Below are 72,089 nucleotides of genomic sequence, written 5' to 3'. Positions count from 1 at the left end.
AGTTACGGCTCGAAGACTGGTCCGGCTTACGTTGTACCTGCAGAAACAACAAAGACTCCTTGTGGTTGGAGCTTTGCTTCTTAAAATCAAGTTAGAAATTGAATAAGAGAAAAAGGTGCAAAAATTTAGGTGGGATCTTCTCGCATTCCAAGATCAGGTGTTCTCTTATGAGAGAGAAAGTGGGTGTAGTTAATGATTCAGTGTGTCCCTAAAATGGGGAAATGTCTCCCTATTTAAAGGGCCATTTTGGAAAAGTGCCCCTCCCTAGGTTACTCTGACCTAGGTTTGGTGGGCTACGCCGCAATTGCGGCTTTCTCGGGAATTGGGCCTTGAAGGCCGCAATTATGCTGATTTATCTGAGGCTGCCACGTGTTAGCTGGCGAGTGGTCTATGATGACCTGTCTAAACGTGACATGTGGACCTCTTTGATTGGTCCACATGCCTAGGGTATTTTTACCTTAAACAATTGCCCCTCACAAGGGTGATATGGCGGGCCACGTGGCGCTTGTGACACGAGTTCCCCTGTGAGTGGTGAACAGTAACAACGGTTATTCACCTGAGGTGTGACGAGGATGCCCCCGTTTTACCCCTCTATAAATAGGGTTTTACCCCCCCTTCTCTCCTCTCATTTACACATCTTTGAAAAGTTTTTTAGAGAGAAAAAGAGAGATTCTAGTGAAAGATACTCTGATCCCGCCTGCATTAGATTTTCAATATTTCCATGAGCGTTCTTGACAACACCCGGTCATCGTTTGTTGCAGTTTTCAGATTGTTTAGAGCTAAAGTAAGGTAACCGTTTGTACCCTCTTTCAGCTTTTATCTTTTTTTCCGTCTGTATACATTCTTGTTCCGTTTGTATACATAGTCTATAAGAATAAAAATGGATTCTTCATCCATTCACACGAAACTTCCTAAGACATTCAACCGATCTCCTAGTACGGCTGAATCTAGAACAGGGGGTGCCTTTTCTGGACTGTCGGAACTGCTTTGCTCATCTCCGAATTCCTCCTTCTTTATGTCTATGCAGGACCCAATTGCAAGAGTTAAACAAATAGTTACTAAGCCGAGAAGTCGGCGCACTAGGGTAGTGCCCGCAAATGAAATTGTTCCGGATGGGGAACACGAGGAATCGGAGGAGAAAAGTGGTTCCCAAGATGGGGCTCCCTTTCCCGAAGTAACTCGAGTGTAAGGGAGGCAGGCGGCGAAGAGTCACCTCCTCTCATGGGTCGAGAGATTAATAAGGCGGTGAGGAGGCCGCCGAAAGATAAAGAGTAGAGGCATCTGGCTCCGATCAAGACAATTTTGTGGCTGATTACCAGTAGCCGGCTGAGGCATCCACTTTCCCAAACCCCAAAAAGATAAGGATGCTGCCAGGTGACATAGCTTTATTGAGGAGCGGCTTTGAAGCCCTAAAAGAGAGGCACCCTTTTGGGAAGGGGTTGATAATAGAAGTCTCGCCTAAAGATGCGGTGATGGGTTAGGACGATGATATAGGGAATGCTGACAATTACTTCGTCTGCTACAAGGCGATAGTTGCAGCCGGCCTCCGCTTCCCTCTTCATATGGGAATTAGAAACATTCTTAAGGGGTATGACGTAGGCGTCTAGCAGCTTACCCCAAACTCATGGGTCAATATTCTTAGCTATATCGTCGGCTGCAAGTTTCATAATTTGGAGCCCATCTTTGCCGCCTTTGCTCACATGCATTACATGAGCAAGGCACCAGGCAGCTGATAACTTTGGACAAAGTGTCCAAATGGAAATTTTATCAGATCTCCGCTCCAAGGCTGAGTCACAACCGGACCCTATGCCGGTTCAATAAATAACCAGCTCTTTTATGCAGGAAGTGTGCTCTCCCTCGTATCTCTTCTAAAGCTTACGAGTAAATAATAGAGCTGAGATTCTTCGAGACCACAACTGAGCCCTTGGGGGAAGAGACTCAGATAACTGTGCCAAAAAACTAGATCCACTATCCGGATTTTTTCAAGGATGAAAGATTCATGTCCGCTTGCGAGCTTAGCATGATGTTCCCCAAGGGTAGACCCACTATACATCCGGCAAATTTTCCGTCTCTGCTTATACACTTCAATTCTTTTGACTAATTTTTTTGTTTGCTTCTTGTAGACAAAGCGCTAAATATGGTGGACCCAAAGAAGTCACCGGCTAAGTCTGTCGCGCAACTGCGCAAGGAGAAGCTGCAAACCAAAAAGGCAGCTGTCAAGGTTAAGGAAGCAAAGAGGGCGGGGAAAGACTACCTGACCTGTTGTTTTAATTTTTGATTTTCTTAAATGTTTTGCCGGTTGTAACCTTTTTGCTTTTTCCTTTGCAGGATGTTCGCAAAACCATTCCCCGTTCCATCTCAAAGTTAACCAATAGGTCGGGTGAGGAGTTGAACAAAACTCCTACTGCTAAGTCCGTAAAGAAGAACCATTCACATACAACCTCCTTTGCCAACCTGGATCGTCCTACAAACAGGGGAAATTCCCTTTCTGTTTTGTAGGCTCTGAGTGAAAGCTCAGAGCGTTCTACTAAAAATGCGCTGGATGCCTCTATGGCATCGAAGGGTGGCCTGCAACCCAATTTTACAACCGGTGCGGTAACGACTCGGGAGGGCGAAATCTGCAATCCAGAATCAACCTCAGACCTAAGGTAAGGATCAAATTGAACTTCCTTGGCCGTTTGACTTTATGCGAGTCAAGACTAAGGTCGACCCCTCTGGAGGTTTAGTTAGCAGCCGGAAACGAATGAATGCCAACTATGCTGCAACCCTCTCACCGAGTACTTCTATTTGTGTAGATGTTACCTCCGATGTGCCTGATATGGAAGGGTTTGCCAAACAGATGGTGAGGACCCTCATGTAGTTAGAGAAGAACTTCGTGCCTGATTTGCAAGTGGTGGACTTTGATCGGATCATGGGCCAACTAGTGTAGGTAAGTTGATCTCAACTTAACACTATTTTTCCTTCTTTCATTTTGTGAACTACAAGACTTTTCGGCTGACCCCCCTTTTAGGTAATCAGAGAGTGGACGAGTTGCGGGGTCCTTTTAGGAGGAAGCAAGAAGAGGTAAATGATGCCAAAAATAGGGCCACTCAAAATCTTAACTCTGCTAAATATGCAAATTATATGTTTGATATAAAGATTAAAGTAGTAAAGTTGAAACAAGAGGAGCTGATCCGGAACCTAACGGCTGCTAATAACGCCGCCAACAACCGGGCCAATGACCTTGAGCAGCAACTGAAAAATGCTCAATCTGATCTTAAGGCATTGGAGGGAGCTGATCAAGAGAACACAAAGTTCCGGGCGGACGTTGCCCGATTGGGGGTGGAGCTGGTCAATCTTAGGAAACAGTATCGGGAATAGATCTCCAAGGAGTAGAGCCGGCTGGTCGAGGAAAATTAGCGAGATACTGAGGCCCGCCTTAAGATCGCCTGGGGTCTCCTCTACCCAAACGTAGACTTTGAAGTCTACAATCTTAAGTATGACTACACCACTGTGGTGTACGATGCCCTAGTGTTGGGAGAGGCAACTCCGCCTCAATTCAAGGCTAGGCAGCTGTGCTGGGATATGAGGTCTCAGATGATGAGGAGGAGCAGGCTGAAGGCCAAGGTAATCAAGCCATCTTGCCTAGCCGACTAATGCAAATGAAGGAGCCCAAGCCATCCCACCCTAGATGGCTGATGCAACTGAAAGAGCGCTCCCCGCCGGTCAGGACCAGCTAGAGCAACAGCCTCAGAAGCTTTGAGCCAGCCACCTATTTTTGTGTGGTAATATGCCATTTATCTTTTCTTTCGGCCTGCGTGCCGTGTAAGCTTGTAGTTTTACCGACTATGGTGTCGGGTTAACAATTTTTCTATTATCTTTTCACCGGATGTGTATTTAGTTAACAATATTATTCGGACTTTGTGCCGATTTCTATTTATGAAGTATTTCGACTTAGTCGGTTTTGCACATATTGCATTTGACTTTGAATTTTGAACTTTGAATTTTGCATATATACACTTGGTATTTTCCATAACTTATGAAAAGCATGCGATAGATAGTAATCCGGTTGTTCTTGCCCCTGGGAGGCTGTGTGGTTGGTTTTGCCTTTAATTGATTGATTGGCTTGGAAACATTTGATACTTTGATGAGTATCAGATGTTTGTAAGGTAATCAATCACAATGGTGATTGCCACAATCCAAGTGCACATTCGGCCATTGAAACAGGCATTTCCAGCCTCTAATCTAGGCGGTAGATAATTGTTTGGGGTGGTTGCATAACCATTACACAAAGCTCATTTTCCCCATTAGGGAAACCCCAATTTTAAAATAAATTAATCTAAGCAGGAACTTTTGTCGATAGCCGGTTGATGTGCTTGGACATCCGGTTTCTCGCATACTTGGTCGTTCCTTTTGATTAATCTGGTCAAACGGCTATGAGTTGTCCTATTAGGTCTTTTAGTCTTTGTTTTCTGCATGTGTACGTAGAAAAAAAAATGGAGTGCTCTCTGCGGCGATTGCACCCAGAGGGGTGTCGCCGGACGCCAAGTTTCATATTGGAACAGGCGATTTTATAAAATAAGCAACCATCCGACCATAGTCAAGACCGGTTATGTAGCCACTAAGCCTTTTTGTGCTTAGTTTATTTGCTGCTAAGTTTCAAACTTAGTTTTTTTAAGTAAATCTGAATGGTCTGTCTGTGTATTGCCCAGATGGCATAAAAACAAACAACAAAAACAGTTATGTAATTGTAAACAAAAAACAACTTTTCATTGATAGACTTCTTGTTTACAAAAAATTTATAACTCTCAAAAGTAGTACATATTTAAGTTATCTACATTTCAAGTTCTAGGCAGGCGTCTGCCGTCTGGAATTTCCAGGCGGTGGGTGTCATCCCTTACTTCATCATAGATCCAGTAGGGGCCTTCCCAATTAGGAGTTAGCTTTCCAAGCACATTGGCCCTATCGGTTGTGCACTTTCTTATTGTAGGCTCTTGTCATTCTCAAATGGTTATCTCATGACGCAAGGAAGCATTGCCCCTACGTTCCAAGAGTGAGTCCAATGCTAACGACATGGCCTCCTAGTTAGCCTCTTCATCGTAAAGCATGACTCGAAGAGTCGGCTCAGAATGTTCGATGGGGAAGACGACTTCAGCACCATATACCATGAGAAATGGGATTTCACCGGTTTCTCCTTTTGCAGTTGTCTGGAAGGTCCATAGGACATAAATTAATTATTCTGCCGATAAACCCCAAGCTCTTTCAATTTTCTTCTTGATGCCGTCTGAGATAAGTTTGTTGAAGGCTTCAACTTGGCTGTTTGATTGGGGTCGGCCGACTGATGCAAAATAATTTGAGATCCCTTGATCTCCCAACCATGTTTCGAGCTTAGGCTTTTCAAACTGAGGGCCATTATCAAACACCATAGACATAGGTACCTCAAACCGGGTGATGACGTTCTTCTATATGAAAGAGATACATTCTTTGGCTTGATGTTCTTGACCGCCTTTTCCTCCACCAACTTGGTGATGTAATCCACAGCTACAAGAATATAGTGTTTTCCGCCTAGTGCAGGCGTGTAAGGACCGAAAATGTCCATGCCCTATTTAGCAAACGGGATTGCGCTGTGGATTCCCGTCAGGTCAATAGCCGGAAGATGAATGTGCTAGCCAAATATATGGCACTTCCCGCATTTTTACCACCTCTTTAGCGTCTGGCTCAAGAGTGGGCCAATAGTAAGCCTACCGCATAGTTCTAACGGCTAAGGATTTGCCGCCTATATGAGAGGCTCAATATCCCGCATGCAATTCTTCGAGAACTTCCTTCCCTTTTTTAGGGTAACACACTTCAGGAAATGTTTAAAAAAAAAACCCGAATTGAAGAGCTCTTTGTTTCTCATCTCAAAGTCTGTAGCTCGTTTCTTCATGACGGCTGCCTCCTGTGGTGAATCAAGAAGCGTGCAGCCTATCATGAAAGCCCGGATGCCATCCATCCAGGTAGAGCTTCAGTCCAGGATTCCAATGGGCTCTTCATATATGTTTCGTTTTTCAAGAACATCCCAAAAGACTTAGAGATGCGTATCATAGACAAGGCATCCCCCTGGTTGTTGTCAGACCTAGGAATTTGACTCAAACGAAATTCTTTTAGTGTCCCAGCTTCTTCTTTGACTGCCTGAATATATGTGATCATCGCCGGATATGTAGCTTCATACTAACCTTGATACCGGCTTACGACCAACTGTGAATAAGAGAAGGCGTCAATCTTTGTTGCCCCTGCTGCCTTACACATGCGGATTTTGGCTAGCAGGTGTAGGTGTTGTTTGAAGTGCGCCTACGTTAAGCATGTGTGAATATGCTTGGCACTTTTAGGAAGTGGGAATTGACATATGCGATTAGGGACAAGGAAAGTAGGGAGCCGCCAACAAGTTTTTAAGGAAATTGTAAACCGTTCACGGATCATAAAAGGCAACCACGAATAAAGGGACAACGAAGGCAACAACGATTGACTCGTGAAGGTTACACCCCATTCATAATCCATGAGATTACTAACACCATATGGTTCAAAACCACTAAAGGAGGATCAAAGATGATGGACGAAGTGAGTTATGCAGTCACATTCGCCCGTATTGGCCTCTACTCGATTCTTATAGTGAAAAATGATTCCTGCGATCTCAAAGGCATATAAACAAAATATTAAGTTCGCTCCCAACTATAATTATGCTAATTTGGTTTAATATTAATGCAACACATTATTCTGAAATATCATGATCACTTGATTAAACAACAAGATTACAAGGAACTTAAACCGGTTGTCCAAATTATCTTATTAGGCGTGATTTTCAATTACATATTCCCTTTAAATATGCAATATGGTGATCATAAAAATAATAGAATAAAAATTAATATTGGAAGCAATTTAATAATAATAGCGTTAGTCAAATCAAATATAAATAAACCTAACTAGCAATTTTAGAATAAAATAAGAGTAATTAAATTAATTAATTACTCACATTCTGCGCGTTCCTTTAAATAGCTACATCATGAATAAACTGTTAGTAACTTCAATAAAAAATATAAATCAAATGAAAATTAAATTAAATTTAATAAAACGTAGAGTTGATTTGGTCCAAACCCTTAATTATTTGTACCTTTCATGCCTTGGTTTAAGGACGGAACCTCGGGTTAAGTATGGACTCCTTGGAGCGCTTAGGGGAATTATTATGGAAGAATAAGGAGGCTAGAAATTAGGTTGAGGAGGGAGAACATAATGATTTTGGATGTAAGGTGAGAGAGAATGATTTGATGGCCCGAACTGCAGAAAGGGGGGTCCTATTTATAGGAAAATGAGCAGAGGGAACACACGAAACCCTAAAAAGATAAAAACCGTAAATTATAACACCGCGACACGGCAGAGAACACCGTGACACGGTGCCAGGTACCATCAAACGGGGGATAGAACCATTAGAAGGGGGATAGAACCGTTAGACGGGGGAAAATCCCGTGACACGGTGGACAACTGGAGTGACGCAGGAAATATTTGACCTACGGGAAATGAAAACGGGTGAAGGGTTTACGCGGAAAAGACATGAGAAAATTCCGTGACATGGCACACGTACCGTGACACGAAAGTGTCCACCGTGGCACGGTACAGTACACCGTGTCTGGGTATAGGAAAACGCGAAAATTACACGAAAAAAGCACCGTGACACAGTGGGAAATACCGTGTCACGGCGGAAGATACCGTGTCACGGCAATGGGTACCGTGCCACGGAACCAGGCACCGTCAGACGGGACACACTCCCGTGACACGGTGCTTTTGCACTGTGCGCGGTGATTCTAGTTTTTTACCCGTTTTTAAAATCATCATAACTTTTTATTCGTAAATTGAAAAAAGGCATATAATATATCATTGGAAATCTTATTAAATCTAATTTCCAACTCAATTAGAATCAGGTACAAATAATTTGTAGATTTGAAGATATGGCCGTTTTAGTGGAAGGGTGTCGGTTTTGGGCCGAGTTTAGTATTTTGCTCATAGGTTTTTTTTTATACCTCAGAATTGGGCTTACGATATATGGTTGAAAAGCTTATTTCAAGTCCTATTCAACCAAATAATAATTGGATCAAAATTATAATACAAAAAAATCAGTTTCTCTCGGTTTCGCGATGCGGACACGAAAAGTGGATACTAAGCTATGGTTTAGGGAAATGAGCTAGGAAATTGATTGGTTTATGAAATATATTGGATAGAACATGGATTGAAGCACTCCAAAGATTAAATACTCAACCCGACCAATAATGGCGATGAAAGTTTTTCATCATCGGGTTTGGTTTTGGGGAGACATTTTTAGGTGTCTACAGTAGGGCTTCATATTCCTCCTCATTATTTGAGGCTTGGAACTTGAACCGTAGTGCATATTCAAATTCTTCCCCATAAGGAGAATCATAGAAAATTTCTGCACCACAGCCGTTCTTTGTTGAGCTCCCGTCTACATATACTTCCCAAACCTGATCAAGATTATCCGGTGGAATCGGCCGTGCCATTTCAACAATGAAATCGGCAAACGCCTAACCTTTCACTGCCTTTCTTGTTTTATAAGTGATCTCAAGACTTTGCATTTCAATAGCCCATTTCAGCATTCTGCCGGATGACTCCAAGGTAGACATTGGCCGCTTGAGGGGTTTATCGGTGTAGATCACCATCAGATATTTCAAGAAGTATGGTTCCAGCTTCTTGAATGCCATATATAGAGAAAGGCCAAAATTTTCAACCATGGGGTACCGGACTTCAGCATTTCTGAGTACATGGCTAATGAAATACACCAAGAGCTGGATGCTGTCTCTCTTAGCAAGGAGAAAAGCACTGAGAGCATGGTCTGAGACGGCTAGGTACATGTACAACGTCTCTTTGGGAAAAGGGTTAACAAGCCTTGGCAAAGAGAGCAAGTTTACTTTCAATTTTTGAAAGGCCGCCTCAGCATCATCCCCCCATTCAAATCTAGTCTTCTTCCTTATTGCTTGAAAGAAGTAAAGGCATTTGTCACCTGACCGACTTAGGAACCTTCCCAATGCCACCAGGTAACCGGTAAGTCTCTATACTTCTTTGACAGTGCGGGGTGACTTCATGTCAATCACCGCCAGTATCATCTCAGGGTTAGCCTCTATCCCCCTTTGATCAATCAGGAATCCGAGAAACTTCCCAGACTCAACACCAAAGACGAATTTCTTAAGTTTTAACATGACCTTTTGTCGCCTGAGTGTGGTGAAAGTTTCACGGAGATCAGCAAGGTGATCCATCTGCTGCTTGGATTTGCCTATCATGTCATCAATGTACGCTTTTACATTCCTCCCAATTTGATAAATGAAGACTGTATTAATCATTTGTAGGAAAGTAGCAGGCGCATTCTTCATGTAAAACGGCATAACAGTAAAGCAAAATAACCCCTTATCCGTGACGAAGGCCGTCTTTCTTGATCTTTTTTTCAAAGGGGTATCTGATGGAAGCCGGAATAGGCATCCATAAAGCTCATCAAGGCATAACCGGCTGTAGAATCGACCAGACTGTCAATCATTAGGAGCGGATGACAAGGGAATAAACGCGTCGTCAATTGTCTATCCCTAGATCAAATACAATTTATACGACCTAAACAAACCTAATACGAGTATAAGGCAAGCATAGGGGTCGAACCACAGAGAACGAATAAACACCACTAAATGTTATCGACATTTAAGCTAGTCTGGAATAAGAGATAAATAAACTAAAGTCTAAAGATGCTAAAACAAGAAATAAAACATTAAGGGAAATGGTTTAGGTATAGCATTCACTTGAACATAAACAAAGGCATAGAAATTGAATTAATTATGACCTAAACATGCTCGAATATCGAAATAAAGGATCCAATATAGCCGCCTTCGGGGTCAATTGGCTTCTCCTAACATAGCCTCTATGTTTCCACATTAGAACCATATACTAGGAGGTACTATTAAATAACAATAGATAATAACGAACCCTAGCTAAGTCAATTTCCGTTCCTTGGTATCAAAGATTCACCTTTAATCAACCAACAATGTGCACTTGCCAGAAGATTAAAGAATATCAAGCATATAAAGACACTAATCACAAATAAATCAATTCTAAACCCTATAACATGATCAAGGTCCAACTACACCACAACCATCCCCTTAATGGTGGAATTACTCACTAATCATGCTAATAACAAGATTAATTAACAAATAATCAAGAATAAACATGATTAACAAGAAATACCAACAACTAAAATAATAATCAAAAGAAAGCAATAAAAATAGAGGAGAGAGAGTTAGAGATTCTCATTTATTGAATGTGAAAATCTACAACCAAGATGATCAATCTTCCTCTTCAATATCCAAGCTCAACAATGGTGAAACCCTTACTTTCTCTCTCTAAACTACACTAATCCTAACCTAAACCTAGAGAGAGAAGCTCTCGTAAAACTAATTAGAGAATAGAATAATTGGTTATTGTTTCTTTCTTATTACCCAAAAAAATGGGTATATATACCAAGCTAACAAAATACTAAGTAAATAAAAGAAAAGAAAAGAAAGTAAAAAGGAAAAATAAAATAAGAAACTAATTATAAAAATGAAAGAAAAAAATAAGAAAAGGGAAAAGAAAAGAAAGAAATATAAATAAAAGAAAAAGAAAAATAAAACCCTAAATTCCCCAAAACATATCAGACCCCTTTTTCCCCTCTTCTTCGAAATTTGGATGCTTTGATTTCCTTCATCAACATCTTCAATGGCTATCATGGAGCATCATCTTCGATCTTCAATCTCAGCCGTTTGATCTTATTAAACATCATGTGCATAGGTCGTGAAAAGGTTCAATCAAACCATGGGTTAGTGTGGCCGAACTACGGGGTTAGTTCGATCAAACCATGGGTGTGTTCGACCACACCTATTCAATTTACAGAACTTCAAAAGTTTCTGACTGTTTTAACACTTCTTGGCGTTTCGATCGAACTCCTATGCGGTTTGCCCGAACTTGATTAATTTGCCATTTTCTCTGATTTTTAGGTGAAAATAGCGGGATCGGGTGAGTAATTGCAGTGGACTGGTGGTAGCGGGGGGTTCTGGTTGTTGGGTGCGCGAATTGGTAGTTGATAGTGGTTGTTGTTGCTGGCGACTGGAAGTGAGGGGTTATTGGTGGCGATTGGAGGCAGCAGCGGTGGCTAGAGAACTGGAGAGGCGGGGTGCTCTAGTTTTGTTGCAGGTGTTGCTGTGTGCGAAGGGTGGACGGAGGAGGTTAATTGGTGTGAGTTTTTTATGGTTTATGAATTGGTTGCAGATGGCGTTGTTGCTGCTTTGTGGCTGGTGTGAGGTACGGGTTGATTGGGTTGTGGTGGCAGCAGGGGAGTTGGTTGTAGGTAAAGGAGGCAACTATGGTTGTTTTTGTTGTTGTTACGGTGGTGGAATTGAGAGAGCAGGGGAAAGGTTGGGGATTGGCGAAGAGTAAGCAGCAGGTGGCTGATCAGTGTGGGCTGGTGGTTGCGCGAAGATGCGGGTGGTGAGCTGGTGGTCAGGTGCGTAGTTGATTGTGGTGGAGACGGGGCAGGGGAATTGGTTGCGGCGGCCTGGGTTGCAATATGCGTGGAGCAGGGGAGGTGTTGATTGGTTTTGCTAGTGTGGTGGAGGATAGGAGACGGTGGGGTGAAGGTTAAAGTGGGCAACAGTCAGCAGCTTAGCAATGAATTGCACACACTTTTACTCGTCCCCGAACTCCAAACTCACTTGACATGAAACCCGTGACCCTAAACAAAAAACCAAGGAGAAATCAAGACAAATAGAAATGAAATAAATAAATTAGGTATAAATAAAGTAAAATAGAAAAAGAGAAATAACATTAAACTAATAAAAATATAAAACTATACAAGTAAATAAAATAAAATAAACTTAAAACTAATAAAAACTATGAAAGTAACAAAGAAAAGGAACGAAATAAAATAAATCGAAAGCAAATAAAATATGAAAATAAACTAGAAAATAATTAAATAAAGAAATTAAATTAAAATATACTAAAACTAAGAAATAAACTAGAAACTTTATTAAAAAGAAAATAAGAGAATAAATGGGAAAATAAGGTAAAATAAACACGAAAATGACTCTAAAAACTACTCTCTAAGAGTGACATAAATGTCACTCATTAGCGGATAACTGACCTTTGGACCAGCCTTGTTGAGGTTTGTGTAATTAACAAACATACGCCAGGTACCATTCAGCTTCTTTACGAGCACAACATTCTTAACCCAGTTAGGGGAAGTTACATGGCCGAATGAATCTAGCGTCCAGCTGCCAGCCTTTTTACTTTGGCAGCTGCCGCCTGACTTCTATACTTGCCATGATTTCTTTTCTTTTGCTGGATAGGCTTCTTCTTTTGATCCACGGCGAGTTTGTGGACAGTGAGATCCGGGATGAAACCTGGCATCTCTTCAACTTTAATGACAAAAATGTCTTTGAATTCTTTTAGCAGGAGGTGCAAGTCTGCACCCAACTTAGCATAAGCAGCCGTCCCCACCTTAACAGTACCTTTGGACGGCTATTATCCAGAGGTATATAAATATGCTCATTAGCCCGCTGGGGATGGATCTCATCTAACCATTCACTTATCAGTGATTGCTATTTTTTCTCATTCTTCACCTCTAACAGCTTATTAGATTTTATTTTCTTTCTGGCTTCTAGTGGGGCCGGGTTGACGTCCTTGACATTGTCAAGGTCTATTGGCTCCTGTCCTTCACCGTCTGAGGCCACAGTGGACTTGACGACTAAGAGATAACACTCCTGGGCCGTCTTTTGATCCCCATTCAGGGAGCTAATAGAATCGCCATCCTTCTCATACTTGATCAGCATGAAGGAAGGAACGATTACCACCTCAGCCTCATTGAGAGTTGGTCGGCCTAAAATGATGTTATAGCAAGTCAACTCCTCAACTACCAAGAATTTAAAGACCAGGTGTCGTCCTTCACCTTTTTCTCTCAGCCGGATGGGTAGATCAATCCAACAAACTGGGTACACCATCCCCCTTCAAAGCCAACCAGGGGGTGGGTTACCAGGTGCATGTTGCTGGGCTTGTACTTCAGCTTCTGCAAGAACTTGAGGCTGATGATGTCCGACGAGCTGCCGGTTTCAATAAGGATCCGTCCAACCAGCTGATTGGCGACCTTACATTCAACGACGAATGGGTCGTCATGCGGGCGGCGGAAGCTGGCCCTGTCCTTCTCAGTGATTAAAACGTCTAGGAAGGTAGAGCTACCTGACGCCTGCTCATCATAAGTTTTGTCCATCTTTTGAAGATCGCTCTTGGTGCCCGGGATGGTAGGGCCACCCCATGAGAACTCGCCCGCTATGGTGTAGATCGGCTCCTTGTCAGTGTCCAAGCTACTAGTAGGTTGTGGAGTCTTAGACGATTGCCCCGGGTTCTTATTATTAGTCCCTTTGGACTTGTAAATGTAGGACTTTAGCATCCCTTTGTCAGCTAGACGGTCCAACGCCCGTTGAACACTGAAGCAGTCATTAGTGTCATGGCCAATTTCCTCATTGTATTGACAGAATTTATTTTTGTTCCTTGATTGAATGGAACTCTTCATAGGATTCGGCTTCTCAAGGGACGGCCGGTCCTTGATCTCCATGAGTATAGAGTTGCATTCCTTGTTAAACTCATACTTGAGGACGTATGGTTTAAACTCTTTCATTTTCTTCTAGGACGGCTCGTCAGAATCGCTAACCGCCCAGACTTCTTCATGCTTTCTTCTTTCTTCTTTGCCAGCTAAGTAGATCGGTTGTCTTTCTGTTTGTCAGACTTCTTGGAGTTTCTTGGATGTATACTTCCGCCTCCTCACGGCCGCCTGCACGGTGAATGCCCCTTTTCTGACAAGGTCGAACTTAAAGGTCGACCCGTCTCTTAGATCCTTAAAGAAGTCTGTGAAAGCTACCTCGTCAGACAGTCCTTGAATATAAATTCTTGTCAGATTGAACCTCCTGACGTAGGAGCGTAACCCTCCTCTCGGTCCTTGCTTAATGGTGCTCAAGTAAAGACTTTTTTTCTTGGCAGGGATGTTCATTGAGAAGTTGGAAGAAAAATAAGAAGGAAAGCTTCTTGAAGCTATCAACATAACCGGCTGGCAAGTTGCCAAACCATTGTTCGGCGATGCCCTTTAATGTAGCAAGGAAACATTGACACCATGTGGCATTATGCAACCTCTGTAGGTACATAAGGTTGGTGTATGCGATGAGGTGGTCTTTCGGGTTGGAGGTACCATCATAAGTACCTACCAACACGTTTATAACCTTGGCCGGCTGTGCTGCCTCGGTTATTTCCCTGGTGAACGCAGAAGGTTTTTCACCAAGTCGGAGCAGACAGAGTTGCCAGTCTAGTGGCTTGACATTGTTGTATGCCGCCTGACCTCCATAGAGGGCCGACTACATGAAGTGAGAAGAATACGGGCCGTAGACCATAGGCGGTATGTACGGTGCATTCCCAATCATCTAAGGGCCAGAGTGGACGGTATTACCGCCTTCATGGCTCTCATGCAAGGATTAAACGTTCCCTGTTGATTTATTCTCGAAGCTGTCTAGAAAGCTCGAGGTAGAGGCTAACTCAGACAGCTGGTAACTTCTCCAGCGGGGGATGTGTTGGGGTTTGGTGAGTCCGACTCACCGCGGAAACAACCCCGACCCAAAGAACCACTCGCAATTAATAAAACAATAAAGTATAACAAATAAACATAAAAGGATAAAATTGGAATTTACCTTTGAAGCGTGCTTCGCCCTCAAAGTCGGGCTCTTACTTGAAATATTAAGCTCCGAAAATACGCGAGCCTCCTACGGAAATCCACCCTCAAAAACTACTAGTGACTTTTAGGTCCGCTACCTCGAGGTTAGCGAGGTCCGACCAAAACCCCAGTATTATATTAGTTTAAGAGTTTTTGCTAATGCAATGCTCTATTGAACTCCTACTCAAGCACTCATCCCAAAAACCCAAGATGGGTATTTATAGGCAAGAGGGAGAAATCAATGTGGGAGTCCTAAAATTCCACTATTTATTTTAAAGATAAATTAAAATATATAAGAAAACTAATAATAAATCTACAAGTGTCACTATTATATGTAAAGGGAAGTGAGGACCACTTGGAGAGTAGAGGACCATACTTGCTCCCCACTCCATACTCTCCTTGAGAGACATGTCCATCACCTTTAAACCCTCCCTCTATTTGCTTCCCTTTTTTCTCACGGCCCATCCGCACCTTAGGTGATGCGAGCTGCTGCTGCTCGTAGCTAGCAAGCCATGCACGCTTGTGCGGGCTGCAGCTGCTTGTGGCCATCAAGCCACGCACACCTTGTGCGGGCTGTTTTAGTTGCTTGCGGCCGTGGCTGCCTTTTGCTGCTAGCATTGGTGCGCAGGCATGCCCTACCTAGCCTAGGCTCGGCTTGGTGCGCATGCTAGCCACATATGCTTAGCACATTATACCCCTAGCACTCGGATGCTCAGGGCATTCCGATGCTAGGGGTATTTTGGGAAATATTGTCGATTTATTATTCTTTGCGCGTCTTGTGCATTTACTATTTATGACTCGACTTTCGACGCCCTAAGCTCGAATTTCCGACGTCTAAATATTTAATACTCGGGCAACGAATTAATTCGGAAGAAATTAATTCGGAAGAAATTAATTCGTCGAGTCGGTTTGTTTGTTGCTAAGGTTGTGACCCGAAGGGTTCAGTCAAGATTAGGCTGTAATATTAATTATGCATTAATATTAATGATCGGAAACGGCCTCCACCTAGGCATTACGATCACTTGACCTTACTGAATATATTATCTTTCTAATAATTTTGAACCCACTAACGGAATAGTACACTTGTTCGAAGGACACCATTCCTTTTAATCTCCCACATGTCCTTCCGGACAAGTTCTCATTTAGTGTACACCCTTTTTCCTATGTCGCTTAACGTTTCTTCATGAACTAAAAGGTAAGAATATTTTGTCATCCTTATTACATCCAGAAGTGTTTCTCGATTCCGATTCCAACTGTCAATAAACAAATGATTTCTAAAATTCATCCGAGCATGGTCATGCATTTTCACAGTCTTGCTCTACGAGAGGCCTTGTATACAACAAAGACATCTTCCCTATTTTAGTAGGGGGGACATTCCCAGTCTTGTAATGTAGCTCCTCTTACTAAGAGGACCTAGCCCGCCCGAATGTTGCCATTATAATCTCCTATTATGGCAGACGTTTTACAACATCAAAGCGGACTAGAACTCAAACAAGAGAACTCATAATACTCATGGTCGAGGAAATAGGTTCCGATAGCCATAATGAGAAGTATACTTATGACGTTTTTAATCTCTTAAAGTATTCTCATAGGTCGATCCAGTATGGTTCTAAACCAATACCTGTGCAAATGATTTATGACAGTCATGTCCTCGTAACACAAGAAACGGTGTTGTAAATCAAACTACACACTAATCTCAATTGGTCATTAATCGTCCATCGTTTAAATGACCTCGATTAGGGATAATTTTCGATTATAATATTCAACGTTCACTTAATAGGTGTCTTCTTACCAAGACTGGTCTTAATACCCTATTTTGAATATTCCAAGAATCAAATGGACTCATTATTTAATCCTAAACCACAATTAAATAGCAAACAGAGTGATAAAATGTTGCATGAAATTTATATTACTCTAAAACTTGAATGGTTCATCTTATGATAAATGGTTTTTCCGAATATTTTAAGAGTATCACTCTTTATAAAACATTATAGAAATCACACCCATATCTAATATGTTTGATTTCTTTCATGCAATTGTGAATGTTGTCGTTCACTCATTGCATAGGTTTAGTTATAATTACTTTGCTAATCTTAGCATCTTAGTTACTGATCACTTTCATAATAAGATGATAAAATTTGAGAGTTTCATGGATTATATGTGATTTAGGATTTATTGACCAAGGTATGGCTCCCACTCATTTTTATGATTGAGACCTTCAACTTGACGACCTACAATCATTAACGTTCAGCAATGAACTTTCCATAGAACATCTTCTTTATTATCGCCGTTAAGGAAACAATATTCTTAACATATATCTTAGAAGACTTCCTGATGATCCTTTGCTTGGGTTTCATTCCAAACGACTCACAATGATTTGGGATACCCTAATCACTTGTGATCATTGAAATTTTCCTTAAATTCTTGCACATTACACATGGATCCACGTCCATGTTACCATTCTCAAGCCACGACTTATTATTAGCTAGTTCTTATAAACGGCTTCCTTGATAAGAATCTAATCCTTGTTAAGGTTTGTGCTTGCAACATCAATTCTTAAATCGTATTTGGTTCCACAAGTCAAGAACTCATCCTGTTACTTATCCAAGTAATTTGGATGTTCTTGGCCATCTAACGATCTATTACATAGATTCAGGTTGATTTGTACTACATACATACTTCACATGCCCTAAGCAAGTAAGTCCTGCGACGATTTCATATCACAGCGTACATGATGGATTAAATTGCAGAGTAATTCTCAATCTTATTCCATCAATTTGTCATTTTAGCTGATTCAGTTTCACTGAGTCTTTGCTAAACAGTTTGATGTGTGATATGGTTAAAAGTCTCTATTAGACTCTTTCATGTTTGACTTTGTATTTAGCTAGCTTATACCTAGTTCAAACATTTACTTAGTTTTATACATACGGGTCGAAAGTCTTTCAAAGTCCTTCAATTCATGTTTAACACGGTAAAATCCTTTACACGTTCAAACATTTTTTTAAGTCTATACAATAGATCTTAATACCATTATGTACTAAGTATCGTCTTTTGCTTGGTCCATTGTCGAAAATACTTTCAAATCTAAGAATTTAGCATTTGATAGTTATTTAACAATAGAGTTCATAAACTTTTCGTTGGACCTTTATATAATTTACTTTTGCTCCCACTAAACTTCTAATTCATAAGAATTTTTATGTTTATCCATAAGTCAATCCTCTTATTAACTTCATGAGAAAACATTGTTCCAATTCCTATATGCAATGCTTCCATTAATCTCATGACAGATTCCTTGAGCTTGCTTTTAAATCTAGCATTTATTTAGATTTTCAAAACCCTTAGACTGTTTTCATAGTCACTTCCGAAAATCCTATTTTAGGAAGGCGGTTTTGGTATCTATTTTGCCATATTTCATATGAGCACTTTTGCTAAAACAATCACGAAAAGACTTTAGCATTCCGATTGTTGAATAGGTTTTTATTAAAATCAACTCCGTGAATTTAATAATTGTATCCTTTTCATCCAATCTTGCTATGTATGCATATACATTTCTATATTTGTTAGTTTTCTCCTTAAAAACTTATTTGCAATCGATGGATCTTTCAGTTCATTTTCCTCCCACTTGTCATTTTGGAAACGTGTAACTTTCTAGAAAGACACCACTTAAAGCAATAAACACTATGTTCTTAATTAGGTTGTGGAGGTAATGCCTATGGTCTCACTTGAATGCTTAAAAAGAGACATGTATATTTTCTTTGGGTAAAAGTTCGTTGTGATAAAACAAACAGTTAGCTCCCACTTGAGCTATCGTAGCCTTTAATGATCCATTAAGCTCCCATTCAACCACCTAGCTCTTGCTAAGCTGGTGAGCTCCCACTAAGTCACTTAGCTCCTATTGAGCCAATGAACTCCCACTGTGGCTAAGAGTTTTAGACATATACTTGAAAAGACATTTAGAAGATAATTCTATCCATGACTGAATATGGTGTCCTTTCTTAGCTTTGACATTTTGTTTAGTGTGACATTAGTTCTTTGTGCAAATCTTAAGAACTTTATAGGAAGGGATGTGATCCATCATTGATCGAGTCATTTTTAAATGGCATCGAGGTCTCCGTGAAGACACACTATGTTCTTTGTGGAGTTATTTATGAAAATTTCAATTTCATAACTTTGTGATGGTCACGCTTGGTTCAAGCAAACATCGCTCGATCTAATCTAGACGTTTTGATATATTGCCAAGTCGATTATGTACTTCACTGAACTCTTGAACTATTCAAAGTCAAGTTTGTTCACATTTGATGAATATAGCCATATTCTTTCAAATACTTTGTGAAACGTTGAATTAAATGAATCCTCTTTAGCTTTCGGAGTCAATTGTCTATACCAAGAACAATAGCTCTTTACTTTGTCGGTTTCAACAAGTAAGACTTGCTTGTCTTACAATGATTCTTAATAGATCAACTATCAAGAGCCTATCTAATAGAGCCATGAATACGATCTTGTCGACGTGACATTGCTAAAGATGTTCGGAACGCAAATCATGCCCATGAATTTGAGCTTTTGCTAGTTTATCATGTTAAGATAATGTTTTTTTTTTATAATCAAGCATTCTTGACTCATGGTTTAGACAACCATGTCCTTCAAATAAATTTGCAACTATTGCTCATTGCTTTGAATGTGAGTCTTTCTGTGTGTAAACGGAACAATTGCTGATTATGGAACACAATAACCATTTATTTGTTCCAGCCTTAGCCTAAAGGTCTTTAAACAAAGCATACGTTCTTACAAGTGATGTAGTACCACTTGCTTCATTCTTAGCTTGTAAGTCGATAACCTAGCTTATCTTCAATAGTTTGAGGTCACTTCTAAAGTGGAACACTCAAGCAGTATCCGATACTTGTGAAGATAACGAATTGCTAAGTTAGCTACAATAATATGAACTGATAGGTTGAAATGGAATCTTATTCCTTTTCTTCGTTCCTCGTTTCCTATATTTCTTATCATACTTTATCTCATAATCTTTTAAGAACCATTTCTTTAAGAGTCTTTGACTTTTATACTTTTTTAGGCATAATTAAGCATCTATGTGCCGTAAAACAAAGTTCCATCTTTTCCTTTAATTCACGCTTGAATTACTACATAAATGAGTCCTACTCATCTATATATTAAGCGAAAAGATATGTTGGTTGTCAATATTGACAATTTGAGTTTGCAACTCAATACTTCATGTTTTATCAAAACTACCTAGTATTTTGAATACATGATGTCCAACTGTCTTTTCGGACTTTGTTATAAAAGTCATTTATGAGAATTGTATTTTAGAAATTCTTTACTTTTATTTGGGAACCATTCTCAAAGATTTCCTTTACCACTCATGGAAAGCAATACAGTTTGATTTGGAATTCTACAAATATAAGTGCAAAGTATAACAATTTATCAAGTAAATAACTTAATCAGTTTGAAAATTAAAAGGTATTCATACAAATTTTCAATCTCATTAAACGTCTTATCCATGCATTAAAATTATCCCCATTTGGCGAGAATAAGTCGATTCCAAGATCCAAAGAAACAAAGAGTGGTTGAGCATGCTTTGGCTTGTCTTAACACTCAATCTTCTAAGGTAAGCAACGCTTTGCTAATGGCTCCAAGCCACTCTTGGTTGAATAAATTGTCGCATCTAATGCTCTCTCAACAATTTATTCACTTTGCCACGACATGTTAGGACTCCATCACCCATATCGTTGAATACAACTGTAGGGAATAAATTTCACGCGTTAATCCCCTTAGCTTGAACCCCACTGTGATCATACACTTAAGTACGGTGGCGTCCAAAAGGGAAGAAGATTGAGCAAAAGAGTCGCCAACAAGTTTTAGGAACTTGTAAACTGTTCACATGGTGAAGATTACACCCCTTAACGATCCAAGAGATCGTCAACTCCATAAGGTCTAGAACCAAATAAGGGTTCGGGGATGAAGGTACAAATCCAACCTAAAAGATATTGAACCTGCCCTAATAATAGGCCTCTACTTTATTCTGATCATATTCATGTGCGCTTTCTGACTAACATGCAATCAATAGGATTAACCCTAAACCTGTTTATCTATGTTGGTTGAATTTAATGCACAAGTAAACTATTATGGGCGATCACTTGAAATCATAATCAAATTAACCCTAACAAGATTATTAATTATCTTATTAAGCGTGATTACAAATACAAAATTCCCTTTAAACATGCATAAAAGGCGTGATCAAGCAACAACAATAAATATCAAGCAACATAATAAATCATAATCATAAAATTATAATTAAAATAATCATTATAATAATCATAATAACAAATTATAATTAAAATAATCATCATAATAATAATCATATTAATCATAATAATAATAATTATGGCAATAGTAAAATTATAATCAAAATCAAAATAATTATAAAAATAATCATAAATCATGTTAAAGCATAATAAAAATAGCAAGATCCTAGGCATGATACTAACAAGATTAGTAACAAACCCTAGCATGTCATTAAGCAATAAAAATCAAGTCTTTAGCCCTAACATGATACTAACAATAATAAATATTAGGAAGAACATAGGAAGCATCGTAACAATCATATTTAATATAAAAATTACCCTAGACAAGATACTAGGAATCATAATAAAAATTTAAACATGATTTCTACATCATAACATCAATAAATCAATTAAAGTACTTACTTTGATGCCTCGTACCTCTTTCTAATAACAAAATACACACGTTAGTAGCTTCAAGGAAAATAATAAACAACAATTAAATTAAATAATTGAAAGAGAGATTTGGGACCAAACCCTCAGAAATTAAACCTTTCACGTCTAGGGCGAAGGCAACTTCGAATATGGCTAGGTGTTTCTAGATCTTGTGAATGCGGAATTTTGTATGTAAAAAGCTAGCTTAGAAAAGGAGAAACAGAAAGAAAGATGGTGAATGATTAAAGAGAATGAAAGAGAATTGATGATTGCGAATGAAAACTGGTGGTAGGTGAATATTGATTAAAACTGGTCGTTGATGAATGAAAACGTAGTTTCTAATACGTTATTTATAGAGAATATCAGCCAAAAAGATAAAATATCAAAACAGAGCATTGGCGCACGTGAAACAGAGCTGGCGCCAACTCAAGCTCGTTGGCGCCACACGCCAACATTAGCGCCAGGCGCCAATGCTAGCGCCAGGCTCCAGGCTTATCGCCAGGCACAAACCCTGTTGTTGTCGCGTTTTCTAAAATCAGATAAATTTTTCCGTACATGAGGATAAAATCGTATCTTTCCTTAAAAATGTTCTTTTATTTTAATTAAAACTCTTAAAGTCAACAAAAGTCAATTTATCAATGCTAATTGAATTAGGAATGAAAAGAACCTTCTAGAAGAATCTAGAAAACTAAAACCATTCCTAATTATATTAGGAATGATAAATCATATTAGGCCCTCCCCTAGATCATTGAGCCGCATATAAGGCTCAAACCGGGTCCAGTTTAGTAATTTGGCCATAATTCCTCAATATTCATCGGAATTGGGCTTATAATATATCGTTGGAAAGCCCTTGTCAAGCCCCATCCAACTACACTACTATTGGACCCATATCATGGACCAACCAAACAAGATTGGCTGTTTTCTTAAAATAAGTTTTCAAAAACAGAGAGAAGAGAAAAGAAATTAAAACTATCCGCAACACTAAACTTTCCACACTTTTGCTTCATTTGATTATGATTTGACGCGAAAGGTACTTATCACTGGGTTTGGTTTTGGGGAGACACATTTGGGTGTTTACAGAAGCCCCCACTTTGACTGAGTTTCGAGAAACTCAAGTTTCCGAAAACAAAAGTCAATGTATCGATAGGGACGAAGAATGATTCAGAACGTTCTGCGATCCTAAACCACTCTTGTAACGCCGATACCTGCACACTAGAGTTAGTTAAACAGATAAAAGAGTTAAGAAACTTGTATCTTGCACCGTCGAGCACACGTCTATGAAAGTAACCGATTTACAGCCGCTTTACTGTTGTTTTGATGACCTCCTACAAGCTAGAGAATGACATCCCGCTTGAAAACCGCTATGCCTGTAACCGCTTCCAAATTCGAAGATTGCTTCGCCTGAAACGATCCTCCTCCGCTATGATAATATTCCACGTCCATGGGAATACTATCGAAGATTGCTTCCCTTGAAACAATCCTCAGTTGTTTGTGACAATTCTCCACAACCTAGGGAACGCCACCCTTAGGTTTCGATGTTCACTCGTCTCTGAACAAAGAGCTTCTTTTTGATAAGTTCACGCGCCTCTGAACAAAGAGCTTCATTTCTTTTTTTTGGATATGTTCACGCGCCTCTGAACAAAGAGCTTCTTTTTTATATGATCTTCTAAATGATGTGTCCATGCGTCTCTGAACGAAGAGATTGATAATAGGATGCCCACGCGTCTCTGAGCAAAAGAGCTTGTAGGAAATGTTCACGCGTCTCTGAACAAAGGAGCTTTTGAATGATATGCCCACGCGTCTCTGGAGCAAAAGAGCTTGATGGAAATGTTCACGCGTCTCTGAACAAAAGAGCTTGAAAAGGATTGTCCAAGCGTCTCTGAAGCAAAGACCTTTGATGGAGATGTTCACGCGTCTCTGAACAAAAGAGCTTGAATAATATGCCCACGCGTCTCTGAACAAAAGAGCTTGAAAAGGATTGTCCACGCGTCTCAGAACAAAAGAGCTTTTGAAAATAGGATGTTTGTTGGGATAATATTCCGAAGACCAACGCTTGCCGATCGCTAAAGCCTGCTTGAAATTTGCTTCCGCTAAAACCAGTATGTCGGTGTTTCCGTGATGAGCCAATTCTTAGGCGCTTTAAGCTAAGTGAGACGATCTTTCATCAGGTCAATCACTTATTCCAATTGTAATCAAACTAACTACTTAATCATGTCAAATTTCTTATAGGGGCTAACTGGCGTACCAAGGAACCCGAAATTGTCGTAGGAGGTCGAAATCACCTTTCCGAGAGGCTTCGAGCTCTGTCGCTGCTGAAATATCTCTGGCGCCAGGAATCGACTCTGTCGCCGAACGCTGTGATAGGGTCTTCCCTATTCTGCTGCACCTGTATTTATTTTTTACTATAGAACTTTGCCAATTTCTTTAATTATCTTATGGTTGACCTAAGGCTTAATTATCTTAGGGTTGACCTAAGTTTTAATGTTGCTTGACTTATCGACTTGACACGACTCAAGGCATAAACTTGACTCGCTGTGATTGAATCGAGGTTGACTCGACTCAAAGAGTTTGACACATGTGTTAGACTCAACTCAAGGTGATATGACACGACATGACTCAATGTGTACATGACTCGTGTATGCATTGTATTATGATTGTGAAAATGCAAAAAAACAAAAATTTTCCGTCATTTTTGTAGAGGGTACCTACTTTCTCCCAAAAAAGAAAGACGCGAAAAAGAACCGAAAGTTTGAAGATGCATGTTGAATGAGCTTAGTCAAATGTCATTTGATACTATCTCTCAAGGTGCAAGGATTAATCCATCCTAGGCTATGTCAATTGTTGACTCAAATATGAAAGTATTTGGGTAACTTAGGCACGGAGGCTAAGTACTTCATACTTCGATGTAATGACAATTATGAGTGATGAGTGACGTGACAAGGCATGCTTCATCATTATGTTAAGATTTCATGACAAAGGGCTCCTAAGGGAAAGTATATTTGGTCATGTATGTGTGATGTGTGTGATATTGACACTAAAGCTAGGCCGTAAGAGCTAAGTGTGTGGGAAGCTAAGTGTGTGGGAAAATATTGTTTTTAAAAGAGTCAAATGGTGGTGACTCTTAGGCTAGGTAAGCTAATGATGTAGGGATCAAGCCCCCAAGTCTAGCTCTAAGTGAATAGGGATGAGCATTGAAGATCCCTTGATATGATCAATTATGAATGTAAATATGAATGCATGTTTATTACGGCCGCACCTCGATGTGAGATTTCCTACGTATCCGTTAGGAATCAGGCCGAACGTAGCTCTAGCCGAACCTCGCACAAGTATGTATACCTCAAAAAGGGCTTTTAAGGGTTGTAACTTGGTTAGGCTAAAGTTTATAAAAGAAGGGGATAAAGGCTCAAGACCCTAGATAAGCCCCCAAGGTGTGCAACCTCGCTTTTGAACCTTTATATTTTTGTGCTTGAGTTTCTACTCTTTTTTAGCTCTCTTTTATCTTTTGCTTTAGCATCTGTTTCATTTTTATAAGTGTGGGCGATCCCGATCATGCGGTCTATCACTCGTGTTTCTCAGGCACGGTACCGAGCACTCGCCAAGAGACGCAATCTGAGACGTGTTCTTATCAAAGATATTTTCATATCAAAGACATTGGAACACTTGCCCTTTTGTACACTCTTATTTATATATTTTTTTTTTGCTTATTTTTGCTATTTTGATCTTTTGGAATCACTCAAGCTTTTTTTCTTTGAAAATTTTCATAAGTTACACACCATCCCATCCTAAGGTTAGGTTGATGTGGGTTGAAAAAAAAGAAGGGTCTATCGTTAGATGAGGCTCAAAGTGGTTTATGAAGAAAGGATGTATAATTAGATAGGTGAAAGGAGATATGATGTGGCTACAAGGGGTTCCTCAAAATCATTGGTATACCATGTGCTCAATTCGACATAAAACTTTTTTTTTAAAATTTTTTATTTAATTTTTTTTTTTTTAAATGCAATGCAATGTGATGATCATATATAAGGAAATAAATGCTCATTTTATTAAAAAAAGGGAAAAGAATCTAAGAAATTTATCTAAGGGAAAAGAAAAGGTGCCTATGCTAGACATATTGGGGAAAGAGTAAATAAAAAAGAAATAGAAAAAAGAGATCACAAAATCTTGTCGTTGAAACTCGCCTCTTTGTCTTTTGTTGTTTCCTTTATCATCACTCGCTCTTCTTGTTAACTGGAGGTATGGGAAGCTTGTTATTATCAATCATGTGTTGGATATCCTCCTTTAGCTTCCAACAGCTCTAAGTAGCATGACCCCTACCTTGGTGGTACTTGCAGTGTTCGTTTGGATTCCAACTAGGCAATATTTTCTTAAGTGGGGGATCTTGAATAGGTCCAATGGGAGAAATTATTCCCTTGGCATGGAGTCGATCGAAAGCATCATTGTAGCTAATTCCAATAGGGGTAAATTCCCTTTTCGGTTGCTTTCGATTACCCATGGCTAGGATCTCACTAAGGTCGAAAGTACCAACACTATTACTAGAGTAGGTGTTTCCGGAAGAAGAAGGATAGTCGTTCTTCTTCCCTTTACAGCCACTGTTACTATTGTTACTAATCTTGGCCTTCTTGTCGCGCGGAGGAACATGAAGGAGACTTGAATCAATGAAGTCTTGAACACGATCCTTGAGGGCGAGACACTTTTCAGTAGTGTGACCGCGACCTCCATGGTATCGACAATAGGAATTTGGCTCCCAATTGGGAAAACGTTTATTAGGTGGAGGGTCTTGACCTTGATCGTGAAGAAAGTCAAAAGCTTCATTGTAAGTTATTCCTATTGGTGTGTATTCTTCAATGGTCCTTTTGGCCTGTGGCTTAAGAGCATTGAGTTCATCATTAAAATCTTGGCGAGAATTTTGTCCAATGGCCATCACCCGATTTGCTAGTCCTTATACCACATTCAAGAGCATGGCAATGACATCTTGCAGATTTCTAACGTCCTCTTTTAGACTTGACGAGTCCTCCTTGGTATTATCTAAGAAAAGACTTTCATCCTCCTCAATTATGGTTACTTCATCGAGAGAGGTCATATAAGCTGTCTCGATCATGAGCTCTCTTATAGGTGTGATAAGAAGTGATGGATCGAAGGATGCTTGGTCATCTTCGATGGCTAGAACCTCGGAAGTTTCATTGTTATCGATCAGATCTTGAATAGCTTCTTTGCGTTTCCAACACTCCTCAGTGTCGTGACCCTTTCCTTGGTGATATTTGCAGTGCTTATTAGGGTCCCACTTAGGTGGCCTGTCTTCTGGAACTGGATATTTGATGGGCCCTATGAGCATGACTAGTCCTTTGTGGTGTAACTTCTCGAAAGCTGTTTCATAACTCATACCAAGTGGAGTGAACACTCTTTTTGATCTTTGGATTTGTGGTTTAGAGGCGTTTGTGGCCTGTACTTCATTAATGGGAGAGGAAGAAGAAGGATGGTCGTTCTTCTTTCCTCTCGCACTATTATCTTTCAGAATGTCATCTTCAATGTCAATGCCTATATTATAGACAGCCTTGAAAGTATTCAAGTTGTGTTGGTACTTTAAGTTCTTTGAATACTTCCCTGGAGATTCTTGATAAACATCCTCACAGATTCCTTTTCAGTGGGAGTTTTGACCATATTAGCAGAAGTTTCCCTCCATTTGTTGAAGAAAGAAGTGAACCCTTCGTTTTCTTTTTGTTTTAACATCTCAGGTTGTCTATGATCGGTTTCAACTTGAATATTGCACTTGTGTCTATCAACGAAAGCGTTTACTATCGATTCCCAGGAAGAGGTTTTTTCTTTCTCGAGAGAAAAGAACCATTGTTGACAAACGGTTTCGAGAGATAGTGGGAACAGAGAGGGGAAAACCTTCTTATCGATACCCTTAATGTTTATTATGGTTTAGAAAGCTCTTAGATGGAAGTAGGGGTTATCTGTTGCCTTGAATTTAGGGATGTCAGTAGCGTTGAACTTATGCGGAAGAAGTTCCTTGTCCAGCGAGACCCCTTGTGAACTCATGCCCTGAAATTTATAGTCGCTAGATAGCTTTCTTAGACTCTCTTGCATGAGGTCCATCTGTTGTTTCTTCACGGGATCATTGATCTTGAGTGTGAGGAGCTTCAGTGTCTCAGTCACGGTAACCAATTGGTTCCTAAGCTCATTGACTTCCTCTTGAGTTGCCATTATCTTTTTAGCCTTCCTCTTTTGACGAATCGGTTTATCGAAAAGTGAGACTTGAATAAAGAGGTTGTCCTTGATTAATCGCCCTTCTCTCCTCGACCAAGTACTGTGGAAAAGGAATTTGGGGATATTCATTGTTAATCATTTGACTCAAACTTTATTCAACATGCGATGGATGGAGGAAGTGAAAAATGATGGGAAAAGAATGTGAAGGAAAAAAAAAAGATGTAGATGGAGGGATTGAAGAATTAGGAATAGAATGTACCCCCCAACTAAAATGACGGAAAAGACCGACTCATGCATGAACCTAAGACATGGTCATAGTGATGTGTACTCAAAGTGTGTGCTAAGACTAGTGAGTGTAGATGATAGGTTAAGCCTCGTGTCATGACCATGTGGCTAGACTATGTGACTTAGCGTCTAGACTCAATTAATGACTCAACCAAGTATTATTGACAGCGAAAATTAACCGAATTAATTAGCAAACTGATTAATTAGACACTAGGTGATGACTCGACCAATAATCCGGACTGTCGGCCAAGCGACAGGACTGGCGTCGTTCTGTGCAGCTTGGCGCCAGACAACAGAGATGTCGCCAAGCGCCACACACCACAGGGTGGCGCTACAGCTCAGATTTTGGCGCCAATACTGAAGCTTCAATCTGGGACTGTTTTCGTTGTTATTAATCAACAAGGGTATGCCTAAAGTCGTGCTAGGTCAATTCTGATTAAAATATTAGATTTTATTTACTCAAATTTATTAATGAATTAATTAGGCAAAGTTCTTTAATTCATTTATTTTAGTCTTAACACAAGTCAAAGAAACGGTTAAGAGAAACATAGAATATATGCACAACAAATAATGCACAATTAGTCAAGTAGGCACAATATGATGCAATGAGTTTGCAACCTAACCATGGCTCTAGTTCTCTAAAGTTCGGGATATGGTTTAGTCAATAGAGGGTCCATGGTTAATTATCCGGATGCACCGTGCGAGTGGATACGACACCGCGAGTTTTAGAAAAAACTCCCTTCCACGGTTTGGTGAATTCAACATCTCGGATGTACCCTTTGTTGCACAGAGCGTTCAATCAGGTAGATGGAGCATGAATTCCCAGAGGGTTATGTCCATATTTATAACACATATGGGTTTCAGAAAAGTGAGAAAAAATTCAATCAGGAAGTAGGATCGAGCAAACAGTGCGAAAAACCGGTCGAAATTAGAACGCATATTTCTTGCTCGGTATTGGGGGAAGTTGGCGCCAGGTTTTATCTGTAGCGCCTGGCGCCAATGCTGGCGTCTGGCGCTACAGTTAAATGCCTAGCGTCAATGCTTTGGTCATTGGCGCTACTTCCCACATGCCTCAGTAGCTTTCTGTACTCGATAAAATTTTCCTGTTTCGCGCCGTGTTTTTTCAGTCCTAGTTGTGAAAGATATTTCTCAAATTTCCTTCGTGTAAAATCCTATGTTTTTAACTCATTACGGATGGTCTTTCCAATGAGATATTTATGCATATGACAATAATGTTAATCAAAATTACGCACATGAAATACTTAGAAAGTTTCGAGTCTTATCCACTCATTCTAAATCATTGCCGAAACAAATTCAGGAATTAAAATAGAAATCCTCCCCAGTGGAGTCGCCAAAAACTGTGGGGAATATTTTCAAGCGTTAATCCCCTTAGCTTGAACCCCACTGTGATCATAAACTTAAGTACGGTGGCGTCCAAAAGGGAAGAAGATAGAGCAAAAGAGTCGCCAACAAGTTTAAGGAACTTGTAAACCGTTCACAGGGTGAAGATTATACCCCTTAACGATCCAAGAGATCGTCAACTCCATAAGGTCTAGAACCAAATAAGGGTTCGGGGATGAAGGTACAAATCCAACCTAAAAGAGATTGAACCTTCCCTAATAATAGGCCTCTACTTTATTCTGATCGTATTCATGTGCGCTTTCTGACTAACATGCAATCAATGGGATTAACCCTAAACCAGTTTATCTATGTTGGTTGAATTTAATGCACAAATAAACTATTATTGGCGATCACTTGAAATCATAATCAAATTAACCCTAACAAGATTATTAATTATCTTATTAAGCGTGATTACAAATATCAAATTCCATTTAAACATGCACAAAAGGCGTGATTAAGCAACAATAATAAATATCAAGCAACATAATAAATCATAATCATAAAATTATAATCAAAATAATCATTATAATAATCATAATAACAAATTATAATTAAAATAATCATCATAATAATAATCATATTAATCATAATAATAATAATTATAGCAATAATAAAATTATAATCAAAATCAAAAGAATTATGAAAATAATTATAAATCATGTTAAAGCATAATAAAAATAGCAAGATCCTAGACATGATATTGGAATGTTAGAAGAAAGAACGAGTCCATTTGCTTGAAAAGTTAGAAAATAGGCATGGTTTTAGCCATATAGGCCAAATTTGGATAAGGATTGGTCGTTGATGAATGAAAACGTAGTTTTTAATACGTTATTTATAGAGAAAATAAGCCAGAAAGATAAAATATCAAAACAGAGCATTGGCGCACGTGAAACAGAGCTGGCGCCAAACTTAGCGCCAGGCGCCAATGCTAGCGCCAGGCGCCAATGCCTGGCGTCAGCCGCTAACCCTGTTTTTGACGCGTTTTCTAAAATCAGATAAATTTTGCCGTACCAGAGGATAAAATCGTATCTTTCCTCAAAAATGTTCTTTGATTTTAATTAAAACTCTGAAAGTCAACAAAAGTCAATTTATCAATGCTAATTAAATAAGGAATGAAAAGAACCTTCTAGAAGAATTTAGAAGACTAAAACCATTGCTAATTGTATTAGGAATGATAAATCATATTAGGCCCTCCCCTATATCATTGGGCCGCATATAAGGCTCAAACCGGGCCCATTTTAGTAATTTGGCCATAACTTCCTTAATATTCATCGGAATTGGGCTCATAATATATCGTTGGAAAGCTCTTGTCAAGCCCCATCCAACTACACTACTATTTGACCCATATCAAGGACCAACCAAACTGGATTGGCTGTTCTCTTAAAATAAGTTTTCAAAAATAGAGAGAAGAGAAAAGAAATTAAAACTATCCGCAACACACTAAACTTTCCACACTTTTGCTTCATTCGATTATGATTCGACGCGAAAGGTACTCATCACCGGGTTTGGTTTTGTGGAGACACATTTGGGTGTCTAAAACAACCAAAACCAACTTACATACCCGGTATGCCTTACGTTCCTTGGAGAAGTAATGATGCCTCGCTTTGGCGTAGCCCACCACTACCCTCGTTCGGTTGGTAAGTGTTGTTTTGGAATGACAAGTTTTACTCAATATTTAGGGACCTAGGGTTTCTATGTTGGTTGATTTAAGTGAACTTAATTAATCATCACAACATTCGAAATCCTAAACATGCATCTAACATATAATTCATATACATAAACATATATATTTATTGAAAACATAAATATAGATTCATTTGGCAACTAGCATGACCCCTTGAGATCTTCAAATCTTCAAAAGGTCTTCATTTGCAACTTCGTGGCTACGTCTTCCAAGAACCTCCATCTTTAAGACTTAACCATAATTAAATGCAACTACTAGTATCTACGATTAGGAGTAATATAAATATTAAGGTACAAAAATACTCAACGGTACGCAGACCGTATTTAGATTTACAAAAATAAATCACGGATCGCAGTCCGTATTTTCTATCCTAATCGGGTTCCACTAGTTGTTATTTCATAAAACCTGTGAGAGTATATACATTCCATTCATCCATTCACTATCTGTAAATGGCCCATGTATTTTACAACGATAAAAAAGAAACAATGCATAAACACGCAAGAACTAGTAACTAATCAAGGTGGTTAATCCAATTAACACGCCTAATTAAAACTAGTCAAAGTTGTTTAACCGATTATGTAATTGACGTAATTAATGATAGAAGCTCTGACTAAATTCCGCATCCATCTTAATTAATCCAATTAATTAAGCAAGTAGAATCCAAACTTGTCAAAACAAATTTTGCCAATGCCGCTAAAAACCTAGGCCTAGCCTCCAAAATTCTAATTAAAATAAACAAAATTAACTAAAATAAACAAAACGGCCAAAAAGCAAAATTAAAACCGAGAAAAAAATGCATCGACTTCCCAAGGCTAGCACTCAAACGCACACAAGTGCTGGGCGCTTGCCTAGCAGCCTTGGCCTTGCGTGCCGAGATGCTGCTGGGCACTGCCTGGCAGCGCGCACTCGATGCGCGTCTAGCTGCAGTTGCCTAGCACTGCTACTACGCCTAGCATCTTCTCGCATGCCCCTCACGCACCAAGTCAACACATAGCTCCTCGCACACACCTAACACCACACGCACCAAGCGCAGCAGCCATCATTCCTCGGCAGCCACACGCGGGCTGTGCGAGCAACCCATTTGACCGAGGGATGCTCATGGCTATTGTGCCTTGGTTTGCGTGCTTGTGCCTCGGGATTAATTCCCAATTTTCTGTGACATTTCTAATCAATTCTAAATTAATTTTAGAATCAATATTTTGATCAAAATAAATGAAAATAAAACAAGGCCAACTTAATTAATTCATTCAAGTGCAGTTAACCAAATTAATTTACAAGAACCATTCTTTTATTAAATTAGTTTAACTTGGTGCAACAAAATGAGAAAGGGCAATTTGAAGTAAGAGGGAGTTCGAAAAACATGAACTTTAATGTTCAAATGAAAAATCCAACTACTAACATTTGTGAATCCTTGAAAAATTATATGTTCTAATATGAAGATAAACAAATTTCTATCACAAAGTTTCAAACTTTATGATTACAATCAACTCAAAAATGATTAAATCAATAAATTTCAACAAAAATTCATGGAATTTAGTAACTCAAAGTTTAAACCACTTAACATAATTAAATATTGAATCTTTAGTACTTAGAAGCCTCAAAGAACAACAATTTCACACTTAATCAATTACTTTGCAATTATGTGAAAAATAAAACCAAGATTTCAAGCACAAATTACCACCAAGTAACCATGCCTAAAGAGGTTTAAAATTGCATATAAAATATGTATTGAACCAATTACATAACCACCATAAATATGCAATTAATTTTCAAGGTTAGAAAGGCTTCAAATTTTTCGTCAAAACGGAAAATCCCTCGAATGCATTTCTAGTCGTTTTTTTGGCTATTAATCGAGCCCTAGAAGGGTAAAACCATTTCCAGAACGCCTTTCCACCCAAAATTCACTATTTTTGGGTCGAAATATGGGGCTGGTGATAGCTTTAATACGATGTTAAAATAAATAAAACGAGCTACTAATCTAATTAGCAACTCAAAACCAGAAAAATTAAGCCATAAAAACACCTTGAAATATATTATGATTTTAAAAATACGAGCGAGGCTCTGATACCGCTGTTGGGGTTTAGTAAGTCTGACTCACCGCGGAAACAACGCCGACCCAAAGAACCACTCGCAATTAATAAAACCATAAAGCATAACAAATAAACATAAAAGGATAAAATCGGAATTTACCTTTGAAGCGTGCTTCGCCCTCAAAGTCGGGCTATTACTTGAAAGCTTAAGCTCCGAAAATACGCAAGCCTCCTACGGAAATCCACCCACAAAAACTACTAGCGACTTTTAGGTCCGTTACCTCGAGGTTAGCGAGGTCCGACAAAAACCCGAGTATTATATGAGTTTATTTAAGAGTTTTTACTAATGCAATGCTCTATTGAACTCCTACTAAAGCACTCATCCCAAAAACCCAAGATGGGTATTTATAGGCAAGAGGGAGAGTGGGAATTTCTATCCCATCAATGTGGGAGTCATGAAATTCAACAATTGATTTTAAAGCTAAATTAAAATAAATAGGCAAACTAATAATAAATCTACAAGTGTCACCATCATGCGTAAAGGGAAGTGAGGACCACTTGGAGAGTATGGGGCCATACTTGCTCCCCACTCCATACTCTCCTTGTGAAACATGTCCCTCACCTTTAAACCCTCCCTTTACTTGCTTCCCTTTGTTCTCACGGCCCACCCGCACCTTAGTTGATGCGGTCTGCTGCTGCTCACAGCTAGCAAGCCACGCACACCTTGTGCGGGCTGCTGCTGCTTGCGTACAGCAAGCCACGCACAACTTGTGCGGGCTGCTGTTGTTGCTTGCGTTCGTGGCTGCCCTTGGCTGCAAGCGTTGGTGCGCTAGCATGCCCCAGCCAGCCTAGGCTTGGCTTGGTGCACATGCTAGCCACCTATGCTTAGCACATTATGCCCCTAGCACTCAGATGCTCAGGGCATTCCGATGCTAGGGGTATTTTGGGAAATATTGTCGATTTATTATTATTTTCGCTTCTCGTCATTTAACATTTTTTACTCAACTTCCGACACTCGGTTTTGACGCTCTAAGCTTGAATTTCTGACGTCTAAATATTTAATACTCGGGCGACGAATTAATTTCTTCCGAATTAATTCGTCAAGTCGGTCGTTTATTGCTTAGGGTGTGACCCGAAGGGTTCAGTCAAGATTAAGCTGTAATATTAATTATGCATTAATATTACTGATCGGAAGCGGCCACCACCTAGGCATTCAGATCACTTGACTTTACTGAATATATTAGCTTTCTAATAATTCTTAACCCACTAACGGAATAGTACACTTGGTCGAAGGACACCATTCCTTTTATGATGATTTCTCGGGCGTCATGAATAGATTTTTTTTTCCTACTAGTTGTTCACCCCGACGGGGGTTTCTTGTATTCTTTTGGGATAGAATAATTTTGGACCAGTCAAGTGTTCCGGCAGCCTTGTCCTTTGGAGGCGGAGCCGGCTGCCTCTCCCTGACTGGCTTTCTCCTCTCCGGAAGAGTCGTCCTTGCCGACTGACCCTTACTTGGGCCAACCCTACTTTTGGTGATGAGATCCTTAATTTCACCCATGAAACTAGTCATGAATTTCATGAGTTCGTCCCGGGTGACTGGGCCGGATCCGCTCACCGTGTGGGTTTCCCCTTCTGGCTGGCCAGAGGCCTGCTTGTACCCACCTAGCTTGCACCTCGCTCCAAAGTGTCTTTGGGACGAATGTGCTTAGTAATCAGATAGCCACCCTTGGCTATGTAGGTTTCAACCCGAGGATCATCCTCCTCATGGTCAGTAAAGACCTCCGGCTGATTAAGCGGGTGGTTAAGAGATGGTACAGAATCTTAAACCATCCTTGAGGTACTCTCCCCACAGACGGCGCAAAATGCTTTGGGTGTTTTTATCCCTTGGGAGAGTTATGGCTCGATGATTGGTTCGGCTCGAGTTGTACTTGCTAAAACAATGGAGACTCCTGGTGGTTGGAAATCCACCTCCGAAGTTCAAGTTAGAACTTGAATAAGAGAAAAAGGTGCGAAAATTTAGGTGGGATCTTCTCGGATTTCGAGATCAAGTGTTCTCTAATGAGAGAGAAAGTGGGTGAAATAAATGATTGAGTGTTCCCAAAATGGGGAAATGTCTCCCTATTTATAGGGTCATTTTGGAAAAGTGCCCCTCCCTAGGTAACTCTGACCTAGGTTTGGTGGGCTGCGCTACGATTGTGGCTTTCGCAGGAATTCGGCCTTATTGGCCGCAATTCTGTTGATTTATCTAGGCTACCACGTGTAAGCTGGCGAGTGGTCTATGATGACCTGTCCAAACGTGACACGTAGACCTCTCTGATTGGTCCACATGTCCAGGGTATTTTTACCCTAAACAGAAGGGTATCAGTTTTGGATAGAGTTTTGTATTTCTTTAATATCTTTTTTGTTATAGCTCGGAATGATTGTTATAATATATCATTGGAAAGATATTTCAAGGGGATATCTAACCATAAAATATTTTGATAAATATTATGAGGCAAGAAAATAATGTCTGACCATCTTTGAACGTCTTTCAATTTAAATAGAATTAGAGTTTCAAAAAATCAAGTTTTATCATAAATAGTGGAAGGCAATAATATGTCGTTGGAAAGCTCTTGAATTTTAATTTCCAACCCAATTATAATCAGATAAATATCTATTTTAAAATAAAAGATATGGCACAAATATGGGAAGGGTGTCAATTTTGGATAGAGTTTCGTATTTCTTTCCAATCTTTTTCGTTATAGCTCGAAATTAAGTTTATTATATATCATTGGAAAGATAATTTCAGGGGCTATCATACCATATACGATTTGGATAATAATTATGAGGCAAAAAAAATATCTAAATATCTTCGAATGTCTTTTAATTCGAATGGAATTAGGACTTTCAAAAAGAGAAGTTTTATTCAATTTCATACTCTTTAATCTTTTCTTTTCAAAAAGGATAATTAAGATCTTTTAGAACCTTATAGAAGCTTCTAATCAATCCTTATTGGTTTTGGAATATAATTAGGGAAATTCTCAATGGTAACATCTAATTTATTTATTTTTTTCTCTTTTGTAAAGGGCTTAAAAAGATTTTATCAACAGTAATCAACAATTAATTAAACTAAGCTAATCGTTACATGAGTTATGTCATTGATTAATATATTAACCATGGTTTAGCTATTTTAATAAAAATTGAACAAGAAATGACATAAATTCCCTTATTAATTTCCCTCCCCAACCAAATGTGTCTAATCAGAGTTTAAGAATCAAGGGCTTTTAAACTTCCATTACCATTTTCATGAAATTAGTTCTTCATGTGAGACCAAAAATTGCGAAGAAGTGTTGCTGAATTTTGTTGATTTTGCTCGAAAATTGTTACATTGGCCATCAAAGATAATTTTTTTCATCAATTTCTGGAGAATTGGACGTTATTTACGTTGAATATAGCAAGATCTGTGAGTTTTTTCGTACTCTAGCCTCATATTTATGCTCTTTTTTTTTCCGCACTATAGCGTTGTGTTTATGTGGGTTATTATGTTAATGTTGATTTGTTTGTGTAATTGTTGCATAATGGATGATAAAATTGTGTTGCAATTACAGTATGGAGGTAAAAATGTTACCATTATAGTTGATGATACTGATATAGCAAATATGATTTACCTAATTGTTGAATATTGGGAAAAGGCAAAAGAATTGAATATAGAAACACCCCAGAACCCCACTTTTAGATATGATTTTTAAGATGAAGCATGTTGAATTAAAGAGTGATGCAGCTTTAATGAATATGTTTGCTAATTTACCTGACAAGAAGGAGATATATATATGGATTGGGAATGGTTTGAAGGACACTGAGGTGGTGGCAGCTACTAGGTCTTTGATGTTAGGTAAAGAACAAGCTGGTGTAACTGAGAGTCTTGTCTCTGAGAATAGTAAGAAACATAAACTCACACCTAGGCTGAATAAAGGTCCACTTGTTGAAGCTGAGGTTGTTAGTCAGGAAGAATTTGAGAGACATGTTAAGAATATTAGTAGGGATACATCCCCAAGTAATGGCCCTGAAATTGAGTTCTCTTTACCCCCCCCCCCCCCCACACACATAGTTGCAACATGGTCATATGTTATTGCTGAGCAAGAGTTGACTGGGAGAGGGAGAGGAAGGGGGAGAGATTGGGGGAAGTCAAGAGGTAGAGGGATGGGATCTAGGAGAGGGAGAGGGAGAGGTGTGGTTGAGGGAGGGGAACAGGGAGAGGGAGGTTGGAGAGCATGCTGATATTGTAGGGATGCCAAAAGGGAGAGAGAGGGGAACTGGAAGAGGTAGAGGGAGAGGGAATGCTTTAGAAAATTGGTTTAGTATTTCCCCAACCCCATGGCATCCTGAACAACTTATTTCTGTACAAATTCCTACCTCTAAGATTGAATTAGACCACCTACCTCAATTTAGCAACCAACAAACTCAACCTCAACCATCAACCCAGTCTGTTGTACCTCCTAAGGTAAATGTTTCGGAGCATGAAGTTGGAAAGACATCAAATTCTTCAAAATTAGACATGGGGTCAGTCTTCTTTAGGAGGCAAACAGTGCCTAGGACTACAGCAAAGAGGAACGACGTTGTAATAAGCTCGAGTACAAGTGGAGGTGACAGTGACCAACATATTCAATCTGGGGTAGGATGTAGGGTCTTAAGTGTGTCAGTTGGATTAAATGGGAGTAAGAGCTTGTCTTTACATGATGAGCAGGATGCTGATGAAGCTGGTGAGCAAGAAGATGGGGCCTATGAGCCATATGACAGTGATGGTGATACAGTTGAGAGTGTGGACATAAACGAGCAATTATCTGAAGATGAATATGGTCCAAAGATTGAAGATTCATAGGATCTTTTTAAGGAACAATTGTTTGAGTGTGACAAAGATGAGGAAAACTACTTAGCAAAGTTGTACAATAATGGAGAAGTATTCAAAGAAGAAGGTTTTGGGAGAATTGTTCTGAAAGAGTGGCAACTCTTCACTGACAAACAACATCTTGTTAGAGACAACTGCATTCAATGTGGTTTTGCAGTAATTATGGATTATGCAAGCAACAATAGGTACCCAGTGGTTGCTAAGATGCTCATTGTGAATGGAGATTGCATGGTTCAGTTCTGCCTGATAGTATTACTTGGGCAATCAAGCTAATTTAGAACTCTAAACACACATGTCATGGATTAGGCTCCAGGAACAACATGGTGAATGTGAAGTGGGAAAAAAAGGGTTCTTCTTGATGATATTAGGGCAAAAAATGACATTCCTGCTAAGTCATTGTATCATTTGTTATGGCAAATATATGGGGAGGAAATGGCACTGTCTTCCATTTATAGGGTAAGAACTAAGACTTTGAATGAAATTCATGGAGGTCATGCTGAGTCATACACCCTGTTTCCTAGGTATTGTTATGTACTTAAAAGCTTGAACCCAGACTCAATAGCTCACCCTGTTTGGAATCCTCCAAATCACCCAGAGAGCCCTTTAGCATTTGGTATACATAGTATTTTATTTGCTTCAAAGCTGCTCTAGATGGGTATGGTTGCAGAAGCCTAATAGGTGTTGATGGAGCCCACCTAAAAGGGAATTGTGGGGGTTGCTTACTGTCAGTTGTGGCATTGGATGCCAATAATGAAATTTTTCTAGTGGCCTGGGGTATTGTAAGAGGGGAGAACAATGAGACCTGGAAATTCTTCATATGGAACTTAAAGAATGCATTGAAGGACAATGGCAGAGGTGATGAGTGGTGTATCATGTATGATAGAAAAAAGGTAACCTTTTACAGCTTTTTTTTTTTATTTTTTAACTATTTTGATAAGTTTCACAAACTAATAATTGTTTGTAAAGGGTATTGATGTGGCAATCACTAAGCTGTGGCCTGAAGTGGGAAGGAGATATTACTACAAGCATCTTGTGAAGAACTTTAAACCTCAGTTCCCAAGCATGCTTATGTTCCAACTGTTCTGGAAGGCAGCTAGAGCTTATAACCCTTTCACATTAAGAATGAAAATGGAAGCTCTGAAAAAAGCTAATCCTTTAGCTTTGGAATGGCTGTCAAAATTAGGTCCACAATCTGTCTGGTCCAAGCATACCTTCAACCCTGCTATCAAGTCTGATGTGAATAAGTCTAATTTTGTAGAAAGTTTCAATGCCACATTGGGAATCGATAGATGCAGACCTGTGCTTACGTTGCTTTAAGGTAATGTCCTTCACTTAAGATGCTAATTGTTATCATGTACACACATTAGTACACTGTTAACATGTATGGTTCTTTTATGATGCAGGTGTTATAAGACTTACAATGGTTAGAATGGCAACAAGAAAGGAACAATGTGAGAGCTGGAGAGATGATCTCTATCCAAATATCATCAAGAGACTTCAGATTATTAGCAAAGAGTCTAGATCTTGCAAATGCTTGCTGTCTGGAGATGGTGAGTTTGAGGTATTAGATGGGAAATCTGTTCTTCTAGTGAACTTAAGGGAGAAGACTTATGCTTGTAATGCATGGAAAATATCTGGTTTGCCATGTAAACATGCAATGAGGGCCATTTATCACTCCAATGATGATCCTCACAAGTATGTGAGTGAATGGTACTCAGTTAGGAGATACAAGCTCACTTACAAGAACAATATTAAGGCCATCCCTGATGTAGAACAGTGGCCAGATAACACCTAACCACACATTTAGCCCCCACCTATGAAAAGAGAATTAAGAGGCCAGCAAGAAATAGAAGGAGGGAGGAAGGTGAGCAAGCAAAAGGGAAGAGATCTAAGACTATTAGATGCAGCAAGTGTAGCAACTTTGGTAATAACAAGGTCACATGCCAAGGAGGATTAACTGGTAAAGAGAAAGCAAGCATGGTAGCAGAGCAGCAGAAGACTAAGCCCAAGAAAGGTGTTTCAATGTCTCAACCTGACCCAACTACACTTACTTCTACATCACAACCAACAAGAACTTCTAAGAGGGCCAGGAAGGGTGTTTCTGCCTCCCAACCAACTTGATCTATCATCAAAACAATAGTATTTTGGAACTTATTTAGTGTTACTAGCTCATAACAGTAGAAATTAAACAATGATGTGAATTTAGTGTTATCAAGACAAGTCTTTTGGAACTTAATTAGTGTTATTTGAACAAGCCTTTTCTGACATGATGTGAATGTGCTTAGACAATTTTTCAATCCTAATTTATATATGTCATGAGGTTTTTTGTTGGATAATATTATGTGAACTTGACTAAGTAATGTAATTTATGGCAGCAGCAATTGAAAGGATTTCATAAAAATTTTGTAATTTTATTCATCTTCAAAGATCATTACTTACATTCATAAGCCATAAAGCCAAATACAAACATCACTTAATAATTCTTACTAACAACAAACAACAACACAAAATACAGAATGAGTGCCATTTTAACAACAACTTTGATAAAATTTGCTAATTCGACTACTTTATCCTTCATATCTGCATTTGGACCTTGTTCAACTTCCAATTCCTCGCCAACCCTGACAATATCCTCTTCCCTAGCCAAGCAAAATAATTGTAAGCCCTGCATTTAAAGAATAGCCTTCTTGGATTTTTCGTGGTTTCAGAAATCTTCACAGCAGCCACTTTAGGCGGAGCACAATTGCAGGAAACGTGCTTCACCCAAGCAATCTTGTCTTCCATAGTGATAAGCCGCATTGATACAGACGAAGAACCAGACCTAGCCATGAAAATAGAGAGAGAGTGAATGGCGAAATTCAGAGGTTGAAGATGAAACAGGGAGGGAATTAGGGTTTTAAAAAGGGGGAAATCAAAAGGAGGGAAAATTGGGAGGAAATTGGGAAGTCAATCCCTTATGTAAGGGTATTAGTGTAAAACATGACCATTTAACCAAGATTATCCATAGTTAGTCTTTTAAAATGAATTAAATTATCAATTATGTCACCATTAGCTTAGTTTAATTAAATGTTAATTATTGTTGATAAAATCTTTTTAAGCCCTTTACCAAAGAGAAAAAAACATAAATTGGATTTTACCCTGAGAATTTCCCATATAATTAAGATTAATGGACCCTCCACATGATCATTGGGCCACATATAAAGCTCGGTTTAGGCATAGTTTAGTATTTTTACCATAACATCTTTGTTATAACTCGGAATTGGGCTTATAATATATTGATGTAAAGGTTTAAGCCCTATACTGCTACACAATTATTAGACCCATACTATGGACCAATATAAAACATACTGGAAATTTTTCATAAATAGGACACGAAATGAATGATTTTAAAAATTCAAAATTAATTATTTTAATTACAACATTTTAGAAAATAGGGGAATTAACGAGACTTTTCAACATTTCACCTTGCCCAATATCAATGACTTGAAAGGTAATCATCAATGGATTTGATTTTTTTGGGGGACACAATCAGGTGTCTACAGTTGTGAATAGAATGGAACGTGTGATATAAATGGTGTCCTTCAAACAAGTGTATTATTCTGATAGAGGGTTAGGAATTACAAGAAATCTAATTATTCAAGGAGGTTAAGTAATTGGAATACCTAGTTTGATGTCGCTTCTAAACAGTAATATTAATGTATAATTAATGTTATAGCTTAGTCTTGACTGAACCCTTTGGTCACACCCAAGCAAACTAATGATCCATCACGACGAATTAATACGAAAGGATTTTATGAGTCATTCGAGGACTAAGATCACAGACATCGGATATTGAGCTAAGAGCATCGAGACCGTGTATCGCAAGTAGATTCGAATCAATGAAATGATGAGACGGTAAAAATCAATTAATTGATAGGTTAGTGCTCGAGAAACCTAGCATCGTATTGGCTTAGCCAATCGATTCCTAGGGTGTCTAACATGGATAGCCAAACCATTTCTGCAAGACAAGGCTCGTCCGCAAGCTCAACATGCCTAGTATAACCAAGCGAGCCTAGCGTGCAAGGCTTGGCTACCGTAGCCAAGTGCACATACTAGGCGTAGCTATCAGCCAGCCCGCATCATCGCAGTGGGCCAATCGCATTGCGTAATGGGCCTTGCGTGCGTATATGCGGAGTGCTAGGCCTAGCCAAGCGTGAGAAGAACAACATTGTAAGCACGTAATGCGTGCGGGCTATGTGATGTACCAGCTGGCGCAAAACTATTGAGTCGTACCCGCAACCCCATGGCAGTGCCATCCAAGCACCAGGCCGCTAGCTAGGTGCGCCTTGGTGCCCAAGGCTAGGTGTCACGTGGCATCATGTGAGGGAGCCGGTTGGGGAGGCTTGGGGATCATGGCTTGTTCCCCCCCCCCCCCTTATGGTACTCACCTACTGTTTTCCTCCTTACTTCACACTTGTTTATTAATTGATGCATTACTTTTTGTTTTTATTTTAAATTTAAAAAAAAAATGGATAACACATTTTTACCAACTCTCCTACGTTGATGGGAGAGAAGAATGTAAATGAGAATTCTCTATTAATACCAAAGTGTTGGGATTTGAGAAACACACTTGAGTTGGACTCAATAAGGCATCTCGAAAAAGTGAGAAAACCATTAAGTTTTTAAAAAATCTCGATAGTCTTATATTTAGTCTAGCTCAGCTAAACTCCGAGTAAGGGCCGGACAGGTCGTGTTTGGGGTGGATTTTCGTTAGAGCTCTACGCACTTGCGAGATTCAAAGCTTTCGTTTTAATAGCTCATTAAAAGGAGAAAAGCACATGCCAAGGGTAGTATTGTCTTTCTCCTTGTCCTTTTAATTATGCTTATTAGTTATATTAATTGTGAGCGAGTCTTGGGGTTGGGTTTTGTTTCCGCGGAAAGTCGGACTTTTTGAAACCCAACAGTGATATCGGAGCCTTGCTCATTTATTTTTATAACTCATATTTACAAGGTGTTAAAATGGATTTAATTTATGGTTTTTTTTGCTAATCAGATTAGTAGCTCGATTTTTTAAATTTTAATCGCGCTTTAATTAGAATTTTGGTTCCCAAACACAGAGTTTTACCAAAGATTAGGAAATTTTGGGTGGAAATGACGCTCTGGAAAATTTAAACCCATTTTGGACTGTGAAAAAATCGAATTCTTCCCAAAAATGCCTGTTTTGAGGGATCTTTTTTTTTTATGAAATTTTTTAAATCTTTTAAACCTTGAATCTTTATGGCATATTAATTGTGATTATGTGTTTGGTTTTTTCCTTTAAGCTTCTTCAATTTTAGACCACTAATGAGCATGAGTACTATGTAGTAATTAGTGCTTAATGGTTTGATTAATTTTTCACATGATTGCAAATAAATTGCTTTAACTGTGAAAAGTTTGTGTTTTGAGGTTCTTAAGTACTAAAGATCTAACCTTTAATTATTTTAGTTGGTTGGAACTTTGTGTTGCTAAATTCCATGATTGTTTATTGAACTTTATTGATTTAATCAATTATTAAGTTAATTAGAATCATAAATTTTCAAACTTATAATTACATTTTAATTAATCTTCACATTGGAAGATGTGATTTTTCAAATATTCACAAGTTAAAGTTGGAATATTTCATTGAATATTTATGTTCATTATTCCTACTCCCATAAATTTTTCAAATCACATGATTAATTTATGTTGGTTAAATTAATATTGAGAATAGCCCTTCATTTTGTAGCATCAAGTTGAACAAAATTTTATTTAAAGTATAGTTCTTGGATTAATTTGGTTTGTGCATTTATATGAAGTTTATTTAGTTGGAATTGTTTTAATTTTCATTTTGCTCAAACATATAAATTCTAAAATTAATTTAGAATTGATTAGAAACATCACACAAAAATCTAAAATATTTTCGAGGCATGAGCATGTAAAATGAGGCACAATAGCCACGTGCGTACCTTCGACCACTCGGGCTGCTTGTGCAACCCACATGTAGCTGCCGAAAGGTGCTTGTTGATGCCTCATTTGTGTGTGGTTCACAAGTAAGTTGTGCGAGGCAGCAGATTGGTACGGTCTAGGTGTGCATGTGTGTGCGTTGTGCTGATGGGAGGCAGCAAGTGATGTACACAACAACAAGACCGAGTGGCATTCATGGCCATACCGACGCAAGCACGCCTTGTAGGAAGAATAATGCTTAGTGCGATGCTATAGGCTACGGGGTGACGCTTGGCTCGGGCCATTGCAGTGCGCACAAGCCCTCACAAGGCACCCATGCCCCTCAGTGCCTAGCACACCACGCCGAAAGGCATGATGCTAGGTACTTGGGATCTTAGGGCTATATTACATTTTATTTTTTGTCGATTTAATTATTTTATTTATGTTTATTTAGTTTAATAAATTTTTTGAGCCTAGGCCTCGGTTTTGAGCGGCACTTGCAATTTTAAATTTGCCTAAATTTTGGGTTTATCGGCTTAATTAATCGGATTGATTAAGTTGGATACGTAATTTAGTGGGAGCTTCATTATTTATTTGAGCTATTTTAATTGCGCATAATAACATAATCGGTTAAAAACTTTGACTATTTTAAATTAGGCGCGTTAATCGGATTAACAACCTAAGTTAGTTACTAGTTCATGCGTGTTGATGCATTTATACTTGTTTTTCGTTGTAAAATGCTCGGGCCATTCACATATAGTGAATGGATGAATAGAATGTATATTCTCTCACATGTTTTATGAAATGGCAACAAGTGGGGCCCGATTATGATAGAAAATACAAACATCGTTCTGTCATGTATTTTTGTAAATCTAAATACGTTAAGTGAACCGTTGCGTATTTTTGTACCTTAATATATATACTAATCCTAATCGTAGATGCTAGTAGTTACATAGTTTTAGTTATGTCTTGAAGACGGAGTGTCTTGGAAGACGAAGTCATAAACTTGTAAGAGAAGACCCTTGAAGAGTTAAAGACTCAAGGGGTCATGCTAGTTAACAAATGCATCATTTACTTATATTTTCAATATATATATTTACGCTCATATATATAAATGATATGTTAGATGCATGTTTAGGATTTTGAAATTGTTCGATGATTAATTAAGTTCACTTAAAGCAACCAACATAGAAACCCTAGGTCCCTAAAATATTGAGTAAAACTTGTTGTACCAAAACAACACTTAATAAACTAATGAGAATAGTGATGGACTACGCCAAAGCGAGGCGTGAATACTTTCCTAGGAACATAAGGCATATCATATATGCTTGTTAGTTTTGGTTAGACTCAACGATATGAGTGATGGAGTCCTAACATGTCGTGGGAAAATAGATAAATTGTCATGAGAGCATTAGATGCGATGATTTATCAAACCAAGAGTGGCTTGGAGCCATTAGAAAAGAGTTGCTTACCTTAGAGTAATAAGGGTTAAGACAAGCCAAAGCATGCTTAATCACTCATTGATTCTTTGGATCTTGGAATCTCCTTATTCTAACCAAATAGGGAAAATATAAAATGTGTGAATAAGACGTTTAAATAAGTTTGAAATATTTGCATTAATTCAATCTTATTTAGTTTTATGAATGGCTTTTCATTAAAAAGTCTTTCAATTGTAGAAACATGTATGCGAATAACTCAAACAACCAATTCTCGTTACGCTCTATTCTTGGCAAGGAGAAACTAAGTGGGCCAATTTTTCTTGATTGGCAAAGAAACTTGCGTATAGTTCTCACGCAAGGGCAAAAAGAATACGTCCTATGAGGAAATGCCCGAGAATCCCAACAAACAAGTATCTCAACTGCCCTGAATTGATGGCAAACTTTCAATCGGGATATCAAATGTATCATGTTGGCCGCTATGTCTCCCGAACTTCAAAAGACTTTCATTGAGAAGGAGACAACTTTTGAGATCATTCATGAACTTCAAAATATGTTTATAGAGCAGGCCCGAACTGAAAAGTTCAAAATCCACAGGCAGATCCTTAAGAGCAAGCCCAAGAAAGAAGAGCCAGTCAGCACACATGTACTTTAAATGATTGGTTTATATTAGAACATGGAAAGGCTTGATGCGGGGTATTCAACTGAGGTGGCAATTAACATTATTCTCCATTAATATAATGAATAATAACTAATAATAAACAATAAATAAAGGAAAAATAGACAACCTTTAAATAAAATTGCGAAAGCATACACCTAAATCGAAGGCATAACCGCCACACTCAACAATCTTTCAAGTGTTAAGGCTTACAAAATCCCAACGTTACAACTCAATAAATCTAGGTGAGCTATTTATACAACTTTACAAACTTGTTATAATAAACTAATCGAAACACATGAGCTCCTTTAGCTACGATCATCACTGGATCAACTTGTTACAATCTTGACTGCTCACCATTAAGGACAAATTCATAAATTGATCGTCGCAGGGCCAACATAAGAAAAAGACATGGCCGCAAACACAAGTAACTAAACAAACAAACAAACACACACATCAGCAAAAAGTTGAGTAATCATCACATATATAAGATTACAAAGAAAAATATAATAATTAACATTACTAGATCAATTAAACAATGTAGTACAAAACTACATTACACATTGTACTCTGAAAATAACCTTTGTCAAACTCAACCTCAAATAATAATAAAATCCTTCACTCATTACCTCACAACCAATAAGTGTGCTATGCTCTTTGTTTTACACCTTGCCTTGGACATGAGTAATTCGAAAAACAAACCAACAAGTATAAAAACTTGAATACTCTCAATAACCAGGAAACACCTTGAACCAGACCACATATGGGCCAATTCCCACTGTAGGGGACCATAGAATAATAAGTAATAAAGATTGTACCTCATTTTTAACTCATGATCATTATCTGTTTAACAACATGTCAAGAACTAAGGTATATAGCGCCGAGCCTCAAACCAAGAACAAAGTAATAATGTTCACCCTTTTGATCTCATAGATCAAATAATCATTCACAAACTAATAAATAGTATCTCAATAATGGAAAGGGTTCCCATATAATATGACAAGATGAACGCAATTCAATCATAGAATATATCAACTCTTATAGGGCAATAATATTAGTACCAAAAATTTATTAAATCTCAACCCAAAAATAATACTCTGCATTAACAACCCTAAAACCTCAACAACAATACTCCCTAGAGTAACAACATTAAAACCCCAGCATAGTTGTATAACCAATTATGTACAACTGTAGACATTTACTTTTGGCCTCCTGTCCCGACAGGAAGTGCAATGACGATAAATAAAACCATCTTCGTGTTGGATCAAAGTGAAGAATACTTATGGATAACTAGTTAAGCCACAAAACACAAAAGAATAGCCCAAGTTAAAGCAAACAGCCAAAATAAAGGTCCAATTAACTAAACATGATCATAATTAGGCTTAAGCCCGTGCTTAAACCCTAATGATGACGGATTTAGGAGCGCCTAGGTTAAATCTTAGTGCTGCCGCAGAAAAATTCGTGCGCATCTCTAAGAGTCGCGCTGGGCTGCCGCACGTAACTAATTTAGTTGCGCGCGACACCCAGCGCAACCTCTAGAGTTGCGCTGCAGAACATTCAGAATTATACGTAAAATATAAAATCGAATCTTACCATAAATCCGCGCGCAAGACAATTAGTTGCGCTGCCCTTAGCAAAAAAACAAACCACTTTTGCTGGGATGCCGCGCGCAACTCATTCTGTTGCGCGCGACACCTGCTGCGGCAGAATTTTAGAAACCCTAAACCTAATCATTCCCTATAAATACGAGCTTAGACTGAGGCTTAAACAGACAGAAATTAACCTAAAATTCTGGCGAAATAACTTGTGAACTTGTGCAACCTAGCCCTCTTGTCCTAAACACTCACCCTTTCGATATCTTGTTACTACGATGGAGGTTCCCCAACAAGAAGGAGTCCATAAGTGTTCTAAACGGAGATCTAGCAAAGAGAAGTAGTAAATTCCTAAGCACTTAGTTAAATCACCTTTATTTTCTTGTTTAAAAGGACTTTAATTAATTAACTAGTGTTGCTTGATCACCTTTAAAATAATTAATTAATCAATTCCACATAGTATCTTGCGTTAAATAAAGATTAGAATTGAATTAATAATTGTTGGTTGATCACTTAAGCAAAGGCAAATCTTGTTTATTTTCTTGTTCTTTCACGAATTTGATTAAATAAGAATAACGACATTACGACGTAATTCCTACATGAATTAATGCTTGTAAATAAAACAAACTAACAGAGTTTTAGGTATCGCGTTGCATATATTGTTTGGTGATGAAATTGTAAAAAATGAAGAGCTAGTAGAGGCCGCACTAGGGCTAGGATAACTATTCCCCTCTAAAAGGAACGTTATTTAGTACCCTCGCTCTCGAACTCATTTCTGGCTTATAGACCAATTTAGGCATGGGTAAACTAATTATTCGTGCTAATTATTCCATGAATTCCACATGGAAAAAAGGCATGACCGAGGTTGATGAGTTTTTCCTAAAACTCATTGGTGACTCCTACTTGTTTCTTACAAAAAAACGTAATGATAGAATCAATTCTAATTCAAGGTCCCCCAAACATTCAGGAATCAAATCCTACTACACCCTAACAAGTGTAAAGTCCTAGGATTTCAAGCGGCCATGGGCATATAAGGAAGGACCCCCTACGACGGGATCACCCTCCTTACAACAACAAAAATAATACTATACTCAAATCTGATCAAATCATATAATACCATAATAATTAAGCATATATACAAAAAGTACAAATAATAAATCATATCACACATAACAATATGAAAATACAAACATCTCAAAAATATAGTGTGATTACATATAATAAATAATAATTAAACATGAAGTTTGTGTGATTACATTAATGAATAATAATAACCAAACATGAAATTTGTGTGATTACCATACGGATGAATTCGCTTCGGACTACGGCAAAAAAATAGGCTATCGTAGGCTTCGATTTTACAAAAAAAAAAAAAAAAAAAAAAAAGAAAAAAAAAATCATGTGGCTTCGCCATTGATTTCATCATGATGTAATCATCAAAAACAAAACAATTGATATGATGATGGAAATTGTTGAACGAAAAAGAAAATTTAAAGAAGAATCAAACTTTTGGTTAACAGATACTACGCAAAAACGGCTGCTTCCTTTTTTTTAATAAAATACAATAACTTTATTAGGGTTTAAGATGATTCATAGTTCGTAAACAAGAGTTCTGCTAGAACTAAAATAGAAATTAAAAATTACTTTGTTTATTTTTTTCTATAAAATATATTATATAAAGTCGTAAAATATCCGGGTATTTCAATCTACCCTCCTTAAAACAAGTTTCGTCCCAAATCTTACAATAGAAAAAACTTGTAAATTTGAAAACGAGTAAAAAGTAAACCAAAGTTTTCTTTATAAAATATATAGATAAAATACTAAAATATTAGGGTTATTACATACTATTCCCCTTAAAAAGGAGTTTGTCCTCGAACTCAAATCTAGTCACATAAAAAGAAACACATAGCAAACACAAATTGAGGAGCACAACATAACTAAAACGGCTTAGCCTATGTCAATTTTAATCCTAGTTCTTTATTAACAAGTTCATTCCTAAACCAAAACACGCTGGGATATGAAGAACCCTATGTAAATCCCCGTGTAGTTAGGCTCTGATACCATTTTGTAACACCCACGATTTACTAACTAATAATAAACAATAAATAAAGGAAAAATAGACAACCATTAAATAAAATTGCAAAAGCATACACATAAATCGATGGTATAACCGCCACACTCAACTACCTGTCACGTGTTAAGGCTTACAAAATCCCAACTTTACAACTCAATAAATCTAGGTGAGCTATTTATACAACTTTACAAACTTGTTATAACAAACTAATCAAAACACATGAGCTCCTTTAGCTACGATCATCACTGGATCAACCTATTACAATCTTGACTGCTCACCATTAAGGACAAATAAGAATAACGACATTGCGATGTAATTCCTACGTGAATTAATGCTTGTAAATAAAATCAACTAACATAGTTTTAGGCATCGTGTTGTATATTTTGTTTGGTGATGAAATTATAAAAAAGGAAGAGTTACTAGAGGCCGCACTAGGGCTAGGATAACGATTCCCCTCTAAAAGGAACATTATTTTAGTACCCTCCCTCCCGAACTCATTTCTGGTTTATAGGCCAATTTGGGCGTGGGTAAACTTATGATTTGTGCTAATTATTCCATGAATTCCACCTGGAACAAAGGCATGAACGAGGTTTATGAGTTTTTCCTAAAACTTATCGGCGACTCCTACTTGTTTCTTTCAAAAAAGCGTAATGATAGAATCAATTCTAATTCAAGGTCCCCCAAACAGTCAAGAATTCAAATCCTACTACACCCTAACAAGAGTAAAGCCCTAGGCTTTTAAGCGGCCATGGGCATCTAAGGATTGACCCGCTACGATGGGATCACCCTCCTTATAGTGGTAACTCTGCCGGGGACTTAGAGGTTACAAGTTTAGTTCGTAGTTATGGTTCAAGGTTTCAAACACTAGGTTTCCTATGGATTGTAACGAGAACTAATTTGGATAATCTCTAGTTAGAGAGCGAGACTCGAACACATAATATCTTCCTTTTTCACAAAAGTAAAAATCAAACAAGCAACATTGCATCATGCATAAGCATAGCAACTTTAACCAATGGGGATTGGCTCAATGATTAGGGGCTACCAACACTAGGCTTCTATCCCAAAATCAATGACAATCATCCCACCCATATCGTCAACAAAATGTTGAGAGGGTGATGTCATGGGTCAACACGTTTAGTGATTGATTTGTGCACCGTTTCTTAAGTTATGGTACCCTTGGACAGCCAAGCCTTGACCTTAGAATGGCAATGTATGCTTTGACGGTTCCTTTTATGTGCCTATGTGACTACATGAATATGTGATTCGTGTCTAATCTAACTAATTCCAACTTGTTACCTAGAGATATAATAAAAAAAAATAAAACAAAAAAAAAAAATTGTTATTGTTCTTTTTGCGTTTTCACAATAAAAAGTAAAAAAAAATAAAAATAAAAAAAAAATTGTTGAACCTACCAAGTGGTATGCGCAACTAACAAAGTTGTGCGCGCCCTCCTAGCGCAAGTTCAGAAGTTCCGCACGGCACTTCCGCCCAACACTTTGTCTTACGTGCGCCCACTGTTCAATGTTGACTTTGACTCGTTACGAGCAATATCATTCGGAGAAAACGATACTACCGCTTCAAGGGTAATTGTTAAGTATGTGCTAAAAATATCGCTTTGGCTAACAACGTTGTCTAACTTTTACTATGATTGTCTTTTTTCGAAATATCGTCCTTTTTGCGTTTTCAAAAAAAATAATAAAATAAAAAAGTTTTTTGTTTATCGTTCCTTTTGCGTTTTTAAAAAAAAAAAAAAACGCATGTGGTAGATGCTACTCTTGAATATGCACTTTCCACTTTAGTGCAAGACGGAAAATTGCGAGCGATACTATTTTTTATTATAATGATTCATTTACGTAATTTATAATCAAACTAATGACATTACTTCTTATGAGGTTCGTCATTAGAAGTTCGCATCCCTTAATAGGACATCATCAATATGTTTATTTTTAAACGTGCCTATTTTCGTGTTCATCATTTTTTTAGTTGTAATTGGTTAACATTGATTTAAGAGTATAATTTATTTACCTCTTCTATGGTTTAAAAAGAAAATCCCGAGAACTTTACTTGGGATGATTGCCTCACACACACAAAAAAGAGAGAAATAGAACAAATAAAGAAATGTCGTTCTTAAAAAAAATAATAATAAAAAAAAAGAGTATGATACAAAAAAAAATATTATTCTAAAAAAAAAAAAGACAGAAGTTAATGAACGAAAAAACCAAGAAAATGATTTAATTATTTCTTGGATTTTACATTCGGAGGCCATCATTCTTTTTAAACAAATAGTAATATATTATCCTTTAATGATAAACAATATGAGAATCATAATTATAAAAAAAACGATATTGATCTCTATTGTAATCTAAATGATCAACAAATACTATAGTATATTTTATCATTTTAAGGAGTATGTTCAGATTGATTAATATTCCTAAAATTTGATGAGCATTTTCAATCCAACCTTCTTGACTTTCTCTTCTACCTTTTTCGAAAACAATTCATTTAAAGTAAAATCCTTAGATGATTACCTTGTTAAAGTCAACACAAATCATGACATTCCATTAATGATTGTTCGTGAATTTTTTGACATTCTTCATCAACAAACTTGCTTAAAGTGAATTCGTATTACAAGGATTAAAAATAAAAAGAAATAAAACAATCATTTTTACTTTGGTTCATTGTTTGAATGCTTGGCAGAAAGGTTTTAAGTGAAAGCGCTCAATTTATCGTGATACACATTACTAGATCATCTTCCACATTCGCATACTAGTCCAATCATGGGTGACAAAGCAGCATTGGAGAAACATAAAGAGGAACTCCAAAACCTAAAGGCCTTACGAGAAGAAGAAGCCCAAATGAAGGCTCATAAAAAAGCAGAAAAAGGAATAGAAAACATTCTGCAAGAGAAAGTAAGAGCCGAAAGAGTACAAGCCTTTGAGAAACTTTTCCTTCGAGCTAACTCAGGGAATAAGTACTTCAATTATGAGATTGCACCACAACTTAGTGGCAAGACTCTCCCAGAAAAGTTCTTGACTACGGATTTTCCAACCTTTAAGGTTACAGACAATCCTAGGACTCACTTAATGAGTTTTATTGGAATTATGGCATTGAAAGAGGTTGAGCCAAGCCTGTATGCATGTACGTTTCCTCTTTCATTGGACCCAACTGCTAGATCATGGTTTTAAAATCTCGATGCAAAACAAACTTCCACTTGGAGCGATGTTGTAAAAGAGTTTTTAACCCAATATGGAGATAACATTGAGCTCACAACTACCTTGCGCGATCTCGAATTGCTTAATCAAGGGAAGAAGAAGGCTTCATTGACTTCTTTTTTAGGTGGCGATCAAAGGTTGCTGATGAGTGACATTTATGTCACTCTTAGGGAGTAGTTTTAGAGTCATTTTCGTGTTTATTTTATCTTATTTTTCCTTTCTTTCTCTTGTTTTCTCTTTAAAAAAGTTTCTAGTTTATTTTGGTAATTTTGTCGTGTTTTAGTTCTTTTCGTAGTTTCTAGTTTATTTTCGTATTTTATTTGCTTTTGATTTGTTATATTTCGTCCTTTATTTTTCCTTGATAGTTTTCTAATTTACTTTTATTTATTTTAATTGGTTTTGAGTCTATTTTATTTCACTTTCTGTGCTTGTATAGTTTTTGTTTAGTTTTTATTAGTTTTAAGTTTATTTTGTTATTTATTTGATTTTATTTACTTGTATAGTTTTATTTAATTTTTATTAGTTTAGTGTTATTTCTATTTTTCTATTTTACTTTATTTTATTTCTAATTTATTTATTTCATTCTTATTTGTCTTGATTTCTCCTCGGTTTTGTGTGTAGGGGTTCGTGTTTTATGTCAAGAGGGTTCGGGTTCCAAGTTGAGTCAAACGCCAAACAAACCCGTGCTGCCCCTTATCCTTCACCACACCCCACACCTTATCCTCCACCAGATATCTACTAACCCCAAAATCAGCAGCCCGTGCTTCACCCCGCATCACCACCAGCACCCACAAACCGCACCTAGCAGCCACCAAACAACACCAACACCTAGCAGCCTCTGCTTCACCCCGCATCACCACCAGCACCCACAAACCGCACCTAGCAGCCACCAAACAACACCAACACCTAGCAGCCCCTGCTTCATCCCGCATCACCACCAGCACCCACAAACCGCACCTAGCAGCCACCAAACAACACCAACACCTAGCAGCCCACCAAACAACCTCACACCTTACCACCACCGCGCAATAGAGCAGCCACCACCAGCATCAATTACAGCAACAATTGCGCCACATCGTCACCAATTCGCACAGCAACAACCCCAAATCAGAGAGAAATGCAAGTTCATTTGGGTTCGAGCAAATCAATGAGTGTTCGGCCGAACTTCGAGTCAGAGACTTTGGGGGTTTTGTTATTCGAAGAGGAGTGGTTGAACATACCCTTGGTTCGACCGAACCAACCCCGTAGTTCGGTCGAACCAGCCACCGGTTCGATCGAACCATTTCACGAGCTTCGCACGCGATTGTTAATGAAGACCAACGGCCTTGATTGATGCTCATAATAGGCGTTGATGATGCGATTGGTGGTGATAGCCGTTCATTTGGTGCTTGAGTGAAATCGGAGGGTGGTGATGCAATGAAGATAATTGATGGTGGAGCTTGGTGAAGTATGGTGCAGGGGATTATTTCCCCATTATTGAAGCAACCAATTTCGAAGACGAAGGGGAAAGGGTTGCTGATTGTTTTGGGTGGGAATTGATGGGTTTTGTTTTTATTTTTCTTTTTCTTTTATTTTTATTTCTTTTTTCTTTTCCCTTTTTTTTTATTTTCTTTCTTTTATTTTATTTTTACTTTAGTTTCTGATTTTTTTACTTTTCCTTTTAATTTATTTTATTTTATTTTCTTTTTCTATTTTTCCTAGTTTTATTAAGTTAGTATAAATACCCATTTTTTTGGGGTAATTAAAAACATTCAATAACTATCTATTCTTCTCTCTAATTAGTTTTAGGTTAGGTTAGGATTAGTCTTCATTGGTAGAGAGAGAAAGTGAGGTTTTCTTCATTAATGAACTTGGATTTTGAAGAAGGAGTTTTGTTCAATCCTTTGTAGACCTTCATCTTCAATTAATGAGAAATCTCTTACTCTCTCTCCTCTATTTTTATTTGTTTTATTTTGATTATTATTTTAGTTTTTGGTATTGCTTGTTAATCATGTTTATCCTTGATTGTTTGTTAATTAATCTTATTATTAACATGATTAGTGAGTAACTTCCCCATTAAGGGGATGGTTGTGGTGTAGTTAGACCTTGAGCATCTTCTAGGGTTTAGAATTGATTTATTTGTGATTAAAGTCTTTATATGCTTGATATTCTTTAATCTTCTTGCAAGTGCACATTGTTGGTTGATTAAATGTGAATCTTTGCTAACAAGAAACGGAAGTTGACTTAGTTAAGGTTCATTACTATCGATTGTTATTTAATAGTACCTCCTAGTATATGGTTCTAATGTGGAAACATAGAGGCTATGTTAGGAGAAGCCAATTGACCCCGGAAGGCGGCTAGATTGGATCCTTTATTTCGATATTCGAGCATGTTTAGTTCATAATTAATTCAATTTCTATGCCTTTGTTTATGTTCAAGTGAATGCTATACCTAAACCATTTCCCTTAATGTTTTATTTCTTGTTTTAGCATTTTTAGACTTTAGTTTATTTATCTCCTATTCCGGACTAGCTCAATTGTCGATAACATTTGGTGGTGTTTAATCGTTCTCTGTGGTTCGACCCCTATGCTTGCCTTATACTCGTATTAGGTTTGTTTAGGTTGTATAAATTGTATTTGATCTAGGGATAGACAATTGACGACGTGTTTATTCCCTTGTCAGTTGCTCTTATTCCACAAAGATCTCCATATCATGAACTTGTCCTAAAGTTCAAAGACAATATTTCTCAACCATAAAAGTGTCGTTTAAATACCTTAGTTTAGACACATTTCAAAAGGTCTATACTGTGGGAACAATAATTGAAAGGGACTTGATAAATGAAACCATGAATCATATAGATGGACTAGATTTTTAGAGAATATTTCACCTACGTCGGAAATGGACAAAGATTGAAGACGCGATCTCAAGAATTTGTCAACAATTCAAGATGTAGCACCCTAGGTCTTGTTTTGTTTCTTTCCTTTTTTTTATGATAGACTTAGAGATTCATGCTGTCGAATCTACTTATTTTGTACTCTCATTAATTAATGAATAAAAGATATATTTTCAAGTACGTCTATCTTATTCTCTTTTCAATCTCTTTATTGTTATTGGCTCACATTAAATACAATGTATACATAAAAACAGGCAATATCAAAAGGCATACATACTCAACACTTTAAAGAATCTTGATGAGCTTTGGCTTACAAGATGTATTGAATAAAAAGAGGCCCATCTTAGGCCCACAAAGAAAGGATATGATGATTTCACCAACACAGGAGCCAACTTGAAACTCCACAAATATAATCCTATGTTTTTAACCTTAGAGAAAATCCATGTTTTGGCAGCCCTTTTGAGCCTCGTCAATTGAGCCTTATTTATCCAACCTACATTATTCTATACCTTGGGATGGGAATGGTGCAAAGATACAAATAGGAAATTGGGGGAACGAAGCATAAGAGGGGGACACAAAGTTAGTCTAAACCCAAAAGAAAAGATCAAAAAATCGTTCTAAACCCAATAAAAAAAAAAAAAAACTTGTCGAAAAAAAAGAGAGAGAGGACAAGGAAAAGGCAACTAATCTAGGACGTTGCCACGCAAAGCGAAAAGGTTTTAATTTAAGAAGCACCAAAAGCAAGGGATTTTGGGACTATACTTGAGCCTATCCATTCTTTATAACCCCAAGCCTAGCCACATTACAACCTTGGAAAGGCCCTCCTTGAGGTAGACCATAACCATGTACCAAAATCATCATTCCATGAAAATATGGCCAACCTTAGGCCATTGCACATATGGACCTAATATTGAGTAGTCATGCCCATATATAAAATTCATGAAGTGTTGAGTTATGTTTACAAAATTATTAAAAAAAATCAAACGATTTGGATGATTTCACTACTAGAAATAGGCTAAATTGCGACGGAATACTTGCGACGGACCTGTTTTTCCGTCGTTAAGGTGGATATTTTCGACGGAAAACATTTCGTCGCAATTTAGGGACGGAAAATTTTAATTACGATGCATTTTCCCTCGTAAATTTTCCGACGGAAATAAATTCCGTCGTAATAATAAACTTCCGACGGAATATTCCGTGGTAAAGTATTTTGCGACGGAATATTCCGTCGGAAGTTATAATTACGACAAAATTTATTTCCGTCGGAAGTTCATTGTTAATTTTGAAAATTAAAATTCGTTCCTTGACCTAAAAAAAAAGGGGGAAAGACGCAGAGAGAGAGAGAGAAGGAGCGAGAGGAGAGAGAGAAGGAGGAGGAGACAGAGAAGGAGAGAGAAGAAAGACGCGGCGGCGCTTAACCATTACGCCGGCGACGCCTGCCGTCGACGCACACACGCCGCCGAGAACGAAAGAGAGAAATAAGGGTGAAAGAAAGAGAGAGGAGAAAGAGAACGAGAAAGAGAAAGATAAGGAGGAAGGGAGAGCTGTCGAGGAAGAAAGAACCGTCCTGGTGGTTTCCGGCGACGCCGCCGCGTCTAGGTAAGTGTGTGCAATTGCTAATTTTTTTTTTATTTTGCAAAAAAACCACCACCAGCTAACATTTAACCACCACAACGCAACCTATGCGCCGCACCTCCGTCCCCTAGCCGTGACTGAACCACCTGGCCGTGGTTGTTTTCGGCGACGCCACACTTCCGTCCCTTGAAAATTCAGTAAGTTGCCTTTACTTTCTCCCTTTTTTTTCAATTTAATTTTGTTTACTTATAAACCCTTAATTATTTTATTTTTTTTTTTAATTTTGTTGTAGGATTTGTACAATTTTGTTGGTTTAATTGTTAAAAAGAAGTGCAGATCTAAAGGTTAGTTACATTACAAACCCTAATAAAATATATATGTGTATGTTACTTTGGTTGTTAGATATTGTGTTGAATTATAATTAGAATGTATTAAATAACTTTTAGTTTGGTTAATTTAGTGACATTGGTCATCTCTTATAATTAATTAATTGATCCCTTCTCTTTAAAAAAATAATATAATGTTAGTTTGGTTTAGTTTAGTTTAACATAATGTAGTTTAGTTAAGTTTATGTTAATATAATGTGTTTTAGTTTAATTTATTTTAATATAAAGTATCTTAATTTAGTTTAGTTTTTTTATAAATATGTTAGTTTAATTTAATATATAAAACGGTAGTTTGGTTTGGTTTAGTTTAATATGATATATTAGTTTACTTTGGTTTGGTTTGATTTGGTTTATATTAATAGTATGGTGTTATGATATTTTTCTCTTGTTTAGTTTAATCTTGATATATTTGTTTAATATTATGTATGTTAGTTAAGTATATATATTTTAAAATAAATCTTATAATTAATTAATTGCTCCCTTCTCTTTAAAAAAACAATGTTAGTTTGGTTTAGTTTAGTTTAACATAATGTAGTTTAGTTAATTTTATGTTAATATAATGTGTTTTAATTTAATTAATTTTAATATAAAGTATCTTAATTTAGTTTAGTTTTTTTAGAAATATGTTAGTTTAATTTAATATATAAAACGGTAGTTTGGTTTGGTTTAGTTTAATATGATATATTAGTTTACTTTGGTTTGGTTTTATTTGTTTCTCTTGTTTAGTTTAATCTTGATATATTTTTTTAATATTATGTATGTCAGTTAAGTATATATATTTTTTAACAAAATTATTTGCTTAATAATATACCTAGATACCCGTTCAAGGCATACACATTAGGAGTATGTCTTGAATAGTCCCCGGTTGGGACTGTCCTTGTACGTTTATTCTCACTTAGGTGGTGAATGTATTCCTTTATTTTAATTCTAAGGAAGATCCTTGCTTGTCATTTCTCTACAATGTTCTCTAGGTACATATATAGGTGTTTCTAATCGCCTATATTGTGTACTTGGGGAACTGTAGGGAGATGCTGCCGGATTTTCCATAGAATTAAAATTCTGGCATACATTCACTAGTGAGATTGAACGTGCAAGGATGGGTTAGGTTGGAGTGATAAGGACCCTTGGAAATCATTTCTCTTCTCATTTGCATTTCCATAACAGTTTGATCTATAATGAATATATATTGTGCTTTATGACTAATGTGATTAATGGCATATGTGTTAGTTGTGTAGAACTTGTAATCATGAAACGAAAAGAACGTAGCTGGATGTATGAAAGGAAGGTTGGGAATTCTATTAATCCTGATTTCTTGAAGGGGGTAGATGAACTCCTTAAATATGTGGAAAATCATCCCGAGAGTAGAAACCCGAATGAAGTTAGGTGTCCATGTTTTAAATGCAAAAACAAACATCTTTGGGATCCAGATACGGTTAAACTTCATTTGTATCGCAGCGGTTTTTTACCTAATTACTATGAGTGGATGTGTCATGGGGAAGGGTTTCCAGGAACTCGTAGAAGGCAGTCAAATGAATATCGTGAAATGGTTTTGGATGCCTTTGGTCAGTCTCAAGATCAAGGCCATTCCGAAGAGCCACCTATTTCATTAGAGGAGGAGCCTAATGCACAAGCCAAGCCATTTTTTGATTTGTTAAGGGCTTCTGAACAACCGTTATACGAAGGGAGTTCATTTTCTGTGTTAGAGATGGCTTCTAGAATCACTAGCCTAAAGTGTGAGTATAATTTGCCGCGCAGATGTGTTGATGGATTTGCTTCTTTGGTTAATGAAGCGATTCCTAACAACAACCACATGGCCGAGACATTCTATGAGGTCAAGAAAATTGTTAAGGGGTTAGAGCTGCCCCATGAAAAGATTCATGCATGCCCGAAAGGATGTATGTTGTTTTGGAAAGATGATGCTCAATTATCTACATGTAGGGTGTGTGGTAGCGACCGATACAAGAAGACTTCTAAAGGTAGCTTAGTGCCTTTGAATGTTCTATTTTATTTCCCTATCACACCTAGGTTGCAAAGGCTTTTTGCAACTAAAAACATTTCTGAGAAAATGACATGGCATGCTAAAAATCCTCGAGTTCAAGGCACAATTGCACTCCCTAGCGATAGTGAAGCGTGGAAACACCTAGATAGTTGATTTCCTGAGTTTTCCTCTGAACCTCGTAATGTTCGACTTAGCCTATGTACGGATGGATTTGATCCACATGGTCAGTTTGGGGGACAGTATTCATGTTGGCCTGTCATTTTGACCCCTTATAACTTGCCTCCGTCAATGTGTATGAAAAGACAGTTCATGTTTCTTTCGTTACTCGTTCCTGGTCCTAAAAACCCTAAGGGCAATTTGGATGTTTACATGCAACTACTCATTCACGAGTTGAAAAAGTTGTGGGAAGTTGGGGCAAATACTTACGATATTTCGAGAAAACAAAATTTCAATCTTCGAGCAGCCATCCTATGGACCGTTAGTGACTTTCCGGCTTATGGTATGTTATCTAGTTGGACCACAGCCGTGACGAGGGGAAAAACTAGGTCGTTATCTAATCTTCCCTCGGTCAAACTAAATTTATAAACACTTAACAAACCTAAATACGAGTATAGAGGCAAGTCAAGGGTTGAACCCAAAGGAACGGTAATGTTCAAGCACTTTCAATTATTCGCCTAAGCTAGGTCGAAGACGAAGGTAAGAGAGAATACTAACAATTAACAAAACAAGTAACCAAGGAAATAAAACACTGGGAACGGGGATCAACAAGTAATCATGTCAATTGCAACAACTTGGGAAGAGCATGCCAATCAAAGGTAGTGAGGACTAAATGAAAAGAGCAATCAATAGGAATCAAAGAGCTATCTCCTAATTGTTAAGCTAGGGTTCACTATGAATAACAAACTAAGAGAATCACAATCAAAACCAATTGATAATTGCAATTCCTAAAAAAATTGTTCATGTCATTAGCAAATTACAATGCAATCTAGCATAATTCTTAAGGCCAAATTGAATTACACACATGCAAACCTTCACTAATCACTTTAATCTCAACAATTAATCAACACAATTCCAAAATTAATCACAATTAATCAATCATACAAGTTTCACCCAATTCCTAGCCAACAACTACTTAAACAACATCATCAAATCAACTATCAACTATAGAGAACAAGAATCAACAAAATATCAAGAACAATTACTTTAATCAAACATCAAATATCAAAATCAAACCAAACAAACATCAAATTAAACAAAGCAATTGAATGAGATAGAGTTTAGAAATGGTCATTGATAATTAAGAAGATCTCCAACACAATTGTCACACTTGCATCTTCAATCTCTCAATCACCATTGAAATTCCTCGCTTTTTCTCTCTAAAACTACTCCTAATCTAGCCTAATCTAGAAAGAGAAGCTCTCAACCTAAGAGAGAGAAAACTAAGCTCTAAACTAATTCAGAAAATAGAATCAAAGTTGGTTCTAATTATCCCCCAAAAATGGGTATTTAAATTAAGCTAAAAAAAATAATAAAAGAAAGAAAATAAAATAAATAAACTAAGAAAAGGAAAATAGAAAATAAGAAAAGAAAAATAAGTTAAGAAAAGAAATAAGAAAAAGAGAAATAAAATAAAAAGGAAAAGGAAAAGAAATAAATAAAAATAAAAGGAAAAGAAAAAGAAAATAAATCCCCAAAAAAATGAAAACAAATCAGACCCTCTAACTCCCCTCCTTCTCCTTTCGTGGCTGCTCTGAATTTCATCATTGAAGGCCATCACCATCATCACCGTCCATCGATCATCATCAACTCCAATCATCACCGCTCATCTTAATCATCTATCATCAAGCATCAATCAAGGCCATTGGTCTTCTTTAAAAAATCACGTGAGAAGCTTGTGATACGGTTCAAAATGAACCCAGAAAGCAGCGCCCGCGGTGGTCTAAGTCGCGCCCTCTCAAGAGCCACCGCGTCCGCGGGAAGACCTCGGGACAACCGCGGCTACTTACTGCCTGATTTGAGGCATCGAGCCCGCGTCCGCTCCTCTCACACCCGCTCCCTCAGGGAATTCCAATTGAATTGGGGGAAATAAAGGAGGTTGCAAGAGTGGTGGCTGAGCAGGGGCAGCAGGGGCTGCTGGAATTAGTTGCGGGTTTCGCTGATGCTTAGAGGAGATAAAAGGGGTTGCGCGAGGTGGTTCAAGGATGGTAAAGTCTAGGCTGAACTGGTGGCTGTTGTTTGCGTGGTTGAGGAGGTAAAATTGCTGTGGCTTGGATGGTGATTTGTGTGGTGGTGGAGTGCATGTTGGTGGTTGGTTTGTGTTTGCTGGTGGTGGAGTGTGCGTGAGAGGGGGCAGCAGCTATGGCATTTGATTAGAGGTGATTGGAGTGGAGAAGCAGATTGTGGTGTAGGTGGTAATTTGCTGGAGTGTGCTGCGGGATGTTGGTGGTTGTGGTGTTGGCTGGGAGCAGGGGAGATCGGTGAGTGGTAGTTGTTGTTGTTGTTGGTGATTGCAATTAAGGGAGTGATTTGGTGAAGGGGGCAGGGGAAGTAATTGGTGTGGTGAAGGATAAGAAATGGTGGGGTGAAGGGAATGTTGGCAGCAAAAGGGATAAGACAATGTTGGCTTGTTTTCATTGCAACACTTAAGTGATTTTGAAGCTAAGACCTCGAAACATCAAGCTTGAACATCGGAACTCCGAATATGACAATGTAACTCGTGTCTTATTTCGAGAAATCACCTACACAAACAACCGAACATGAGGGAGAAAAAGAAGACAAATAAAATAAAATAAATAAAAGAAATAAAACTAAAACTACGAATTAAGGACAAAAGTAATGAAAAACACATAAAAACTAAACAAAACTCAAAATGAGTTATTAAAATGGAAAACCAAATAAAACTAAGAAAAATATAGGAAAATAATGAAAGAAAATAGAGAAAAAGAACCTAAATCTTATTCTTTTGAGCGCCATAAATGACGCTCATCAAGCCGGTAAGAAGGCTTGTCCATATTGCATGGAGAAAAGCAAAGCATTTTGTCTCAAAAATGGTGGTAAGGTTTCTTGGTTTGATTGCCATCGTCAATTCCTTCCGACAAATCATCCTTTTCGAAATAGTAAAAATGCATTTTGTAAAACCAAAGTCGAAAAAGGTTCTCCACCTCACATCATGTCAGGAGAGGAACTTTGGGAATGTGTGAAAAACCTCCCGAAAGCAATAGATGGCCCCGAGGCACTGAAACGTCTCAAGAATGCAAAAAAAGGGTGGTTCAAGCAAAGCACTCTATGGGACCTTCCATATTGGAAACATCTGCTTGTTCGTCACAACTTAGATGTCATGCACGTTGAAAAAAACTTTTTTGATCAGTTGATTCACACTATAATGGACGTGAAAAGCTATCTTGTGACACGCCATCAGCTCGGAATGACATTGCTAAATACTGTAAACGGCCCCAGCTACATCTTCAAGAGGATGATAGAAGAAAAGAATTCATGCCAAAGGCTCCATTTGCTCTTGACAAGGCTTAGAGAAAGGTTTTGTGTGAGTGGGTCAAACAGCTGCGGTTTCCTGATGGTTACGCTTCCAATTTTCAGCCGATGCGTTGATTTGCAATCAGGTAAGTTACATGGAATGAAAAGTCATGATTGTCACGTGTTCATGGAGAGGTTGTTGCCCACTGATTTGAGAGAATTTCTCCCTACCCATATTTGGAATGCAATTATAGAGATAAGCCAATTATTTCGCGATTTATGTTGCTACACAATTACAGTTAGCGACATGGAGCGATTGGAAAAAAAATAGCTGAGATCCTGTGCAAGCTTGAGAAGGTTTTCCCCCCATCTTTCTTCAACTCCATGGAGCATTTACCAATTCATTTTCCATATGAGGGCAAGTTATGTGGACCTGTTCAATATCGGTGGATGTATCCTTTCGAAAGGTAAATCAAAGGCCCTTTCTCAACTCTTACTTTCATCTCTTTCATTGCTTTTCGTTACTTATACTTCTACAGCTACATAAACATAATTATAGGTTCCTCAATCACCTGAAACGAAAAATTGGTAATAAGGCTCGTGTTGAAGGTTCCATATGCAACACTTATCTTACTGAAGAGATATCAAACTTCTTCTCCAATTACTTTCAGCTCTCAGTTGACACAAAAACACGAGATCTAGGTCAAAATGTGAATGCTGATGTGGAATCCCCGGCTGACAACGATGAAAGGTATATATTTTTAGGATAAACATTTGAAAATCCCTTGAATTTAATATAATTGCTGCAATGATTAACCATGTGTCACTAATCTATTAGGCAGTTTGAGGACTACATTCTTAGTACTCGAACTTATTTACGTCGAGAAGATGTCATGGAAAAATGCGAAACTGAATTCCCTGATTGGTTTCATCACAAGGTGATAATACTTTTCGAACATTGCATATCGATTAATTTGTGATAATATAATATAATATATTTCATTTCAATTAGTGTTCCATTTGTATTCGTAACGGTTATAGGTGAGAGAACAGAAACCAAGTTCCGATGTGTTGCGAGCATTGTCTATGAGGCCTTTCAAGCGTGTTCGAACTTGGAACCAGATATTTGTCGGTGGCTTTAATTTCCACACACAGTCCTATGGCAAACACAAATCTACGATGAATTACGGGGTGTGTGTCTCAAGTGAGGACGGTGGAGAGTACTTTGGCATTTTAAACGACATAATTGAACTTGTCTACAGCGGTCCCGAAAAAGAGTACAAGACTATTTTGTTTAGTTGTAGTTGGATGGATTGTGGTAAAAGAATAAACATTCATGAACAATACAAGCTTGTCGAAGTAAATCATACTAAGAAGTATCCTAAGTATGATCCATTTGTCTTATCTTACCAAGTGTCTCAAGTGTATTATGCATCTTACCCTAGCCTTAAACGTGATCGGGTTCAATGGTGGGATGTATTTAGAACTCAAGCATGGTCGGTGATTGATGCTCCGGTCGATTTAGAGTTTTTGCAGGGTCCTTGACCACAAGTACATGCAACGCTTTGTCCACCAAATGACATTCCAGACTATGAACTTGATAGTGATGATGATGATGACGATGGCTTTGTTATCTCAAGCGATGAAGAAGAAGAAGAAAGCATTGGCTCCAGTGATAGTGACGAAGAAGAGGACATCGATGTATTTTTAGATGACACTAGTGATAGTAATAATGATAGTGATAATGATAGTGGTAGTAGTTATAAGAGTAATGAAGAGGAGAATATGTAGTTACTCCTTTAACTATTGTCTTCGAATGTTTAGTTTTTAATGACTACTCGGACTTGTAATATTGCATTACATTTTTGGTCTTATTTTATTATTTTAATGTCTTATGGATATAATTTATGAATTTACAATGTGCGATCATGGTACTAACAACTTTTTCAGGTGGTCATCATGGGAGGAGGAAATAAAGGAGAAACGTCCAAGAGGAGAAAGACTAAGGGGAAATCTCAGGTTGTACGTGTTGACGAGGATGAGTCAATGGAGGAAGAGGAGGCACATGATTTGGGGGCCTCTCAAGAAATCGTCAATCGGAGACAATTTCCTAGGCATGTACAAGGGCAACAGGAGCAACAGGAGCAGGAGCTACAGGACCCGCATCCTAATGACTTGCTTGAGTTGGACCTTTCCAAACTTTGGTGCGTATGTATTTGTAATGAAATATCCTTAAATTCGTATTTACTTTGATAAAGTGAATTTGTATTACTTTAACCATGTTTTGTTCACTTTTTATTGATTATCTACTTACATGAATGTCTATCCTTTATTATAGGTTTGATGATATCCCGGTGAAGAATGTGCTCTCCGACTCGCTAACCGGCTACTATGTTGAGCCTTGGAGGAATTATGGAGAGGTTGATGAAGATTCGAGAGAGCACTTTTGGAACTTGTTCAGCGTATGATAACTTTAACCTAACATAATACATGTTTTATAAAGTATATTGATCGAGTTGAATTTTGTAATAAAGACATTTTCTTGATTTGCAGAAAAAATTCAAGTGGGCACCTGAGTTAAACAACCAAGTGAAGGACACTTTCGAATCTAAGTTTGCAAATCGCCTACGTGACACGTTCTTCAACATCACACACAGGATGAATGGTGGCAGACCAAGATGGCTTAATCAGGATGTCCACGAACGCATGATGCAAATTGTTGCCACCTATCCAGATTATAAGAAGCGGTCGGAACAAAACAAGAAGAACCAAAGAGACGGATCCATGGAAAATGTCGTTGAACCGACACACTTTCAAGGTTCAATGTCATCTGTACAACATGCAAAAGGATGGTAAGGTTCCTAAAATATGTCCAGTAACAATTAAGTCATTTGTCTATTAATGAATTTTGGTGGGCTAACATGTTTTCATTGATTTTATGCATGTATATATAAAGGCTGCAAAAAACCAAGGCCGAATTTGATTGAAAACATAGAAAATAGGCATGGTTTTAGCCATATAGGCCAAATTTGGATGATTTTGGAAGAGTAGGGTCGATATTTGACATATGTGCTTATTTCTCTTAATTTCTATCCTTAGGCACCTAAAAGCAATTGATATTGGAATGTTAGAATAAAGAAACCTTACATTTGCTTGAAAACATAGAAAGTAGGCATGGTTTTAGCCATATAGGCCAAATTTAGATGATTTTGGATGAGTAAGGGTCGATATTTGACATATGTGCTTATTTCTCTTAATTTCTATCCTTAAGCACTTAAAAGCATGTGATATTGGAATGTTAGAAGAAAGAAACCTTCCATTTGATTAAAAACATAGAAAATAGGCATGGTTTTAGCCATATAGGCCAAATTTGGATGATTTTGGATGAGTTAGGGTCGAAATTTGACATATGTGCTTATTTCTCTAAATTTCTACCCTTAGGCACCTAAAAGCAATTGATATTGGAATGTTAGAAGATAGAAACCTTACATTTGCTTGAAAACATAGAAAATAGGCATGGTTTTAGCCATATAGGCTAAATTTGGATGATTTTGGATGAGTTAGGGTTGATATTTGACATATGTGCTTATTTCTCTTAATTTCTATCCTTAAGCACTTAAAAGCAATTGATATTGGAATGTTAGAAGAAAGAACGAGTCTATTTGCTTGAAAACTTAGAAAATAGGCATGGTTTTAGCCATATAGGCCAAATTTGGATAAGGATTGGTAGTTGATGAATGAAAACGTAGTTTTTAATACGTTATTTATAGAGAAAATCAGCCAAAAAGATAAAATATCAAAACAGAGCATTGGCGCATGTGAAACAGAGCTAGCGCCAACCTTAGCGCCAGGCGCCAACGCTAGCGCCAGGGGCCAATGCTAGCGCCAGGCGCCAATGCCTGGCGTCAGGCGCTAACCCAGTTTTTGACGCGTTTTCTAAAATCAGATAAATTTTGCCGTACAGGAGGATAAAATCGTATCTTTCCTCAAAAATGTTCTTTGATTTTAATTAAAACTCTGAAACGCAACAAAAGTCAATTTATCAATGCTAATTGAATAAGGAATGAAAAGAACCTTCTAAAAGAATCTAGAAGACTAAAACCATTCCTAATTGTATTAGGAATGATAAATCATATTAGGCCCTCCCTTACATCATTGGGCCGGATATAAGGCTCAAACCGGGCCCATTTTAGTAATTTGGCCATAACTTCCTCAATATTCATCGGAATTGGGCTTATAATATATCGTTGAAAAGCTCTTGTCAAGCCCCATCCAACTACACTACTATTGGACCCATATCATGGACCAACCAAACTGTATTGGCTGGTATCTTAAAATAAGTTTTCAAAAATAGAGAGAAGAGAAAAGAAATTAAAATTATCCGCAACACTAAACTTTCCACACTTTCGCTTCATTCGATTATGATTCGACGCGAAAGGTACTCATCACTGGGTTTGGTTTTGGGGAGACACATTTGGGTGTCTACAACAACCAAAACCAACTTGCATACCCGATATGCCTTACTTACCTTGGAGAAGTAATGATGCCTCGCTTTGGCGTAGCCCACCACTACCCTCGTTCGGTTGGTAAGTGTTGTTTTGGAATGACAAGTTTTACTCAATATTTAGGGACCTAGGGTTTCTATGTTGGTTGATTTAAGTGAACTTAATTAATCATCACAACATTCGAAATCTTAAACATGTATCTAACATATAATTCATATACATAAACATATATATATTTATTGAAAACATAAATATAGATGCATTTGGCAACTAGCATGACCCCTTGAGATCTTCAAATCTTCAACTTCATGGCTACGTCTTCCAAGAACCTCCATCTTTAAGACTTAACCATAATTAAATGCAACTACTAGTATATACGATTAGGACTAATCTAAATATTAAGGTACAAAAATACTCAACGGTACGCAGACCGTATTTAGATTTACAAAAATAAATCACGGATCGCAGTCCGTATTTTCTATCCTAATCGGGTTCTACTAGTTGCCATTTCATAAAACCTGTGAGAGTATATACATTCCATTCATCCATTCACTATCTGTGAATGGCCCATGTATTTTACAACGATAAACAAGAAACAATGCATAAACACGCAAGAACTAGTAACTAATCTAGGTGGTTAATCCAATTAACACGCCGAATTAAAACTAGTCAAAGTTGTTTAACCGATTATGTAATTGACGTAATTAATGATAGAAGCTCTGACTAAATTCCGCATCCATCTTAATTAATCCAATTAATTAAGCCAGTAGAATCGAAACTTGTCAAAATAAATTTTGCCAATGCCGCTCAAAACCGAGGCCTAGCCTCCAAAATTCTAATTAAAATAAACAAAATTAATTAAAATAAACAAAACGGCCAAAAAGCAAAATTAAAATCGAGAGAAAAATGCATTGACTTCCCAAGGCTAGCACTCTTGAACACTCATACGCACACAAGTGTTGGGCGCTTGCCTAGCAGCTTTGGCCTTGCGTGCCGAGATGCTGCTGGGCACTGCCTGGCAGCGCGCACTCGATGCGCGTCTAGCTGCAGTTGCCTAGCACTGCTGCTACACCTAGCATCTTCTCGCATGCCCCTCACGCACCAAGTCAACACATAGCTCCTCGCACACACCTAACACCACACGCACCAAGCGCTTCAGCCATCATTCCTCGGCAGCCACACGCGGGCTATGCAAGCAGCCCATCTGACCGAGGGATGCTCATGGCTATTGTGCCTTGGTTTGCATGCTTGTGCCTCGGGATTAATTCCCAATTTTCTGTGACATTTCTAATCAATTCTAAATTAATTTTAGAATCAATATTTTGATCAAAATAAATGAAAATAAAACAAGGCCAACTTAATTAATTCATTCAAGTGCAGTTAACCAAAATAATTTCCAAGAACCATTCTTTTATTAAATTGGTTTAACTTTGTGCAACAAAATGAGAAAGGGCAATTTGAAGTAAGAGGGAGTTGGAAAAACATGAACTTTAATGTTCAAATGAAAAATCCAACTACTAACATTTGTGAATCCTTGAAAAATTTTATGTTATAATATGAAGATAAACAAATTTCTATCACAAAGTTTCAAACTTTATGATTACAATCAACTCAAAAATGATTAAATCAACAAAGTTCAACAAAAATTCATGTAATTTAGTAACTCAAAGTTTAAATCACTTGACACAATTAAATATTGAATCTTTAGTACTTAGAAGCCTCAAAGAACAAAAATTTCACACTTAATCAATTAGTTTGCAATTATGTGAAAAATAAAACCAAGCTTTCAAGCACAAATTACCACCAAGTAACCATGCCTAAAGAGGTTAAAATTGCATATAAAATATGTATTGAACAAATTACATAACCGCCATAAATATGCAATTAATTTTCAAGGTTAGAAAGACTTAAAATTTTTCGTCAAAACGGAAAATCCCTCGAATGCATTTCTAGTCGTTTTTTTGGCTATTAATCGAGCCCTAGAAGGGTAAAACCATTTCCAGAACGCCTTTCCACCCAAAATTCACTATTTTTGGGTCGAAATATGGGGCTGGTGATAGCTTTAATACGATGTTAAAATAAATAAAACAAACTACTAATCTAATTAGCAACTCAAAACCAGAAAAATTAAGCCATAAAAACACCTTGAAAAATATTATGATTTTAAAAATACGAGCGAGGCTCCGATACCGCTGTTGGGGTTTAGTAAGTCCGACTCACCGCGGAAACAACGCCGACCCAAAGAACCACTCGCAATTAATAAAACCATAAAGCATAACAAATAAACATAAAAGGATAAAATCGGAATTTACTTTTGAAGCGTGCTTCGCCCTCAAAGTCGGGCTCTTACTTGAAAGTTTAAGCTCCGAAAATACGCAAGCCTCCTACGGAAATCCACCCACAAAAACTACTAGCGACTTTTAGTTCCTTTACCTCGAGGTTAGCGAGGTCCGACAAAAACCCGAGTATTATATGAGTTTATTTAAGAGTTTTTGCTAATGCAATGCTCTATTGAACTCCTACTTAAGCACTCTTCCCAAAAACCCAAGATGGGTATTTATAGGCAAGAGGGAGAGTGGGAATTTCTATCCCATCAATGTGGGAGTCATGAAATTCAACAATTGATTTTAAAGCTAAATTAAAATAAATAGGCAAACTAATAATAAATCTACAAGTGTCACCATCATGCGTAAAAGGAAGTGAGGACCACTTGGAGAGTAGGGGGCCAGACGTGCTCCCCACTCCATACTCTCCTTGTGAAACATGTCCCTCACCTTTAAACCCTCCCTTTACTTGCTTCCCTTTGTTCTCACGGCCCACCCGCACCATAGTTGATGCGGTCTGCTGCTACTCACAGCTAGCAAGCCACGCACACCTTGTGCGGGCTGCTGCTGCTTGCGTACAGCAAGCCACGCACACCTTGTGCGGGCTGTTGTTGTTGCTTGCGTTCGTGGCTGCAAGCGTTGGTGCGCTAGCATGCCCCAGCCCGCCTAGTCTTGGCTTGGTGCGCATGCTAGCCACCTATGCTTAGCACATTATGCCCCTAGCACTCAGATGCTCGGGGCATTCCGATGCTAGGGGTATTTTGGGAAATATTGTCGATTTATTATTATTTTCGCTTCTCGTCATTTACTATTTTTTACTCAACTTCCGACACTCGGTTTCGGCGCTCTAAGCTTGAATTTCCGACGTCTAAATATTTAATACTCGGGCGACGAATTAATTTCTTTCGAATTAATTCGTCAAGTCGGTCGTTTATTGCTTAGGGTGTGACCCGAAGGGTTCAGTCAAGATTAAGCTGTAATATTAATTATGCATTAATATTACTGATCGGAAGCGGCCACCACCTAGGCATTCAGATCACTTGACTTTACTGAATATATTAACTTTCTAATAATTCTGAACACACTAACGGAATAGTACATTTGTTCAAAGGACACCATTCCTTTCATGATGATTTCTCGGGTGTCATGAATAGATTTTTTTTTCCTACTGGTTGTTCACCCCGGCGGGGGTTTCTTGTATTCTTTTGGGATAGAATAATTTTGGACCAGTCAAGTGTTCCGGCAGCCTTGTCCTTTGGAGGCGGAGCCGGCTGCCTCTCCCTGACTGGCTTTCTCCTCTCCGGAAGAGTCTTCCTTGCCGACTGACCCTTGCTTGGGCCAGCCCTACTTTTGGTGATGAGATCCTTAATTTCACCCATGAAAATAGTCATGAATTTCATGAGTTCGTCCCGGGTGACTGGGCCGGATCCGCTCACCGTGTGAGTTTCCCCTTCTGGCTGGCCAGAGGCCTGCTTGTACCCACCTAGCTTGCACCTCGCTCCAAAGTGTCTTTGGGACGAATGCGCTTAGTAATCAGATAGCCACCCTTGGCTATGTAGGTTTCAACCCGAGGATCATCCTCCTCATGGTCAGTAAAGACCTCCGGCTGATTAAGCGGGTGGTTAAGAGATGGTACAGAATCTTAAACCATCCTTGAGGTACTCTCCCCACAGACGGCGCAAAATGTTTTGGGTGTTTTTATCCCTCGAGAGAGTTATGGCTCGATGATTGGTTCGGCTCGAGTTGTACCTGCTAAAACAATGGAGACTCCTGGTGGTTGGAGGTCCACCTCCGAAGTTCAAGTTAGAACTTGAATAAGAGAAAAAGGTGCGAAAAATTAGGTGGGATCTTCTCGGATTTCGAGATCAAGTGTTCTCTGATGAGAGAGAAAGTGGGTGAAATAAATGATTGAGTGTTCCCAAAATGGGGAAATGTCTCCCTATTTATAGGGTCATTTTGGAAAAGTGCCCCTCCCTAGGTAACTCTGACCTAGGTTTGGTGGGCTGCGCTACAATTGTGGCTTTCGCAGGAATTCGG

General features: G+C 38.1%; 1 protein-coding gene across 1 annotated transcript; it reads left to right on the top strand.

Annotated features, from left to right (window-relative positions):
* The first annotated feature begins 38,440 nt into the window (after positions 1–38,440).
* LOC145571766 (uncharacterized) lies at positions 38,441–39,803 on the top strand. The gene is made up of 4 exons (XM_081630802.1): positions 38,441–38,529; positions 38,676–38,898; positions 38,975–39,269; positions 39,412–39,803. Exons 1-4 carry the CDS (start codon positions 38,441–38,443, stop codon positions 39,801–39,803), a joined length of 999 nt encoding a protein of 332 aa, XP_081486928.1.
* Positions 39,804–72,089: the final 32,286 nt, after the last annotated feature.

The sequence above is a fragment of the Chenopodium album genome, chromosome 2 (assembly GCF_948465745.1).
Source record: "Chenopodium album chromosome 2, dcCheAlbu1.1, whole genome shotgun sequence".
NCBI classification, from domain to species: Eukaryota; Viridiplantae; Streptophyta; class Magnoliopsida; order Caryophyllales; family Amaranthaceae; genus Chenopodium; species Chenopodium album.
The sequence above is the reverse complement of the archived record's forward strand: the minus strand, read 5'-3'. Positions and strand labels throughout refer to the sequence as shown.

Excerpts from the sequence above, each read along its gene's own strand:
- LOC145571766 (XM_081630802.1), top strand. The coding sequence starts at position 38,441 with ATGGCACTGTCTTCCATTTATAGGGTAAGAACTAAGACTTTGAATGAA. Across the intron at positions 38,530-38,675 it reads TCATACACCCTGTTTCCTAG|AAGCCTAATAGGTGTTGATG; the intron begins GTATTGTTATGT and ends GTATGGTTGCAG. Across the intron at positions 38,899-38,974 it reads TCATGTATGATAGAAAAAAG|GGTATTGATGTGGCAATCAC; the intron begins GTAACCTTTTAC and ends TTGTTTGTAAAG.